At 38.8% G+C, this 72,089-nt stretch overlaps 1 protein-coding gene across 1 annotated transcript; it reads right to left on the reverse strand.

Annotated features, from left to right (window-relative positions):
- Window positions 1-3,082: 3,082 nt before the first annotated feature.
- SEL1L (SEL1L adaptor subunit of ERAD E3 ubiquitin ligase) lies at window positions 3,083-56,137 on the reverse strand. The gene is given in 30 exon segments (XM_030319724.1): window positions 3,083-7,348; window positions 9,421-9,549; window positions 13,696-13,868; window positions 15,033-15,107; window positions 15,907-16,072; window positions 16,843-16,991; window positions 17,317-17,404; window positions 18,689-18,751; window positions 20,043-20,120; window positions 21,051-21,060; window positions 21,062-21,117; window positions 23,125-23,145; window positions 23,147-23,182; window positions 26,685-26,728; window positions 26,731-26,815; window positions 26,817-26,836; window positions 27,201-27,282; window positions 28,849-28,886; window positions 28,889-28,907; window positions 29,000-29,052; window positions 31,421-31,547; window positions 31,549-31,585; window positions 32,602-32,644; window positions 32,647-32,683; window positions 32,685-32,707; window positions 34,076-34,190; window positions 34,192-34,262; window positions 49,091-49,325; window positions 50,342-50,379; window positions 55,961-56,137. Coding segments are annotated over 30 exon segments (2,391 nt in total). The 5' UTR covers window positions 56,031-56,137; the 3' UTR covers window positions 3,083-7,138.
- Window positions 56,138-72,089: the final 15,952 nt, after the last annotated feature.

Genomic DNA, 72,089 nt, shown 5'->3' on the forward strand with positions numbered 1-72,089 from the left:
CATTTCTACTGAGAAGTCCTGTAAGAGCTGGGTGTCAGTGGAAAAATAAGTCAATTCAATTACTTTTGGCATTTAAGACCTCCAAAGGCTGGATGGGACCTTAGGCACCATCCCTGGCGCCCCCTCTCATGGTGCATATGTAAAGTGAGTGGCTTGCCCCAGGCCACCCACTAGCTGTGGACGCAAGAGTTCCCTGTAGTCTCCTTCCCCCTTATGCTGGTGATGGTGATGGCATCCTTACCCTCTTCCCTGGCATTTCAGGGCCATTCAGTGCGGTCAGGACTGATCACTAATCTGTTCTTTGAAGGGATTGGGCACCTGGGGAGACCCAATGGGAGAACCTGTCAGGAATGCAAGGCCCCACCTGCAGGCCATGCAGGTTGTGTGGGGAATCCTTCCTTTCTGCATCTGTCCCCACTCATCATCATGACTTGCACCAAAACAATGACTCACAAGTAAGAAGTCCCTTTATTAGTCATAGTAATAAGTCTTCTGGGATGCAACTTAATGTTTCTGTAATTAAGATTGGGGTTTCATCCTAGCTCTTAGGCCTTCCTTCTCTTATTTCACTGCTTTACGGCATAAACGTCCCGTTTCTAACCTGCTTTCCTGTGTCTGTGAGACCTACTAGATTCATCTTCGGTTTAGCAAACCTGAGGACACAAAGCATCAGGTAAATTAGTTACATAGTTTTAATTGCTTTTACGTTTCAAATGAGTGAGGAGATACAGATACCAATTAAACAAACTTAAGGCTTCTTCAATTACTTTTTTTCCCCTTTGCCTTTGAAATACTAGAGGCTACGGCTCACTGCTCCAGTGTAGACAGTTCCACTTACCACACTTATTCCATCGAGAGTCAAAATAGGGACCGTAGACAAACAGTGCACTGTTTTCACCTCTGTGTTCTGGCAGCAAATTTCTGGGCATCATCTAAGATGTCACCAAAGAACATTTTCCAAATAGTATGGAAAAGAAAATAACATATTTGTATAGGTTGGAAAAATTCAAGTAAATTCTTTATGAGGACCTAAGGGAAGCGAGGGGCTGGGTGATTCCCTGACCTCCCCTCCCTCTCTTCCCTTGCACAAGCAGGATTAGTTTCTACTCGTTTCAAAAGATTTCATTTAGAACAAAAAAACTAATGAATGAAATTTTTCTAAGGAAAAAAGATTACAGGGAAGGGCATGGGAGGCAAGTGGGGAAACCCAGATGTGCCGACTCTGAAACCCACAGCTGTGCTGTCAGATCTTGAAATAAATCTGCTTCCAAGAACGGAAGTTTCTGTTGTTCACATTTAAATCTTGAATCATGCAAAACATCAATGACGGCTTTATGTTCAAAGTTAAGAATCCTTATTTAGGATACTTGAACTTCATACCTAGCACTTACTTCTGAGACATTCTTTTCAATCCTGTCAGGCGAATTAACAGAGTTCTATTGAGAGGTAGGAAGAAGGCAAAGGGAAAATGCATTCAGCAGCAACAGAAGAAATTTATACGAATGTTCTGAAGTCAAGTAACTGGCCACATTCCACTCACATTATATGAGAAAAAAGTATGTGGGGTTTTAAGAGTTTAATACACAATTCAGCATTAACACTAGATCATGTTTAAAAAATTAATCCAGACCCCCCCCCCAAAAAAAATATGTGGACACTAGGAAGATCAAGAGTTTTGCTCAAAATGTAATACTAACAGTAAGTTATAAGGTTGGTAGAATTTTCAGGATTCAATCATAAGGTTAACCCGATGACTTTCCAAGTAGTGGCAGAAATGACGCAGGAAGAAAAATAGGAAACCCGTAACACCACAGCACCTCCTTTTGAACGGACAGATTCTAAACCTCTTTGTTACTTGCCTAAAAATATCCAAAAAGTAAAAAAATCATGTTTTTTTCAGTTTCTACTAAAGAAGTTGCTTCTAATTATTTACTTGCATATATTCACGTATATGCTGTTACATAGTATTGGCAAATGTCAGGGCTAGTATAACCAATCAAAGTTAGTATAGTATCATAAAGGAAGTTAAAGGAGCGAGGCTGTTTTCACCCAGTTGCAGACCAAGGACCCATTTTAACGACTTGTGAGAGAGACTAAGCACTAAATAAGCATCACCCCAAGTTGCATGGTCAAACCCCTGATGTTACAGCTCTGACGTCCAACATCCTCACGTTAATTATAGCCAAGGTCAAAGTCATGTGGGGTGGCTGACTGCATTCCCAGAAGCAAAATTTGAGATCCAATTTCTCACTTTCCACAATTTGCATCATCCAGACATTTTATCCAAGGATCCGATGCCCCTAAACTGGTACATTTTGGCTCAATTTACTGTTTGAGTTGGCTGCTACAAAATTAGGGCCAGATTTGCATAGTTCATTTCTAACATGCATTTTGGGTACCAAGTGACTCCTCTTTACTTCCTCTTTACTCAGATCACCTTAATCTATATAAATTTTATCATTGTGTGAGGCTCTGTAAGCTCTCAAAAACTTTCTGGGACAGGGCAATGCATAAAATACACTTTAGATACATTTCACTATGTATCACAGGCTGGTTCAGGTCAAAGATCTCAGAGATTTAAAAAGTGGTAATGGAGGGGGCACCTGGTTGTGTCAGTAGAGCATGTGACTCTTGATCTCAGGGTAGTGAGTTCAAGCCCCATGATGGGAGTAGAGGTTACTTAAAAAGTGGTAATAGGGCAAAATAGGTAAAACTTCCAGTTATAAATAAGTCATGAGGATGTAACCTCCAGCATAGGGGACATAGCCAATAACACTGTAATAATTTCATATAATGCCAGATGGTAACTAGACGTATGGTGGCGATTTTATAATGTAAAAAAAAAAAAAAAGTAACATTTCTTAACATATTCATATTGTCCCTAGGGCAAAATTCAACTTTTAAAAATCTGAATTTAGGGAGTTAAAAGTAAATGAAAGATGGATTCAAACTACTCCAAATCAATGTTCCCAGAAGCTTCTAAAATTCCAGAACGGGCCATTAAAAACTGAATATTCAGGTTAAAAAAACCCAAAAAACAAAGAGTCTGACTGGAAAGGTGGTCATGGCACATTACAGCATACAGGATAACCAGAGGTGGAGTCTTTATTTCACAAGTTTCAAGATACAGTACAAAACGAATCTGTACATCTCTCTATTAACAGGATTTGTTTACACAATTATATTACACTTCACCAGCCTTTATACCGTATTTAATTAAATACAAAATAAATTTACAAAAAAGTCTACCATGGTGTTCCTTCCAATGCCAGCTTATGGTCTTTTTTAAGCTTCTCCTAAGTATTGACAGTGGTTATACCTTGATCGAATCGACACTATGATTTTTTTGTTTTAAATCAAAGAGACTAGTGTCAGCGTGTTTGTCATTGTAAACAGGAAAAACAGTGCGTGTAAAGAGGACTGCCTGCACGTAGCCAAGACATCCTTCCCATGCACACAAAATCAGAGTTTTGCCGGTGCAAACAGTCATTTTAAAAACACAAATCATTTTTACTGGGGGTATTTTAGGTTTTCTTGAACTACCTAGTGGCAGGAGAAATTTAGCTGCTTTTCAATGACTGCCACACATTTAAAAATCAGGTAGTGCCTCAGTGTGGTGTTCAAAAATTTTCCATTTTCATTTATAGTGGAGGACAATGACTGAGGAGAAAGATTTTCATGAAAATCGTTTTCTTTTGCTTTATTTCTTGCATTCTCCTAGTCATAATGTGGTGCAACACGTATTAAACTCACTTCCAGAACAAATACTGGCTGTCCTCGGGGCAAAAGTAGCCCATTCTGCTCTTCTTGGCAGGTGAAGGGGCTGTTTACCTGACACTGTTTTGAAATGTGCATGTGAAATGTTAGTCCAAACCTCTGTGAGGGAAGTTTTTTTGCAGACGGGGCTAGACAGTAATACACATGCTACACACATGAAGAGCTGTGGTCTCCATTTACAGGCTTGCATGCATACTTCCAAAACACCGGTTTGAAGAACAAATATGAGCAGCAAAGAAAAGAGGGAAAAACGAAGCAAGGAAGAAAAAAAACCCTATACAAAATACTTAAGTTTCCCGGAGGCAACAGCAGCTCCTTAAATAAAGCATCAGATCATGGTCAGATCATGGTAGAGTTTCTACAACTTTCCAATGGTACAGAGACAGAACAGCTTAGCAGTAAAACTTTCACAAATTAACCTTATATGCACAAGGGTAACAAATCCTCAAGAGTATCAAGATAAACGATTCCCAAGTTAATCTCATTTCAGTGCTAAATAATGAATTTTGAAAAAAAAGGGGGGGGTTACTTTTTCTGTGACACTGAATATTAACCAAAAATGAGATAAGCCTTACTCAGAGAACAGAAACAAAAAAATTCAACCACAGAAAGAAACAAAACAAAACAACCCCAAACACCAATGCTACCTCTGTGACATAAAAAAGAAGAAGAATGGTCTCAAAACTCTGGAACAGTTGGCTAACCACAAAGCACACGCACAGGAGAATATAAGCTAAGTGGAGTACTACTGTCGTCACCTTTGATGGCAGGAAGACAGGCTATTAAAGGGGTCAGGAGACAGGCTACCATGGAGAAATGAAGCTGTGCTCAATCTGCTAACTCTAAGTTCTAACATTAAAACTCCTGAATTCTGGAGTTAGTTTAATGTCACTGACATTAACTAGCTTTAGTTACTGTCATTTTATTCAAATGGATGCCATTTGATTAGGTAAGTATTGAGCATTATTTTAGGAGAAACACCAAACCCAGTTCCTACTTGCCTAGGTATTATGTCCTGTGAACAGAAAAGAAAAAGGGAGCAGAGTATTTTGAGACGGTCGTAAGGACTGAAGTCACAAAGCCATCTAGGAACTAAGTTATTTTAAATAGACCGTTCAAATTTCCAGTAGCAAAGGACTCAAGGGTTTGGCAGGACGGGGGGAAAAGGCCAAGAAAAGGGTTAGAATATTAGTAATAAAAAGGAAATGGCAAGTAGTTGTAAACTAACAGGAAGTTTGTTATTGCATGAAGAACAAGACTGCGCTTTCCCATCTGGCTTTATTAGGTAGTGCACACTGTTTTTATAAAATGTCTTCTCAGAGTGCTAATGGAGGGAAGTAAAGCTAGAGATAAAAATGCTGCTAAAGGAGAAATCAGGTGGGTGGTAGAGGAAACAAACAGTTGTTTACTCACCTTAGAGGGGTTTTTAAGCATTTAAATAAATTACAACAGTTCTTTCGAAAAGAAATGTGGCTGCTACCGTGAATTACAGTTTTGAAGGGTGAGAAGACGCAGTGGTGAAGACACCAACATATTGTATCAACTGCACTCAGATCTCTCTCTCTCTGTGTAAGAGATCAAAGAAGTATTAATATTTAAGAGCTGCCCAAAGCAAGGGGATGTTTTTGAGGGTGGCGTTTCCTACCTTTCAGATATGCATTTATACATATGGTTCCCTCTGTGGCCACCTCTTCAAATCTGGAAGCAACTACGTGGGTGTAAAATTTGCTTACCAGGTTTCTCAGAATACTCTAAACACACACGAAAAGCATACAACTTCACATTTAAGCCTTCGTGTTCATTACAGACTACTTAAATCTAGTTCTAAATACAATCCCAACTTCAAAACCCAAAGTCTTACAACTCTACAGGTAATAAACTCTTCAAGTTTTCTGGCAGATGAGGGACTACGGAAAGAGTATAAAGGTTAATATAAACAGACTGAGGTCAGTAGGCATAGAAAGCCTGCTCAGATACTAATGTAGTCTCAGACTAGACATAGGCTGGTGAATACCACCATCTGATAGTAAAAAGAAATACAAATTCGGTTTAAATTTCTTCATTTGTATGGTATGTGAAATCCTCGGTTTTCTTTGTTGTTGTGTTTCACGCTATTTAACCAGACTCTGAAGTATAATGGCCTTGATTTTCCTAACGTCAACAGTGGGAGGGTGGTGAATAGGACAGCTAACAAAGTGGTTGACTTTCTACTGTAATATAAAACTGCAGAAGTAAAAATCTACCTGAACAGTATAAACAGGCTTTGGCTTTCCTCAACCACTGAGTTTAATACATCTTAGATTCTCAGAGTTTTAGTTTTATAATGGTAGTCACTGTATGCCACATCTTGGCAATAATATTTCAAATTTAAAGAATTCAGGAGGGTGCAAACTGTTCTTTTGCAATAAAAAAATGCAAAGTAAAATAAACCCTGGGAACAAATGCTTCATCTTTCAGGAAAGTGTGTCTATCATTTTGGTACCCCACCCAGAGTTCTTTAGTATTGTTCTAATTTCTCCCACTTAGTCCATCCTCTGGCTTCCGGATCAAGGCTCTGTATACTCAAAACAAACAAGCAAATTACATCGAGTAGGTGGGGCAAATTCACATGTTAGCTCAAGGAGTCAGTTCACAATGTTTCATCTATTCCATTCCAGAGAAGTGAAGTTCACGTAAAACTCTTTAACAGGACTTTCAGTCTTTGAAGGACACAAGTACGGTATCAAGTGTGACAATCACCAGTAAGAAGAAACCTCCCAGCCTTCCCTTTTAAAATAATATGTTGAATACGCATACTTGCATGTGGATTGGTAAAAGTTTCTCAGTTATTGCAGTTCTGAAACACTTTGAAGACTTTTTTTTTTTTTTTTTACTTTTTTTACTTAAAAGGCAAGTTCTATTTTCAGACTTTCAAACATGTTAAGGTTAAACTTGCAACTAACTGGTTTTTCCTTTTTACAGTGATCAGTTTTTAGTGTTGATGCACAAGACCTTAAAGGTGGTTGATAGAAGAACTTATGCACATTGAGAGAATGACCAAAAGGACCCAAGAAAGACAGCTGGGTACAGCAGACATTGCGTCTCACATGTTTCCAGGAAAAAAAAATGGGGGGGGGGGGGGGGAAAGCCACTGAGAGTTGTTACTCCATACGGCACTGAAACAAACATTCAACTCAGTTTAGGTAAGAGTTACTTATCCCTGAAAATAAAGGCATCAGATTCTAAGCAGCTTTAGGAATTCAATGTTTCCTTGTGCCTCTTCCAGGAGGTGACCACTGATCCGAAGTCCTAAATCAAATGCAAGTGTTCTCAGCAAACAATTTCCTTGGTTGTCACTGATCAAGGCTGGACACGGTGGCTGTTACTGTGGTGGTTGCTGCTCTGGTGGCCCCTCCTGCTGCGGTGGCACTGGCCGTGGCCCTGGGGGCCTGGGTAGAGGCATGTCCTGGTGCTGCCTCTGCCGGTAAGCTATAACTGTTCCCAACAGCAAAGCGATGATGGTCATGAGGTAAAGGTCCCACTCAGGCCCCAAAAGCTGGTCCATGTCAAGCTGGGTGAACAGATCTCGAATCTTAATGAGAATAATATAAAAATCATTACGATCACTAAAATGTCAGAGAAGGAAGCAGGAAAAAGTTGTATCACAAATCAGAGACGAATACAGAACTTATTAAAATAATTGGTTTTAGGAATGTTTTGCAATGGCTTAAATAAAAAGGCTTTAAGAATTCAAAAAATAATGTGTCTCAGGAACTGAGTTATTATTTCATGACAGTAGATGATACAGAATGTCTAGCCGGGTTCCTTTCCTTTCCATCAGTAATCGAATGCATGCATTTCCAACCACTTTTCACAGAAAAGATTTGCAAGGAATACTGGGGACAATGGAAGGCCACGGGGAGGCAATCAGTCTCTCGGCACTTGTCACCTATCTGTAGTGATGGCAGCCCTGTTCTCATGACAGCAGGGTTATTTCACTTCCTCCCTCATCTAGCTGGAGATGGCAGGAATTCAAGCGTTTAATAGCTGAATGACTAATGCTTTTCAACTAGGATTTCACTAAATATTTAACACTTTTGAACTTAAACTTTAAAGTTATGTTCTTAGTCCATAATGCTTTGTTTAGGTGTCACTTAAGAGAAGTTACTCCTGAAATTTCCTGACTGCTACTTACCTACGAAGGAAGTAAACATGCGGTATAATCCTTTATATTTAACTAAAATTATATTTAAAAGGTCCCCATAATATAGATTTGTAGATGCAGGTGCTAAATTTTCCTCGAAAAAGATTCTAAGAAACTATTAACTGTGTTTCCTGGGGTGGGCCTGTGATAGGGGAGTTTTGGTCTTTTCTGCACTGGCTTTCTCACCATCAGTACTTGGTAAACTCTTTCTTTGGTTGGAATATCTAGGTGGTAGGCTTATGGAGCATTTATTGTCTTCTTATACTTCTGTATTAAAAAAACAACAAAGATAGGATACACTTAGTATGGTATAAGGCGTGACTAAATCCTAGTCTGTAACTAACAGTTCTTAGTCTTACAAACTGTGAGAGACAAGGGTCTGAAATAGCCCCGAGAGAAAACAGCAGGCTGCCACACTGTTAGCTTTTCAGGTGAAAGGAACAAGACTGTTTCCACTTAGTGGAGGGTACGGCGCATCTGGCTCAGGGCCAGCAAGCATTCTAAAGGTGCCATTACAAGTGTGTAAGCAACCAGAGGACGGAGTCCAGGAGTCCCAACACCTCCAGTCCTTCGGAGCCCTATGCGGGGAGGACCTCAGTACACGAGACAGGGCTGCAAAAAGGAACATCACCCTTTCCACCTGGATCACACAGGAGGAAAAGCCCTTTCTGGAATCTAATGTGAAACGGTGTATCAAACCTGTTCTGAAAGATGTTAATGAAAGGACTGAAACATCATCCTGTTCTGGTCTGGAGTAAATTCAAGTTTTGTAGCCCTTGTTTCTGCACACATTTCAGGACTTTCGGAGTTAAATCCTGTTCCAGTTAATCCATTATAAGGAAGTACAGTTAACAAAATGTAAAACTGGAGAACCCAAGAGCACCTACACAGAAATACTGGTAAATAAGGTCAGCAGTTTTGAAAGGAATGGGGAACCCACCTCTCGTCTAGGTTCCACCATGAGCTTATTTAAAGTAGTTCAAGGTATTTTTAGAGAACAAAGTTCGAGACGTGTTTTTAACATGTTTCTTGCTAATAGCACAATCTGAAGTACAACAGCCTGGGCAAGTTCTCAGGTTCTCCTTCTCCCTTTTGAAGGGTCTGGTCTGAGTCACTGCCAGGCAGTCACCTGATTTAATGTTTACTGAATTTAGTTAACCACACCTTCAAATCGCCAAGGGTTGGTCTTGGTTTTCTCTGAGCCAGAAAACACCTGCATCAGTGGAAACTGCTTTACCACCTGGAGCTACTGTCAAATGGTTCCTGAAAACATGCTGCTCTGTGGCTATGTTCACCCCACAGCTGATGTGATCTCCTGGTCCTTCATCTGGGGCAGAAGGGAAAGCACCAGACCCCTGAAGGACACTCCTCCCTTCTCCCTGAACTTTTCCAATAAAAACTTCTGGACCGAGCAGCTTATATCACTTATATTTTAATTAAAAGAGGCACGGAACACTTACGTTTGTCTCCCGGATGTACTGCAAGAAATACACCACAGCCAGTTTGCATAGTGCTAGGAAGACTGGTACCTGTGCGTCTGGGCTGGCTTCGGCCGCCATGTCATAAAAACGTTTTGCAAGGTGAATATCCTATAATACAGGAAATAAACCAAAATTCATCTCTTGGTACAATAAGTAAAATAATATTATTTAGTTTATATAGTCATATTGTATCAGTTTGTGCATTCAGAGCATTGACTTTACCTTTCAAGTTTTCATTTTAAAATTTCCCTTACCTAAAAGGATAAACCCCACCCTTAATTGGGTAATATTTCTTTAATCATCTAATGGCTTAATTTTGAAAAATCTAACTGAACAATGTTAAGGTTTAACTCCTGCTCCTCCTGTCTGACATCCTACTTGCTGTGTACGCATAACACTGTCACTCTGAAGACTCCTGGCGGCAATCTAGAAGTCTCAAGTTCTGGGTCAAGTTAAGTAAGTTTCTTAAAACTTCAGTCAGTGTAAGCAATTCAGGTTTCAGTTTGGAGCAGTGATCCTCAAACTGGTAATATGCTCAAGATGTTTCAAATGGTACTTGCATGGATAGTGTTAAGGGACCTGCATGCTGGGTTTCCTGCCTTAGACATATTTCCGTAAGGGGTGAAATGAGTCATTATGAATCCGGGCCCAGACCGAGTGCTCTGCATTCAGATAAATGTTGAATGGCATGGGGAGACACAGTGAAATTTTCATTTAACAACGTCCCTTTCTCCATGCCCTGACTACTGTCAAAGGATACCAAACTCCAAGGCAAGAATTCCATGAGACATGGGAAAGAAAGGCTAAACATTAAAAAGGACCTTCCCACATAGTTCAATGTAAGCAGTTACTGTCAGCTCTTCCCTATACTGTCCCTAGGGGGTGTCGTTAGTGAAGAAGGGCACCTTCCAACCAACAACAGTACTGGGAGAGTCAGTGTCTTTGGTTAAAAAAAAAAAAAAAAAAGGTAACAAGTTTTTTTCTGGACTGCCACATTCTTCAAGATCATGGATCAAACTTTATGTGACAACATAGACTTTTGTGTGGATAATTCAAAGGGATAACTAAATTTTATCAATCACATCCTGAATTATTTACTCTGTGTAACACCAATCCTCATTTAATCCTTAATATTTTTCTAGCTGTACTACACGCTGGATTGATAGTTTTTAGTAGTATGTAAGTTTCCTTCTTTTAAAATTGGGAAAAAATAAGAAAAGATGATGATGGATAATCATGGAATGAAACTAATGGAATCATTTTTTTTACACATGATTAATTATTCCTAAAAGCTGCATCCCTGAGTTCTGTCCTCCCCATTCTTATCAAGGGAATACTATGCTCTTTATCATCGTCTTTATTGACAAGAATTTATATAAGCTACATATAACATTATATTGCAAATTACGAGAATGCACACTAATTAATTTTCTTGGTTTCTAATCTATTATAAAAGCAGACTGTCAGAGTTCTATCACTTTAATTTTGATTGCTTTCAGTAAATTATTATGAAGTGTATCCCAAAACAACCACAACTATGTGTAATCTTTATTAGTCATCAAACACACATTAATTTTATTTGAATTAAAAAAAAAAATGCAGTCTTGCTGATGGAGGCAAAGTCTGACCTAGCTGAGTGGTCTGCCAATTAAGAGAGGCTCTGGTAGCTTGGTCAACATGGCAGAGATCTTCCACAAACTGAATGTACTCCATCTGCAGTTCCAGAGTCTTGATAAAACTATATTCAAGTATCTAATAGTAACATAAATGTAAAATATGAAAATTTACATATTGGGATTAAAATACATATTCAAATGTGGTAAAATAAAAGGCACTTTGACAAAAAATGGTGCATTAGCAAAATGAAAATGAGTAACTTGCCCTTAAGCACATTAGGTCAACAAAGTGTCTCAGTGATGAAGAGGAATATAATTAGTTATCTGATAAACCTAGGTAAAGCCTTTCAGCATTCTCCACAGAAACTAGAAAATGAATGACTCCAGTGACGAGGGAATAAATAAATGTATCCATTCCAAGTCTCCAGTTTCCAACAAGATTGAAGGGGGACCTAACCAAAGTGTCAGTGACAGATCACTCTGATTTTTGGCATATGTTATAGACTAAATGTGTCCCATCCTCCTGCTAAATTTCTATGTGGAAACTCTATTCTCCCTCATGTGATGGTTGGGATTAGGAAGTGAGGTCTTTGAGAGGTTATTAGGATTAGATGAGGTTAAAGGGGTAGAGCTTTCATGAATGAGATGAGCATCCTTAAAGAATCCCTAAGTACTTGCTGCTTCTCTCCTGCTCGTTGCTCAGATGAGGACAAAAGCCAGAGGACAGTGTCTCTGACCAGGAAACAGGGTCTCCTCGCCAGACACCAAACCTGCTGCCACCCTGAACTTCAACTTCTCAGCCTCCAGAAGTGTGAGAAATTCTATTATTTAAGCCACCCTATGGTATTCTGTGTAGCAGCCTGAAGGAAAACAGCAAGCAACTCAAAAGCAGTTTAAAGAACTAAGTGACCTTGCTATAACAAAATTCTCCCCAATTCCCATATACTTGTTTATGTGAACAAGGTTCCAGCCATACATTTATAAAATAAGGGGTGCCTGGATGGCTCAGTTGATTAAGTGTCCAACTCTTGAGATCGAGCCCTGTGTTGGGCTTTGTGCTGATGGCATGGAGCCTGCTTGGGGTTCTCCCTCTCTGCCCCTACCCCATTCACACTCTCTCACACTCTCAAAATAAACTTAAAAAAAAAAAAAAAAAGGAAATTAATGCTAAATTTACTCAATGATACTTAAACTAATTTTTAAAAGATGCTCCATTCAACTCATTAAAAAATGCATTTTTAAGGGGCGCCTGGGTGGCGCAGTCGGTTAAGCGTCCGACTTCAGCCAGGTCACGATCTTGCGGTCCGTGAGTTCGAGCCCCGCGTCAGGCTCTAGGCTGATGGCTCAGAGCCTGGAGCCTGTTTCCGATTCTGTGTCTCCCTCTCTCTCTGCCCCTCCCCCGTTCATGCTCTGTCTCTCTCTGTCCCAAAAATAAATAAACATTTAAAAAAAAAAATGCATTTTTAATAATTATCACAAAAAGTAAAATTTTAGTGAAATTCATAGTATTATGTTGATTTGTTCAATATTGTATTGATAATTAACCAACTATGGCTAGTATCTTATGAATTTTTCTTAACACTTAGAGCCTATAATCATAGGAAATAAAATTCAAAATTTGAATTTACATACTTTGTTTCAGGTAAGTATGATTGATCAGTAAAATATCTAAGCATTAAAAACATTACATTTACATGCAAATCTATGAAAACAATGACTTGAAAATATGAATTCAGGAAGAAAAGGAAAAGACACAATTTTCATTTAATAAATTTGCTGTGTTTTTAAAAAAATTAATGATGAGGGTATCAACATTTTGGTATTTGGAGTAACTTAGTCATTTTATTTAAAAAAAAAGGGTTGATGCTTAAAATAGGTAGAACTCAGACCTGAAGCTTATGATGAAAAATTTTAAATGTCAAATTAAATATGTGCAGGAGAGGGGTGCCTGGGTGGCTCAGTCGGTTGAGTGTCCTACTCTTGATTTTGGTTCAGATCATGATCCCAGGGTCATGGGATCGAGCCCTGCGTTGGTCTCCACACTCAGTGTGGAGCCTGCTTGGGATTTTCTCTCTCTCTCCCTCTGCCCCTCTACCCCTGTTTGAGCTCACCCTAATTTAAAAACAAACAAAAAAAATTAAAATAAATAAAAATGTGCAGGACAAAACACAGTTGTTCAAAATTCTCTTAAGGGCATATAGGCAAAAAGTTAAGACCATGGCTCTAAAGAATGTTAGACTCCATTAGGAAGGTATAAGAGTCAGAAATACATTTGTCAGTAGCAAACATCTTACTTCATTTCAAAATACTTTACAAAGAACAGAATTTGGCTGAAGATGGACAGATAGTTTCTCAAACAAGGAGTTGCTGATCGAGGCAGCATCATATTTCCATTTCCACGACTCTGCTTTTGGCTTATCGTACATAAAGCAGTGTGCATGTGACAGCAACATGCATATGTCTGACGACGGGAGAGGTGCAAGGGTGGGCTTCTGAAATATTACAAAACTGCCTCATAACTTAGTACCTAAAATCGGAGCACATTCCGAAAGAAAGCCTATTTTCTAGAAATAAATGCAGACGTTTCCCCCAAATCACAATTACATCATTCTAACATTTGTTTTGAAGCCAGCCTCACCTGTTTAATGCCCAGTCCTTTCTCGTGCATATACCCCAGATTAAACATGGCTTGTGCGCTGTGTTGCTGCTCGGATGCCAGACGATAATGAATGAACGCAGTCTCGTAGTCTACGTCAGTGCCAAATCCATAGAAATGATAGTCTCCAAGCTTAATTCTAGCCACCGTATAGCCTTAAACAAAAATTAAATGCAAAACTGCCAGTAAATAAAGTGCGTTTAAAACGGACCAAATTGTTGTTTCTCCTCCTGTTAACATGCTTACATAAAACACAATTTTAATTGGTAGTATGAAAACTTTATAACAAATCCTTCAGCCAAGCTATAAATTCAATAAAGATTGAAACTAGAGGTATTACTCTTCTGAAGCAGGTTCTGCAACAGGGAGAGGTATAACAAGGTGGGTGGTACTCCCCATGTCACAACAGTACTCTTCAAATGAGCATGTTCTAGTCTATCATGCCATTTATACTTTCTTTTCCTTTTTTTTTTTTTTTAATTTAAATTCTAGTTAGTTAACATAAAGTATAATGTTGGTTTCAGGAGTAGAATTTAGTGATTCATCAAATACAACACCCAGTGCTCATCATAACAAGTGCCCTCCTTAATGCCCATCACCCATCTAGCCCATCTCCCACCTACCTGCCTCCATCAACCCTCAGTTTGCTCTCTATCGCCAAGAGTCTCTTGTGGCTTGTTTCCTTCTCTTCTCTTTGTCCCTCTCTTCCCATAAATTCATCTATTTTATTTCTTAAATTCCACATACGAGTGAATATGGTATTTATCTTTCTCTGGTTGGCTTATTTTGCTTAGCTTAATACATTCTAGCTCCATCTATGCCACTGCAAATGGCCAGATTTCATTCTTTTTGATGGCTGAGTAATATTCTGCCATTTACATTTTAAAGTAGTTCAACTGGACCATTGTTTAGGTTTGAAGAAGGGATAGCCAGGCACTGTTGAGAGGAGTATGTGTGAGAATAAAATAGTCAAACAAAAAAAGATGGGGAAAGGTTAAAATCTTTTTGGGTTTTAGACTAATATTTTATTATATATTCCATGTGATTCTCATTTTATGCAATATAACTGGCTTCAAACAAAAAATCAAAGAGTAAACCATAACGTGATATAAATGACCAATCACAATTCAATAATTTAGAAACCCTGTGACTAGAACTTCCGTTTTAAGAATAGATAAATCACGATGCAACTTAAGCAACAGTTAGTATGTTGATGAATGACATTATTTAGTTTTTACGGGAGATTCAAAAAAAACAAACAAAAAGTACAGAAAGATCCCTGGGTGAAACTCTTGCCCTAGAATGAGTGGGCTACTCACCTTGGGAGGCAGCCCTGTTCCAGTGCAGCAAAGCTCTGGGGTAAGTTTCATTCTCACCTACAATGGTTGCTTCTCCTACAGGGAAGACGAAATAAATACAACTTAGGCATTTAAGGAAAGGCACTAGACTTTTAGGCTTCATTTACAAGCTAGGGTGGATATGTGGAGCATAACTGGGATACAACAAGTATTAAATGACCAAAGTATTGTATTGAAATTAAACAAGTATTAGAAGGAAATACCGAGTTCATTTTTTTTTTTTTTCAACGTTTATTCACTTTTGGGACAGAGAGAGACAGAGCATGAACGGGGGAGGGGCAGAGAGAGAGGGAGACACAGAATCGGAAACAGGCTCCAGGCTCCGAGCCATCAGCCCAGAGCCTGACGCGGGGCTCGAACTCACAGACCGCGAGATCGTGACCTGGCTGAAGTCGGACGCCTAACGGACTGCGCCACCCAGGTGCCCCGCGGAAATACCGAGTTCAAAAGAATCACTGTAAGCAGGACAACACTACTTTCTGCAACATGTTTTATCCACAGAACTAATCGGACAGTAACCATGGAGCCACTTCTAGGGATCTACAGACCACTGGAAAAATGAGGTTCTTCTATCTGCTGTATTTTGAAAAATGTGTTTACTGAAAGCAGTTAATTTTGTGAAGAATGGCAAATTGATTTCTACATCAACGCTAATTGCAAAACTAACTTTGATGGCTTAGGGAGCTGAGGTAAAGTACTCCAGCACGTGCGTTGTTAAGGTCTACTTACAACAATAAAGAAGTTTCTTTGTGGCTTTTCTCTTTAAAACAAAAACAAGCTACTTGATGTGAGCCTTCACAGTCTAAACCCAAGGCAGAATGAAAGTGAACCTTACTCTGATCGAGAATGAAGGCTGCGTTGCTCTGTGCCACTTCATAGCCTTGTTCGGCCAGCAGGAGGTACTGGATCACCGCGGCGTTGTAGTCGCCATCTTTATAGCTGTTATAGGCAGTCATAAGCCTCTCCGACCACCGGCCTCGTTCACACACATTCTTAAACAACTGTGAGAACAGGAAAAAAAAAAACAAAAAAAAACCAGTAACAAAACAAGGAACATATGCCAGACTATCATTTTTGCACTTTGGCTACAAGTGATTATTAAGCTACCTCTTTGAATCTCTGGCAACTTTATTAATATATATAAAAGTCTGGGATATTTACTTGAAGCTTTCAGTTAGTCTTTAGAGCAGGTTTATAAAAATAATAGTAAACAATTATATACCATTACCCCCACCAGGCACTGTTCTTGTGCTTTATGTACAGTACGTACAGAAACTCCCTTACAGCTCCCACGAGGTTCATGGGGGACACTCTATGAAATAAGTCTTATTAATAGGCCCATTTTACAACCGAGGGAACTGAAACACAGAGAGGTTTAGAAACTGTGCTAAGCATTTAGCAAATGCCACTCTGCAGTGCCAGTTATGAGAGAGCTAAAGAGGAAAAGTTCCATTTAGAAGACATCAGCATTGCCTTTTGCAACATTCATCCGACACAGACCTCGTGGTGCTCAGATACCGTCTAGGACGTGCTAGAGAGACTGCAGACAACACCCACTCTCCTTACAAATGTACAAATGAAACAAATGAAACAAATAAGCATGAGGGTGACACACAGGCCCTCAGTGTCTTCCCTCAGTGTATCCAAGCTATTAGGTCGAATCTCTTTCTACTGTAGAAGAAATCATGCAAAGAAAACGAGAATTAAAACGATAGACTTTCCTCCTGGGAAAATGAAGTTCCTGTGTACGAGCTGGTAGAACAGCCCTTACCTCCACTGCCGTGTGACACGATCGCATCACACCTGTGCCGCTGGCATGCATCTGTGCTAGGTTATAGAAAGCCAAGATGTGGCCTCCCTGAGAAGCTAAGTTAAAATACTTCAAGGCCTGTTTATAATCCCTCTTGACGCCAATGCCATCTGTAAGGAAAATCACATGAAAGGTCAGAAATAGTTTTAAATAAGATTTAACTGAAGCATGAGAGCAGCCTTATATAATGAGTAAAATCAAATGAAACTCAGAATTCTTACTCAGGAAAGATGGGAACCTTAACAATACAGATTTGTATATTAATACAGATGAACCTAATTTACCATGAAAAACAAGATGCACAAATTACTGAAATGGGAGAACATTAATCAGCCCGAATGCGACAGCTCTCGTTTCCACATCAAAGTGGTATCGGATGGAAAATAGGCAATTTCGATATTGGTGGATGAAGCATTTAATTCCAGTATTACTTACTGTAGTACATAGAGCCAAGCTGCAGCTGCCCGTCCACCCAGCCTTGTTCAGCAGCTTTCTGGAAATACTTTAGTGCCAGATCATAATTCTGTAGGAAAAGAGGTCACATGATCACATGATAAGAAAGCTCAAAAGGCTGATATACTTAGAAGTTAGGAGATTCATTTATTAAAAAGAGTCAACAAAACACATACAGGATATTCTCAAAGAGCCATTAAAAAGACTACCTTCTAAGTTTTCATAACATACAGAGGGTAGTCTACTTTAAGTCACAGAGGGACTTAAATATTTAAGACTAAAGAAAAGCAAGTAAGAGTTTTTGTGAAACAATTTGCTGTGTTCACTCTCAGAAAGCATACACATCACCAGTGAAACACAAGATCAGGACTTAAGAAACAATCTTTTCTATTAACCAACAAATCTTTTCTAAACCTTAATTTTCCTAATTTCCTTAAATAAGGAAAATTATTCTCTTTATTCATTCTTTTCCTGTGTAACTTATCAAGCACCATATGATTATTAGATTTCAAATACCCTACGTATCCACAGAGAGAAACTAAAAGATCACTACTGAACTTTAGTGTCATAAAATGACTAAAAAGAATCAAAATGAGACCACGCTATACTGATTTCTATGCTAGGGAACACCTACAGATTAGAATCTTAAACCTAATGCTTAGTTTCAGGCCCAATTAAAAACATACTACTTGGAGGGTTCATAAAGTGAAGAGAAGAGGACAGCATTGAGAATCCAGGGGCAACCATGAGGAAGTAGTAGAGAAGAATAAGAAGCAATGGCTTAGGAAAAGCAAGAGAACTTGCAGAATTCCAGGGAGGAAAGGGTTCAAGACAAAAAGTCAACAGGTGTTGACCCTTAGGAGGTTACTGGTGATCTGCACAGGGCAGTTACGTGAGGCAGAAGCCTAACTCTAAGAGCTAATGAGTGAGTGGTAGCCACTAATACAGTTCATTTTTTGGAGAAACCTGGCTTTGCAGTGAAGGACTGGAGAGAAGAGAAGAGCAAAGAATAGAACAGAAAGCTTTTCTCCTAAATGGGAGGGACAAACATTTTCTTAGCCTTGAGTGAAGAAGTAGAGAGGGAGAAGCTTAAGTCTTGGAGAGTAGACAGCATAGACAGAAGAATGAGAAGCAGCTTCACACTTTTAGAAAAGGTGCCAGAGACAGAGCTATTCGAAGAAGGCAGTCATATGGCAGGTGCGGGGTGAAGGGTGGTAAGCAGCCAAAGTCAGAGAATAGGAAAAGGTTCAGCTCTGGTTATAAAGAAAGGATTTCACCCAGGCTGGAAGCTAGTTAATATTTCTCCAACTCACCAGCTGACTGCTTAAGTCAGAATGTTACACTGAAAACTTACAACTTGAACTCCTCTCCCGTAGAGGTAAGCCATTCCGAGTCCACTCTGACCGACTGGGTTGCCCTGCAAACCGAGAAAAAGAGTGAATGATTCATTAAGAAACTAGCAAGAATAAATGACTGCCAAAGAAATAACCTACAAACATAGTCAAAAATGTCACTGCATTTTCAATTCAAAATTCTCCTTCCCATCAGGCTAAATGTAATGCCGACTTTTAGAGATTTGGGGGTCAATAATTTGCCGGAAAAAGAGCAAATAGTAAATTTATCTAGAATTAAATTTGGTGACTTATGACCATCTGTTCCATGAGTTATGATAGAAAACATGACTAATGTGTTTCGTTTTTATTAACTAAAAGTAGGTCACTTTTTAAAACACTTTTTTTAATAGGTAGTATTTTATTTTGTTTTTTAAATGTTTATTAATTTTTGAGAGAGCACAAGTGGGGGAGGGCAGAGAGAGAGGGGAGACACAGAATCCGAAGCAGGCTCCAGGCTCTGATCTGTCAGCACAGAGCTGATGCGGGGCTTGAACTCATGAACTGTGAGATCACAACCTGAGCACAAGTTGGACGCTTAACCAAGTGAACCACCAGGCATCCCAAAAAGTATATCACTTTTTTTGTAGTTTTTCATTGGTAATCACCCTCCCCAATAAAGAAGGAAGATGCTATGGTGTCAAGTCAACAACCAGGTAAAAAGCAACACTGGGATCAGGTGGCAAAGATATGCTAAAGGTTACTGGAGTCTCACAGACAAAGATACTCACTGTTTGAGACCTGCAAGAGAAAAATCTAAATTCAATCTAAACTAATAGGGACGAGGCATCTTTTAAAAAAGTGTCACAGCACTCCTTTGGGAAATACTCAACTGACATTAGAACTAAAGTAACATGTAGTTGGCAAGGAGATAAGTACACACTGGAGGCATACGGGGTCTTAAATTCATAGGTAGTTTTCTCTGGGGCCAAAGAAAGTCTAAATTATGTATTTAAGATTATTGAAAGTACCTAGTTGCGTAACGTTTTAAGCCTCAGATTGCAATACAAATAGGGTAGATTATATGACTTTCAATTGCATTACTAAAATCAGTATTTCCTTAATCAGGAAACTTCTCAATGAATTAAAACAGAGGCTTAATTTCAATAATATGGTCTTCTCCTATCCACGCCCCCCCCCCCCAACCAATAAAATGCCTTTATGGGAAGGTTTTTTTCTAGCCAATCCATTCACACAAATCACAGGTGCTTTAAATAATGTGAGGCATGAGTTGGTTATGACTAATCCTTCAGTATAATAACTTACTAAAATAATAATATGGCACACATTTCAATATGTTAAGTCATGAGATCTTACCATGTCAGCAGCTTTCTTAAAGTAGTGAAGAGCTGTCTCGTTACTCTGTGGGACAATATCACTTCCTTCTGAATACATCTACAAACAAGCCTACTTTAGTACAAGCTATAACCGTCTCTCCTATATGTATTTCTAGCTCATCTCATTCTGGTGTTTGTGAGAGATCATGAAATCTTTCAACAAAGTTTAACATTCCCCCAGGATATTTCAGAATTAAAAGCAAAGCATTGAAAGTAAACATTTAGCATTATTATATATTCTTTGTCATATCACATTATGACTTCTCTATAAATATGAATACATTAAAATCAGCTCACGGATCAACTCAAGAGGGGAAATCTTTAACTCAAGGGGAATCTTTTCTCTCACTCTATCCCAAGGCAGTCAAGTGGTTGATAAATTGCTTGGGATCAGTGATTAAATGAGAAAAAAGGAGTGTTATTACCAACATCTGCTTCCATTTCTCTTCCACCACATTGTCCCCCAGGGTAAGATAAAGGGTAGGTCTTAAGTTCAGGAAAAGAAAGAACTAAAAGGTTTCAAACACTGAATGATCAGAGTAGTACCAGGTATGGACATGATGAAAGGGCCAAAAGAAGAGAATAGAAAATTAATGCTTAACAAAAATAAATGAGGAATACCATTTCTATGCTACTATAGATGGGAGTTCTGAATGTAAAGTTCTCAGGCCCCAAATAACTTGCTGCATTATTGGCAAACACTGCTGAGATTTTTCTATTTGCAAGAATTCTGTGACCTATTTATTCTGAGCATCCTAACCTTAGGATTTGTTATAGATGAAAATACCCATTGGTTTATACTGTATTTGTTTTCAAAATAATGAAAAAGGAAGTTTTTTCTTACTTTGCCACAAGACACAACAATCCTTGCATTGGAAACTTCATTTCCACTTTATTTTTGGTAAACTGTAGATCCTAAATACAACATGTGCTTATTATGCAAACACCTCTTGCTGTTACATAATATGTTCACAGGACATACAGTAACCTTCCCAAGAAGCCATAGCATGTGAATTGCCAGCATTGGCTGCTAAATTGAAGTAGTCAAATGCTCTCTGTGAGAAAAGATTTATTAAGATAATTAGTTTTTATAGAATCTATCTGCCTTTGGCTTTTAACCAAAATAATTATTTCAGGAACAATTAAAAAATCTTGTAATATTGCAGTTATCTCAGTTTAAGTAATAGCAACATGACATCTCTTGGCTGCTTAAGGTAACCAACCCCCCCCGCCACCCGCCGAATCTCATATCCAATCCATCACTGAGTCCTGTAACTTTCTCTACCAAATTCCTCTTGAATCCACCTACCATCCCCCCACTACCACCATTCTAGGCTAAGCTACACTATCTTGCCCTGAACTTATGGATCACTCCCTTCCTTGAATCTCCCTTGCTTTTTTTCTTGGGTCACCTAAAGCAACAGATATTTGTTGAGTTAATGCAGTTATATATTGGGAACTCAGTTTATTTCTTCTGTGAAGGTACTGAAAAATTGATTCACTGTGTGAATGTTTCACAAGTCGGCACCATACACCAAGAATATCCCAAACTTGTATAAAAGGTATGCAGCAAACTCACCATCCAGAATTCGGTACCTGACATTTTTATTAACCATTCATCTGGCCTAATGATACACATTTTAAAAGACCTACAGACAATGAAGCTGTCAAAATGCAGTCTGGAAAAAAAATTAAAAAAATAAATAATAATAAAGCCTGGTATCTGGTAATAGTTTTAAGTGGTACTCTTATCTATTCTTAAAGTTGATGGGATATGGGAATGAAATACCCTTAATTAGAATATTTAGCTGTTAGGCAGAATAACAGTTTTACTAGTCTGACAAACATTTATCAAGCACTATGTACTAGATATTGTCAGATGCGGGAATAAAGGGGCAAGTCCATGCTCTTTTGCAACTTAGTTCTAGCAAAGAGAACAACTTAATTATATAATTAACACATTTACAAGTGGAAAGGGCCATAAATACAGATTTTCAGAAACTGTAACTGTGGTACATGACCCATTCCTGGAGTGGGGTTAGGGGTCCAGGGAGATATTTTGGGGTAAGAGATACTGGAATTGAATTCTTCAGGATAAGTAGGAATTAGTTACATAAAGAAAGGAAGTAGAATAATATTCACTCTATACAGAGAGACTAGTATTCCAGAAATCCGGGGATAGGGAGGTTCTTGATATTTTCAAAGACCTGAGAAAAGGTCCATGTGCCTGTGACTCAAAAGGCCAGGTTTTGGTCTTTAAGTGACTGGAAATTATGTAGCACTCAAGAGTTTAAGCAAGGGAACACAGTATCAGGTGTGTGGCTTACAAATACAGGCTACTGCTTAGCAAATGCAAGCAGGCAGTGATTCACACAAGTGGTAGGTATACTGATAGAAGGGGAAGAGATGAGAGAGATTTCGGGCAGAAAGCAGACAAAAGCTGGTGACTGGATATAGACCTGACTGCTATAGTTGTATATTCCTTAACTGCTCACAACCTCAACAATGACTGTTCCTCAGTTCTATGAAATATTTTCTTTATTCTTAATGTTTATTTATTTTTGAGAGACAGTGATAGAGTGCAACCGGGAAGGGGCAGAGAGAGAGAGGAAGACACAGAATCTGAAGCAGGAGCCAGGCTCTGAGCTGCCAGGACACAGCCCGATGTGGGCTTGAAACTCATGAACTGCGAGATCATGACCTGAGCTGAAGCTGGATGCTGAACCAACTGAGCCACCCAGGAGCCCCTAAAATATTTCCTAATGGGAGTTTTAAGACATACTTCTATCACATACCTACAGGAAACCAAGACACTGTGTGTGTATTTTGGCAGTATTGAGAACTAGGTTTCAGAATTAAAAAAGCCTTTCCCACCACTATGAGGTATAATCACATTTTTAGTCTTCAGCTTTCTCAGGGGGTTATTGGATCTTAAAAGATCGTTTGTGAAGATTATCTAAATAACACAAACTTGATATTGTCATTGACTGACAAGAAATACATCTGGGGTATCATTTCCATCTACGACATGAAGTGCAAAGCCCCAGGAATAGGAAAGTTACCTGATGATTTTGTTCTACTCCAACGGCCTCCGTGCAGATGCAGTTGTCCCAGACCAACCTGAAATTAAACAAAATGAGAAGTAAATGGTAGCATCTGGTGTGTAATTACAATTACAAAAAGGTTTCTGTTCATCATTCAAAATTTAAAGACTTAGTCTTAACTCCTGAAGATATTACTCTACTTTAACCTACATTTTCTAAGAACTGAAAATGCCTGCTTTTAATTACAAGGCATCTTTCTGAAATAAAACATTTATGCAGGTAAACTAAACTGAACTTGTCACCAGGGAACCTACTCTAAAGGAAACACTAAAGGATTGCTTAGGAGGTAGGAAATTTATCCTGGGAAGCTAAGATGCAGTAAGAAATAAAGAGCAATGGAAAGTTAAATTTGTGAGTAATCTAAATTATATGGACTGTATAAAATAATATCTTGTGGAATTCAAAAATTGACAGAATTAAAACATACAGAGTACTCTAAAGTTTGCACTGTCCAAGAAATGGTAAAAAGTGCTCATTCATACTAAACTTTGATAAAAGAGTAGTAAAACAAGTCCCAATTATCACATTAGTAGAAGGGAGGAGAAGCAACAGCAAAAAACACTCAAACCAAAGAAGGTAAGAGAGGAGAGATAAAGAATCACGGAAAAGCATAAGGAAAGAAGGCAAGCCAGATAGAAAATTTAAACTTGAATATATCACAAACTACTTTCAACTAAAAGACTGTCAGAATGGATAAAGATATAAAAGTAGTCTTCTGATGCTTCCAAGAGACGTATCTTAAGCACAAGAAGATGAATACAAAAGAATACAGAAGATACTCCATGTAATACTAACCAAAAGAAAGTGGCATAGCTAGAAGCAGGCAGAGTACAAAAAGCAAAAAATATTTCTTGACATAAAAAGAGAACATTCATGATGTGCAAACTAGTTTAACAAAAGATACATATTAAGTCTAAGTGCACTCCACCTGGCCTAAAATACATAATCAAATTGACAGAACTACACGAAGACAGAGACAAATCCACACCACAATGGAAATTTAAACAATACTGTCTCAGCACTGGACAGAAAAGCAGACAAATTCAGTAAGGATTCACAAGATGTGAACAATAGCATTAAGAAACATGACTCGGGGCGCCTGGGTGGCGCAGGTCGGTTAAGCGTCCGACTTCAGCCAGGTCACGATCTCGCAGTCCGTGAGTTCGAGCCCCGCGTCAGGCTCTGGGCTGATGGCTCGGAGCCTGGAGCCTGTTTCCGATTCTGTGGCTCCCTCTCTGTCTGCCCCTCCCCTGTTCATGCTCTGTCTCTCTCTGTCCCAAAAATAAATAATAAATTAAAAAAAAAAAAAAAAAAAAGAAACATGACTCAACTGACACACAAAGAACACTATACCCAAAGACTGGAAAATTCATATTCTCTTCAGCATACAATATTTGCCTAAACTGACCAGTGATGGATCATAAATCAAGTGTCAGGACATCTCAAACAACTGAAATCATGCAGAGTATATTCTGACCATGGTGGATTAAGCTAGAACTCAACAAAAAAAGTAGAAAATCCCCATTTATATGAAAACTAAGCAATTCACTTCTAAATTTACACATGGTCACATATGAATATATGAGAGAATATTGAGAATATGACAGCGGGAGAGTGTATTCTACCAGATATCAAGATCCATTAAAGCTACAGAAATTTAAGACAGTACTGGCATAAGACATGCAAGAGAATATGCACAGAGCATTATTTGCAATAGCCCAAATCTGGGGAGGGAGTAAAGTGGGTAGGTAAGCTGTGGGATTTTATACATGAAATAACCACAGGGTAATGTAAATGATTTACAGCTACATGAAAACACATGGATTGATTTCATAAACAATGCTGAGCAAAAACAAGCTGATTCCAAAAAAATATGTAGGATTTTTTTTTTTTTCACATAAAATTCAAAACCAAGCCAAACCAATCCATAGTGTTAGAAGTCAGTTCAGTGGGTTACCCCTGGGGAAGAGGGGGCTCCGGGATGCTAGCTGTGCTACACAGGATGCTCACATTGGTGATAATTCAGGGGGCTGTATGCTTCAGATTTATGTACTTTTCTATATTAAGGTCATAATTCAAGTAGTAAAAAGAAGTAAATGATACATAATACCACATATGGATTTTTTTCACTTGAGTTTTCCACTGAATACACTGAAGTATTCTACATTCTACTAGTTTTTTAATGGTTGCATAAAATTCCATCACATGGAAGTGTCATATTTGAAATAAGTAGTTCCCTATTTTGAGGCATTTAGATGGTTTGAATTTTAACTGGTTTCTCATATAAAAGAAAGATGTTTAATTAGACAAGATAACTATTATAATTCCATAAGCTAAGATTTAGATATTCCACTGCAAGGTTTTCTTTTAAATTTAAAAAATTTTTAATATTTATTTTTGAAAGAGAGAGAAAAAGAGCAGAGCAAGGGCAGAAAGAGAGGGGGAGAGAGGATCTGAAGTGGGCTCTGTGCTGACAGCAGAGAGCTGGATGCGGGGCTTGAACTTACGAACTGTGAGATCACGACTGGAGCCGAAGTTGGATGCTTAACCGACTGAACCACCCAGGTGGCCCGTTTTTCTGTTTGTTTGTTTGTTTTGTTTTTTAAACCTAAGATTCCCTTAAGTCTCAAAATTAATTGTTCTCAAAAAAGCATCTAATGTTTATCTCTAAATTTCTAAATCAGAAAAGATCTGTTAAATTTCATAGAAAAAAACAGGCAGATGTTGAAGTTCTCCTTTTTGTTTTAGGATTATCAAATAACCCATGAAATAACAAATTATACATGGTGTTTTGATTGATATACTGTACAATTTACATTGAACTGGGCTACTTCAGTTGATGACCTTGAGGAAATTATGGTCTACGACAAGCAAAGGAAACATGAACAGTAAATGGCTCTGAAGGGCATCTGAAATTACAAATGTTCCAGAGACTTTCTGTTTAAAAAAAAGTAGCAGTTTTCATCCTTGAGGACTCTAATAAGAGCCTCATCATCTGTAAAACTCTGCTCTTTTCAAGCAATGGTTTTCAACTGTGGTGCAATCACGGGCCAGCTTCTAGGAACACATGCCTAGTCTACATCCCAGATGAATCCTAACGGAAATGGAAATGTCTTTTTTTTTTTTTTTTTAAAGTTTATTTGAGAGAGAGAGTGAGCACATAAGCCAGGCAGGATTAGAGAGAAGGAGAGAGAGAATCCCTAGCAGTCTCCACGCCATCAGCACACAGCCCAATGAGGGGCTTGAACTTACGAACCGTGAGATCATGACCTGAGCTGAGATCAAGAGTCGATGCTTAACTGACTGCGCCACCCAGGCGCCCCCCAAAGGGAACTTTTTTTAAAGTACCAAGAGTCCTACACTCTAAAAAAAACAAAAAAAAGCTCCTCCGGTGATTCTAATATATAGTTAATAGTCGCTCAGAGCAATAAAAAATTGTTTCTAATAGATGTAAGTTCTTGCCCGGAGACATAATATCAAATGCAGTAAGATATACCGTGAGATGTTTAAATACATACCTGTGCCTGTACATCACCTTTTTCAGCTAGGAACTGATAATACGAATCAAATCTTCTTCCAGCATTCCAACATTCTCCGGGATTTCCACCTCGTCAGGCAGCCGTATTCTCTGTACTACTGAGCCTCCTGTTCAGTGAGATGTCACTAGCAACTGAAACAAGGGGACGAAGTACTAACAATGGAGGAAGGTCAGAAGCATTGTTCCACAGAAAAAAAGTATCATTTCAGCTGCCAAATGTTGACAGACCTATCAACAGTAATCTACAGATTACAAATAGTAATCTACAGAAGCCCAGTTTTTTCGACAAACTATTTAAGAAGTGGAACCAAAGCACATGTGCACATACACACACAAGTTTCTTAGTCAACTAGGGTAAAGACCATTCCACTTAAGAGAGTCAGTCACGGTTATTTCAAGTAGTACAACAAAAATAGATGTATTTAAGTTAAATCCATTTTGGTTTTTGTTTCTTTTGATACGGTGTGAAGGCAAAAAAAAAAAAAAAAATAGATACCATGATTGGCAACAAGACGATAGTGAGTCAGTGCCGATTCACAGCTCTGGAGGACTCCGATGCCGGCCCAGTACCGGTAACCCTGTGAGACAATCTCTGGTGAGAAGCCTGCGGTTTCACTGGAGCTCTCGTTGTAACAAAGAAAGCCACCTGCACTCAGGATGTAATTCTATGGTTCCTTGATCCAGTACATCACCACCTCATTCATCCTGAGTTTTAAGTTCGGCAACTCCAACAACTAGACTATAGCTAAGCACTAGGAAATAATGAAGTTCCCACAGAAATCAAAACAGATGCCATGAACCTTATGCATGAACTTGCGTATCTAATGTGTAAAAGAAATTACTTGGGCTCTTGCTAAGAACTCATTCTAATCTTATTTTAGACAGGATTTTAACCAGAACAGGGTTGATTTACTAAACCAGCAAAGAAGCAACAATTAGCAAACAGGGAAAACAACGATTACTGGATGCAGGCAAAGACACCAGCAAAAAATGATTTCAGAATGAGGGGGAAGATAGTGAATTATAAAGAACATTAGACGCAAAGTAGAGCCTCTTGAGTCGTTTAGCACAGACTCAACTTTACAACTGTCACAATCCTTAGGGCATTATTGTATAATTACGTGTATAATATTTCATGTTTTTATCCTGTAGCCATTATTTAAGAAGATTGGTAATTAAAAAGAGTTATCTGTAAAAAATATTTAACATAACTTTTGCCACACAAAAATAAATGCTTCAAATTTCTGGAAAATTCATCTAAAAGCAACTTTTCAATTACTGTTTGAGGAATAAATGTGACCACAGATGAAAAAACCAATGGGAAAAAAAAAGCTTCAGAAACTAGTGAGGAATGTTTCAGAAAGCTAGAGCAACATCCTTGTTTTTCAGTGGCTTTAACTACTTCAGCAGTTTGTGTCTGTCACAGCAAGGTCCAAGCTCCTTGGCAGGATGTAGACTTCACTTACGTGATTCCTGATGCACTTCCTGGCATTCTCCTCTCCAGCCACTAAAAAGCTTGTATTTTCTTGCAAGCACCATGTTTCCTTGTCGCTGTCCCTCTGTACATATTGCTTCTGCTGTCTGGATGCCCTTCCACTTGTATTCACTCACTACTGTTTATCCCTCAAAAGTTACTTTGTTTCTTTCCTCAGAAAGAAACTTTCTTTTAACCTCTTTCCTTTAACCTCTCCTTCTGACACCAGTGTGAATTAAGTGCCTTTCTAGGTGATTCTTGTACTGTAATTATCTCCTTACTCATGTGAATATAAATGTAAAACAAATCAATGTTCAATGGAAAATCAACTTAAATGTAAATCTGTGAAAACTCAACCTAGGAAATGATTCTGACAAACAAGCTTCCAACTTACAGAAAAAAAAAAGAGCCATTTATCAGATCTCTATTTAAGGGCAATCAGCCAAACTAATCATTTTAAAGAAAAACTGTGGACTCTACAAATTTTCATCCACATGTAATTCAAGTGTTATATCTGTTAATAAGAATTTAAAGGACGTTCAACTGAATATTTGATCTGAATGAATATAAGCAGATCTTGTTCATGAAAGCTAGAAAAGTTATGGCTCCTCAAAACCCAAACATTCTGCTACTCAATGTTTCTAAGTCTTTCCCCTGAAATCTTACTTACCAAAACCATGTGTGCTATCAGGTTGCCCCCAAGAGCTCAAAAGTGTAATACACGAGGGCCTATGAAAGAACAAAAGGACACTTAACTGATCATAGGCACACACTGACCCCAATTCAAATTGTTGCACATGATAAAGTGTTCATATTATTACCTTTGCCTGACTTGAATTGACACCAAGTCCAGAGGCATAGAGGAAAGCCAAGGGCCTGAAATAAAATGATAAAAGTAAGAATTCTTCCCTAGCGGAAGTGTATCCAGCAGAGACATGGTTTTACGAACTACGAAAAGACGCAACAATCTTTAGATGCTGAAAGACTTGAATCCCCAAGTATGTACAACTGTGGAATTAAAGAGACTCAGAAATGCATTCAAGGTTTTACACAATGAAATACAACTTTAAACAAATAGTCTACCTTGAAGATTAAAGACAACTTAGTAAAATATTAACTAGAAAAACAAAGCTGAACACAAACGTGGCTTTTACTTTATCTTGATCAATAGCTATTTTGAGAACCAAACAGCCCCTATAATGATATAATGATCAACACATTACCTAGCAAACGAGAAAACACAATGAAAATGGTAAGAGACTACCAAGATAAACTATCCTAGCAATAAAAAGGGGCAGCAAGGGTCAAGTTGAAGGGGTCAACAGAGAAAGGTCACTTTACAATGCTAAAGCACACACACTTTTTAATAAAAAAAAAAAAAAAACAACAAAAAAAACCCCAAAACAAAAAACCCCAACCAACTAAAACATGCATTGGTAAGGTTCTAATCTTTGCCTTCTGAGGACAATCCTTGATGACACGAAAGTATAAGCTAAAGTTAGAAAGGCAGATATATCACGTGCCAGTGCTCATCAAAATCTATGAGCTCTTTTATATTTCCCAGCCTCCCTTGTACTTGGGTGGGGCCACATGTCTAGGATGCGGCAAAAAGAGATGTGAAGCCATTAAAAACTTTCCAGAGAATCCTCCAGCCCTCACTTCTCCTTTCATGATGGCTCAAAGCCCTACGTTTCAGACGGTTGCAGCTATGTGGCAGAAGCAGCCCTTGACTGAGTCACCATCTGGAAGACAGGACGCAGGCAGGGGAACTGCACCGACCCTGGCATGCACAAGGAATAACTCTCTGTAGTGCTGAGCCACTGTGATTTGTGGGCTGTGTCTGTTACATCAGCTAGAATTAATTACCACAGAGAGAGTGTTTTGCAATGTACAACATAAAGCACCGTGGCACGGTAAGGTGCTACTATTAGAGGGAAAAGATGCCTTAGAAGAAAAACCATACTTCAGAGCCAAATGTGTCTGCAGATAAAGAATGTATGTGTGAATTTTATATAAAATGACTTAAAGAAGGGAAAAAAAAAGATTTGAAAACAAAGGAGGAACAGTTAACATATAACCTGTTTATAAATTAAACCACGACCATGTTAGAGCTGCAGACTGGTTAGGTATTCGGTCCTACAGAAAACTATGGTCACAATTCCTGTTATTGTTTACACAGTCTGAAAACAGACCTCCTCTGTGACTAGAAATTTTATATTTAAGCATATCCCATACCTTCAATAAACCTGAATTATTGAGAGCATTTAAAAGAAATGGGGTGGCCCCCTAAATCCAGCTGTCATCTTACTATTACCAAGGGGAATTAAGCAGGTATCATGTACCAACTGGTGTGATGCAGTCTGGGATACAGAACACCCCCCATAAGGCAGTCTGGGCCAAAAGTATTTTCCTTGTGTTCATCAGCCTTTAGCTGTGACATCCTCTGTAGGAAACAGAGATGAAAAATGGGTCCTGTTTCTAACACAGATAAGAAAGAAAAGTGGGAACTGTGCTAGCAATAAAGACCAAATATAAAGTGTAGTCCTAGGCTGGATGCTGCTTTGGACAAAACAAGTATAAAGAAAATGTTTTGGTTCAACACCCTATGAATACTGTGTGGGTATTACATTTACCAGAGTGAAGCAGTGAGGGCTATTCACTGGATGAGCAAGTAATGGAACAGAAGAGTGTGCATCTCGTTTTAATAAAAAATTCACAGTATAAATACACAAAGAGAAAGGTCAAGAAGGGTGTGCATGCAGTAACATGTTACCAATGTTCAGATCTGGGTGGTACAGATAGGATGCTTACTTTCTTAGTATTTTTTAATTTGTATTTCTAGTTTCCTATAATGGACATGTACTATAATGAACATTGAAAAAACCCCAAGATTACCAAAAGCTGCAGCATCTGAAGTTTGGAAAAAGGGCAGTGGGGAGTGACTTCAGATAAAAAAAATAATCACCTTCATGTTTCACTCTTTACAGACTGAATTTGGAAAACTACAATATAATTGTGGTAAGATGCAACCTCAAGAACGCCGTAGGTGACCACAAGTGTTCTCAGACTAAGGAAAAAGACTGTCTGAGAAGATTGGTAAAATGATCTGCTGCAAAATTAGTATTTAAAGATATTCTACCTCGCAGCCATCCTTACTAAAGGAAGGCAGACCATCGAGAGTAAACTGCTGTGAAAATAACAAGTGCTGTGTGCCAAGAAATTCTGCCGTGGAAGTGCACTTACAGTTTGTCCCTTAGGAGAGCCTTCCTCAGTCAGTTTCTCAAACATCTCTTTAGCTGCCTGGATATTCTGTGTCAGGTAATCACCAAACAAAAGAGCATATGACACTCTCTCCAGGGCCTTGGTATGGGTTCATGCCTGCTGCCTTTTGAAGATACCGATAGGCTCTTTAAACATAAGCAATTAAAAAACAAAACAAACAAATTAGCAATATTTTGGAACTACTATTAAAATATATATATATATATATATATATATATATATATTTTTTTTTTTTTTTTTTTTTTTACAAAATCTGGGGCGACTGGCTGGCTCAGTCAGAAAAGCATGTAACTCTTGATCTTGGGGTTCTGAGTTCGAGCTCCACATTGGCTGTAGAGATTACTGAAATAAAAAAAAACTTGAAAAAGTTTTTTTTTTTTTTTACAAAAGCTAAAATGCAGAAAAATTAATTTCCTGTTCTATAGAATCCTTCTGATATTGATTTCTACTAAATTGTGTTTACTTATATATGTAGAAAGCATTCTGGCTACTTTTGTTTTTATATAAAGTACCAGTTCTGTTATTCCAATATTTTAGAACAGTCTAATTTTAAAAATTTCTATTAAGAAAGTTATCTGGATTTGCAATGAAATTATAATAATGTGGTATCCAATAAATGATCCCATGATAACCATGGCAATTTTCTTTTAAATCTTTGCACAGACTATAACAAAAGTCAGCTAAAACTAAAAGTAAGGCACATAAATGTTGGAAGACAGTCAACTCATCTCATATTCTTTCCAAATTCCTAAATTCTAGTCTTTGTCTGCAAGACAATTACAAAGCAAAAACAAACAAAAAAAAAACACCTAACAACAATTTCCTTTTGTTTTACGTCATTTTGAAATCTGAACAGTGTAGGTATTCTTGGCTCTCAGAAACCATTACAGCTTTAATCAGTTCCCTTTTGCTTATTGTTCATTCTTGTGACGAGTATTTATAATGTTTTAATCCCAACAAGCTGAAATCTGATAAAAGTAGTGGCCCTAATATCCATATTACATAGTAGGTTTTCTTATAGTACAACTTAAGAAATCCTGTCTTTGGGAGTAGACTTCAAAAAGAAAAAAATACCACACTTTAGCTTTTTATCTCAGTAATGGCTGTGTTAGGGAGGAATGGACTTGGTAGTGCTACCTACTCTCGTTTTTGGCTTTTCTTATTGCTTCCATTGAGGATTTTCATCCAGTCTGGTACATCACTTCTGCTTCCTGCATTTGCCGTCCTTTTAGCAGCCTCTTCTTCAGCTAAAAACAAAATGTCAGATGCTTTTAAATGTATTTTAATTTTTATACCAGTTATGTATCAAACATCGGTATATATTTTCTGTTGGGTAGTCATACAAACACAATATTCACTATTTCCATATCTGACTTTAAAGACACATGGTTTTTGTGTGTAGCCTTTATCTGACAAAAGAGGACTTAAAAAAAAAAAAAACTCATTGAAATCACTTTCTTGTAAAGAAAGCAATTATCAACTGTTTTGGAAGGTGCTTTCCTGCCAGTAATTATAAAACTTTTTATATAATTCAAACTAAAATTCCAGGAGGGCCTTATGATATATACCAAGGTGAGCTAAAACCAGGACAGAAGAAGAGTAAAAAACTATAGTTAGAAAAATACTGTTGTAGTCAAAGTACTCTTTAGCCTTACCTGAAAGGTTGCATCTTTACAGGAGAAGATATCTGACTAATTACATAACAAAAAATAAAAAGGATTTTTTATTAAACAGAGATCTTGATTTAATATTCAAGTTCTCTGTACTTCCCAGTGTAGTGATATAACACTGGAAATCATAGCATTGGTATAGATGTCCCCCAAATTATTTTGCTACTATACTGGAGCATTTTAGCAGAAATCTAGAACTCATCAAGAGACATTTGAATATTTTGTTAGGAATATTTATAGAAATAGAAGAGACTACTTCTTGTAATATAACAACAAAATTTGATGTATTAAACAAAGGAATACCTAAATCATACTGGCCCACTCTGAAGGTAGACTATATGTGGTGATATCTCTAAGGAATGCCTAAATATTCTATCAGAACCAGTACTTTGAAAATGTTACCTGGTAACAAAGGAGGTAGTTCAAGGTTTTCTGTTGTTCTTTGACAGAAAGTTTTACCTGAAAACACGGCTTGCCTTTAGAGGCAATACTGACATTAACGTTTCAGGGAGTTAAATATACTGTATCTACCAAATATTCCCTTAGCACAGCACATTCCACTGAAAGTTATTTTAAAAAGGTATTATTTTTCTTCTAAGCGCTATTAATTAACCTTCAACATAATGTTCTGTTTCCGTCATTGCCAAAAAGGTTTTACATTAATTAATTTAGCAGCCTGCCCGAGGGTTTACAGGACAACCTGTGCACACCAACGGAAATCACCTCTAATAAAACACAAGTGGGATACACCGCCCAAAGTGACAGCCTGGAAGTAAGTACACCGCAAGCTTCCTACTCATAAGTTTAGTCTTTAGGACCATAACTATATCATCAGCATGACCACTTCTGATCAAGGTGGGAAAAGGATGGCTAGAAAAAAGGCTTAAAAATGTTATGCAAGACCTAGAGCAAGGTGGACACGCCTCCTACTGAACAACAACTTACTTTCACAAAAGCCCCACTTTTCATCTGCCTTGTAGTCATAGGTTGTAGCACACCATAATCTGCCATCTTCCCTCCCGTCTGATGTACATTCATCGTATTCCTTATCCAGGAACAGGGAAAGGGAAGTGGCAGGGCTCCCCATGTGCTGTGCCTCGATGGCGGTCAAAGCTGAAAAGATAAGAAAGAACTCTAAACATGAAGAGCACCTCTGGTATTCATGGATTTAATACTGTGCATTCTAATGATTAGAATCTGAAGACAAAAAATACATGATTAAAATAAATGGGGGACACTGAAAGGGTCCAGCATCAATTTTCTGCAGGGACGATTTTAAGGGTGGGTCAACTTAGTGGACATGGCTGATTGACTACCCAGCTCTGTATCTAGCTTAGAATCTCTGAAGGTCTTGAGGATGATAACCTTGGAATGTTAAGAGTCTACTGCACAACTCCCAGCTAACTAGTGAGCAAAAAACAAGGGCAAATGCACCGAATTAATTCCACTGTTCAGCACAACTCTTTTTTCTATCTGAATGTTGTAATTCAATTCTTTAGTAGTATAAAGTTATACAGGTAAAGTTAATCACTCATGTACACCTCTGTGATCCGACAGCATTTTATCAGAGTACTTATCATACGTGCTGAGGTTCTTTCTTTCCATATTCTAGCTTCCACTAGACCCCGAGCTTGTTAAAAGTAAAGACCATATCTCTAATTTGTTTCTTAAGCTCTGATATCTTCTCGGTGCTGGAAATTATGCCAGGTGCTGGAAACGAGGTGGAGCAGAGGCCTCTGCGATACACAACTTACCGCCTAGCAAGGAAGAGAGACATTAAACAAAAGTATGATCTATGTTATGAAAAGGAAAGCCTCCCCTGTCAGGAACTGAGGTTTATACTGAACTTCACGGATATGTAGGAGACGAGGGTGGATGAACTGCTTCAGGGTGGGGTGGGAGAAGTATTATAGACAGGGAGAACCTTGTGCACTGAGAATCAAATGAAAGACAGCATGGTACAGTAGAAAAATTACAACAAGTTCAGTATGTCAGAACATGCAGTGTGAGTGCCAAGGTGGATGAGAGAAGAGTCTAAAGCTAAAGTGGCCTGAAGAAGCCAGAGTAGGAAGGCCCTGACAAATCTAATTAAGGAGCCTGGACTTTATCCTGAGAACAATGGAAATTCACTTAAGAGTTTTAAACAGAGTGACATGCTCATATTTGCATTTTATTAAGAGAGTGGAAATGGAATAGAGAGAAACAAGGCTGGATGCAAGGTGACCAGTTTAAAGATTGTGACAGCAGTCTAATTGAGAGGTAATGGTAGCCTGAAGAGGACAATGGAATGAAGAAGTGGATGTACTCAAGTGATCCAAGGAAGTAGAAACAGTATCACTTACTGACTAGGTAGATGAGAGGGAGAGAGGAGTCATGGAACACTCCTAGGTATTAGGCTTCAGGGAGTGAGGAGATGGCTGTCTTCACTAAGAGAACACTAAAGGAGGAGGTTATTGGGTAGGGATGAAACGGATCAGGGGCAAGTTAAGTTTGATCCTGCTACATTCAAAGTGACTACAAAAACAAAAACAAGATGTCTTAAGACAACTGGAGAAGTTCTCCAGTTCCCAGATATACTGGAGGCCAAGAGTATGCATAAGAATGCCAAATGAGAAGTACAGGAGAAGACCAGCGGGCCAGGGTTGAGCCTAGAAGCATACATGGTTAAGTGTGAGTACATGTCAACTTCCACTGGTTGATTTTACATGGAGAATTTAATTAGGCAGCAGAGCTTAGTGATTAAGAGTAGAGATTCTGGAGTTAGAATGCCTGATTCAAATTCTACTGCTTATTAGCCGTGCACTTTGAGCAAATTATTTAATTTCTTCATTTATCTGTAAAATTATTTGCAGATAACTGCCTTATCTACAAATAGAGATAATAGTCCTTGCTGCATAGAGTTATTCACAAAGATGAACTGAAATAATACATGTAAAGGACCCACCATGGTGCCTGCCACTTAAGGTAATAAGCATTCAAGAGATGGCAACTGCTATTATTACAGGCACACCTGCTCTGAAAGGCTAGAAATGTGCTCTCCTTCTTTCCAGGGCAAAGAAGAGTACATATGAAGATACTAATTTGAAAACTATTTTCAGTGAGTTATAAAAGGCAAAATAAGGGGTGCCTGGGTGGCTCAGTGGGTTGAGCATCTGACTTTGGCTCAGGTCATGATCTCATGGTCTGTGAGTTTGAGCCCCGTGTCGGGCTCTGTGCTGACAGCTCGGAGCCTGGAGCCTGCTTCCGATTCTGTGTCTCCCTCTCTCTCTGCCCCTCCCCTGCTCATGCTATGTCTCTCTCTGTCTCAAAAATAAAAACATTAAAAAAATTCAAAATAAATTTCAAATGGTTTACCGGCAGGTAAATGTCATTCACTATCCTGGTAATTACTACCAGGGACAAATACTTTGACCTGTCCATGTTTATAAGAAATGATCTTTAGTACAGCATATAAGCTGTGCTAAAGTGTCCTTTAGTAACAGCCCTATAGGGGTAACTTTAACTACAGAGTTTGAAAAAGGCACTCCTATGCACTGCTAATAGATTCAAATTTGCTTGAGAAAAATAGTATCTGTAAAACAGTAGTTTGTAAACTTGAATTTCAAATTAAATAATGTAATAGGTTAAAAGAATACTTAATTTTTGCTATGATAATAGAAATTTTAAAAAAATAGCTTGTCCTAAGAATTCTAATTTGTCAAAGCTTTTCTAAGGGGTGCAAATATATGAAAGAATTCTCTTTCATGTGATGAAACTATATGCCAGCAAAGAAACTGGAAAGAACCCAAAGGTTTTGGCAACAAAGGGTTTTAACCCAAGGCTGATTCAGCACTAACTTAAGTAGAAAGAAACCCCAGGGTGCATGTACTTCACCAATTTAGTTAAAGTGAATCTCGGTCTAAATAATGTGTTTATTAGTAAGTAACTAGAAAGAAAATTTGTATCTCTCAGCTACATTCTCTAAGCCAAATCACAACAGGGAATTGCTACTACCTTTTAAACTGGTTGTAAAGTCTTCTAAAAGTTCCTGACCGGGACTTGCTAGTTCTAAGTCAATTATCTCAAGTAGATATTCTTACAATAGCATTGTTATTCAGTTAATTTTCTTTCCATGAAGATATTCTGCAAGAGTTTCAAAGCTATCATTTAAAAAACTGCCACAAAAACAGTACCAGCTTTAAAAACAATGGTAATCACTGCTCTGGTGCAATGAAGCAGACTGATTATGCAATTTAAGTTAATGATACCAGTAGTCGAACCTGACAAAATGAAAGGGGGAAAAATGTGTCCTTAAGTCAGTTCTGCACCTTCCTGTGAAAAATCACATTTTTAGAGGATTCATATTTTGACTCTACAATGATGACACAGTACCACTATCTATTTAAACCCTGACAGTAAGATATTTATGATTTATGTTATATGAAAACATGATAATTAACAGACTGCTTTATATTTAAACTAGTAAGGATTTGCTCTTGCAAAGTCAGTAAAAATCATTCAAGATAGCTAGAAAAAGTTAAAAAAAAAAAAAAAAAAAAAAAGACAATCCAAAACAACAACCCCAAGCCTGAAATCATTCAGCGCTGGCCAGAGTCTGGGTATATGGGAACCTTCATACTGCTGGCAGGAGTATAAATTAGTACAAGCTTTTCACGAGGGACCTTTAGAAATACCTATTAGCATTTAAACGGTCCATACCTTTGGATCCCATTTTTCCACTTCTAGGATGTTTACTTGTAAAAATGCTCCCAATAAGGATGCAAAGAGATATGTGTAAGAGAGTGTTTGTATATAAAGATATAAAACCAACAAGAACTCAAAGGTCTATCAATAGGAGATTGGTTAAATCAGCGACAGTGTGGCCATTACACGAAAACCTGGGCAGCAATACAGATGGAAGGTCACTGGGGAGGAGTGTAGATGGAGCAGAGGATCAAAGTCTGGGTGTCAGGGCAATCTTGTATTTGAAGGTCAGGCAGATTCCAGGGAACCAGCAGCTAAGTGAAGAAACTATCTTCAGAGTATGAAAAAATATGTGAGGGGTCAGTAAAATGAGGACCAAGAACTGACCAAGTATCCAGCAATGAGAATGTGACTAGAGCACAGTGGATTGACAGTTCTTGAGGGGATTAGAGCATCCCTGGAGTCAGATGAGAGAATGAGAAGAGAGGAAGTGAATAAAGACAACTCTTCCAAAGAACAATGTTAGAAAGGGGAGTAGGGAAGGAGGGAGGTTGCTAGAAGGGGTTTTGGTTTTTAAAATATAAGCTATTACAGCATGTCTGAATGCTGATGGAAAGAACCCAAGAGAGAGGGAGCAATGGAAGTTCGGCTAGAATGATGCTATATGAACTGAATTAAATGTCCTGGGAATAGCAACACCCAATAGCTTTCCCTCATTTCTAATGGTAAAATCAAAATGAAACCCAAAAAAGTCAACTTCTTGATCCATAAAGATAAAAGCAAAGGATTTAGTTTTGCAAATTTCTCATCTTAGGAGCTTTTACACTGCCAGTAAAGACTGATACTGTATCTGTAAGTTTAGATAAGTGCTCTATTAATAAGAAAACTACTTAATCATGCTGCTTGTTTGAAGCTATCTTGCACTTCCAAGCATACAGCAGTAAGTAGAATTTTAGTCAAATATATTTGTAGTAGAAAATAGTTGAAATGCAATCACTTAATCTTAAAAAGCTATCAACCATATAGTGTTGAACCATATAGTGTTGATCATTTTAGTAAACACCAAGATAAAAACTCAACCAACCAACAAACTGAGGGTTGATGGGGCGTGGGAGGGAGGGGAGGGTGGGTGATGGGTATTGAGGAGGGCACCTGTTGGGATGAGCACTGGGTGTTGTATGGAAACCAATTTGACAATAAATCTCATATTAAAAAAAAAAAAAACAAAAAATGCAACCAACCAACCAACCATCATCAAAAATCCCCAAATTACTAAAATCAAACCCAACTACAGATGATTCAACGTAAACCCTACTTGAGATAGAGCAAATGGTATAGGCCAAATAAAGAGGTATTTACTGTGGAAATACGGTACAACAATCTCTTAGGGAAATTCCCAATGTTATATAATTTATTATAGAGATTGTTTTCACCCAGTGCTGAGAATTCTAACTACAGCTGAGAAATGACATGTTAATAAAGAAAGGGAAGGAGGAAGGAAGAGAAGCAGACTATGCAGGAAGGCCTTGCTTTAAGGATTAAAACAATTTTCAGAACAAGAATAAAAGGTAGTAATATGGAAAATGAAAAAACATTAAGATAAGAATTCACAAGAGAACTAATTTTAAAGGAGAAAGACAAACAAGCACTGGCCCATGTGCCCAGAAGAAAGTGACAGGCTTCATGACACTTAAGTGACAGGCACAATCAGAAACCATACAGAGTGAAACTTGCTCAGGAGAAGCAATTTAAGAGTGAGCTATTGGGGCGCCTGGGTGGCGCAGTCGGTTAAGCGTCCGACTTCAGCCAGGTCACGATCTCGCGGTCCGGGAGTTCGAGCCCCGCGTCGGGCTCTGGGTTGATGGCTCAGAGCCTGGAGCCTGTTTCCGATTCTGTGTCCCTCTCTCTCTGCCCCTCCCCCGTTCATGCTCTGTCTCTCTCTGTCCCAAAAATAAATAAACGTTGAAAAAAAAAAAAAAAAAAAAAAAAAAAAAAAAAAAAAAAAAAAAAAAAAAAAAAAAAAAAGAGTGAGCTATTTAAGAGTGAGCTTCTCTGAATAATGGCTTTAAAGACAGTTCTTAGAGTTTGAACAGCACCCGGTGGAGTGCTTTTCCACAACGATGGTCTCCTAAAGGAGTTTTCTTGCACAACTAATTTCTTGCACACCCCAAAAAACAAAATAAAACAATGAAATCTTTCATTAAAGTCACAACCTGCTGTAGGGAATGACCTATGTTTCCTAAGCCATATCTATCTTCTGTTACATCTGATCACTAATTAAGGTTTATTTCCAGCCACCCCCATGTGAGTGACAATGAGGTAGAAATGCCATCCTATTACTCAACCAACTTGCTTATTTCAAAGCCCAACTTAAGCATGATTTATCAAGTTTAAACTCAGTTCCTTCTGTGCCATTTGAAATAAAGCAAGATGCTCAACATTTGACTTAATTTTTTCTTTTTTAAGACTATCCGGATAACGTGTTTATTGTTACAGAGACAATCACAGCGATAGGAAAGAATACAAATTAAAGAAAAATCAGTCATCTTTAGCTACCACTGCAAATTCCCTTTTTTCTCCCCAGGTAAACAAACCACTGTTACTAGAAAAGTAGTTCACTTTTCTCTTTCACTTGCAAATATATAGGGGGAAAAAAGTCTTTTCTTTTACAAAAGGGACCTGTGATGGTTAACTGTGTCAGCTCACTGGGCCACAGTGCCCAGATATTTGGTCAAAAATTATTCTGGATGTTTCTATGAAGGTGTTTGTGGAGAGTAACATTTAAATCAGTGGACTCTGAGTAAAGCAGATTACCCTCCATAAGTGGGTGGGTCTCTTGCAATTAGTTGAAGGCCTAACAGAATACTGACCTCCCTTGAGCAAGCAAGAGGAATTCTGCCAGCAGGCAGCCTTTGGTTCCATTTCTCTGGAGAACCCTGATCAATACAAGGATCAAACTAAGTGAATTATTTGCAATGTGGCATTTTCACTTTACACTACTATTCTTGCAGGTGGCAGACTACGGATTGGCTCACTCTTAACCCTTTCCTCACCTTCTGTAGAGCTAGGGATGGTCAAATGATTGTCTTGGTAGTTTTACTAGTGACTTCTAGGGGAGGTTCCTGCCCTTCTGATGCACGTATCACTTCTTCCTGAGGGCCAAGGAAGGTACAGCCTTCTGTAGCCTCCTGGGGTACAGCCACCATCAGTTGTGATCACATGGAACCAACATGAAGATGAAGCTAATTTACTAAGGAGATTGAATAGGAGAGAGAGGAGCTGGAGTCCTCAATGGCATGAGCCCTGAACAGCCTATGGAACCAAAAAACCCTCTGCTTTTGCCACTTTTTAACAGATTTTGTCATTTGCAATAAAAATGTTCTTTTAAAAACTGCAAATATTCTATAATAGGAAACACCACAATGTGATCACTTCCCCTCTTGATGGCCATTTATTTATTTGTTTGCAAAAAACATTTACTGGGATAATGTGCAAAAAACAGTCACCACAGGGATGGCTGTTTTCCTCTGAAAGGTGGACCCCTGGCTAGAATCAGGGAACTTACATTTGGGAGGGTTCCACTACCCTAACTGATAAAAGTGACTCACTGGGCCTAAACTGTACAATGTGGTTTATGCTCAACATCTGTTTTCCTTCTGGGAACCTACAATTTTGGTACAGGCTAGGCTGAGAGTGATTACATGACTAGTCTGCATTAAAAATTCCAAGCACTGGGTCTCTAACCACCTTCCCTGGAAGGTAATATTTCACCTGTGTTGCCACACATGCTCAGGGAATTAAGTACATTCTCTGAGGAGTCCCCTGGAAGACTGCTGGAAACTTACACCTTGTTTCATTTGGGTTTCGTCTCATGCTGATTTTGGTTTGTATCCCTTCTGCTATAATCACCCAAAAGCAGTGAGTACAACTACTTGCTGACTCCTCCCAGCAAATCATGGAACCCGGGGAAGTCTTGGAGACCCCAAGTCAGCTGGCATCAGAAGTAGGATTCGCTATGATGACCCCGACCCACTGAAATATGGTGAAAGCACTGTTTGGGAAAGGAAGGACAGCGGACAGGCTGTGATGAATCTTTGGTGGCCAGGTGGCTACAGGGTCATCCGTGGGTGCAGCAGCTGAGCTGCTCTCTGTTATGAGACATAAACGTTACCTGTGGAATCTGAAAATGATAGATCCAACTCCAGGAAGTGAGCTCACTGCTTCTGGACACAGTAGCTAAAGTGATGCCTTTGGGTTTATGCTCTCCTCCAGATAGGAGAAAGGGCTCCCAAATTCCCAAAGGTGAACGGGCCAAAAATGTTAAAAGTTTACAGTGCTCTCTCCTCCAGGTGGGGTGGAGGGGCAGGATGGGGGGGGGGTGAGGGGCAAGAGGGAATAAAACCAGGTCCTAGGGCCGGAGCAAAACTTCAGAGAAACCAGAAAGAAAGGGAGGGAGGGAGCGCCCCAAGCAGTTTTTTTTTGTTGTTGTTGTTGTTGTTTTTTTCAGTCTAGCTGCTGCTGCAGTAGCCTCCCCTACTCCCCTTCCTCCCCTGTGTTCCAGCCTCCAGCCGGGATCTTCTCTGGCAGCTGTGATGTTAACACGTAAATGCCGAATTTATTTCTTGGCAGTTCAAGTAAATTTGCAACAAGGTAAAAAAAGAAAAGGAATTTCTTTGGTAGCTTTGTATTTCGTGGCTATCACAGCTGGATGCATGATAGAAATTGACATATATGTTTAATACGTATAATTCCATACATGCCTGAGGAATCATCTTGATCAGGAGAAGCTGCAAAAAAGAAATGTGTTAGGGGACACAACTTCCTTGCTTTTTGCCACCAGTGGGCGGGTTGGAATTTAAACTCCTTTGAGTATTGGAAACGGAACAAGTCTCTGTAATTGCTGGGTTTGCTATGGAAGATTCGGATGTTTGCTTAGTGAAGCCCCTATAAACAGGGAGACAGTAAGAAAGAGGTGATCTACAGATACACACTTTTAAAGTTCTAAGAACAGGTTTTAGCTGGCTATTGAGGGTTTGTGAAAGCAGAGGTCAGACCTTAGAGCCTGAAATGCATGCCTGTGGGGATGGGGGTGGGGGAAAGAGGGGAGAGGGAGAGAGAGAAAGGGAGGGAACTCAAAGGGTGACAACACAAAAGGTGTAGCAAAGTCACGTTGCATGTCACTTAGAATTTCTGGCCCTGCAGCATCTTGCCTTTGCTGCTGGAAAAAAAAGCCTTTGGCTTTTAAAAAAATCCTGAATTCACAGATCCTAGTTGCCTGGACTTGATTCTAAGCTCAAACCTGATGCTATCTGGGACAGGCTTCCAGCTCCAGCGTGAGCTGGACTGAACTGAAAACAGAATAGGCTCAATAAACAGCTCGGATTCTGTGACCTCTGTACCTTAGGCCACCTTTCTGTGGGTCCCCACATTGTGAGGAAATCGTGAATGCTTGGTCACATACAAATGCTCACAGAAAGGAATTGTTCTTCGATGGGACTACCTGAAATCAAGCTGCTGACTGGCTGCATATTTAACTTGTGACTATTGCCCCAAGCTGTAATTTGTGAGAGGGTACATCACAGGAACTATGACCCTCTATTCACTCCTTACAGGTTGAGTGGACTCCGGGCATGTCTTAATTGTGTCTGGCTCTCCTGATAAGCTGCCATCTCCAACAAGGACTGATTACGTGACCGCTTCCCTCACTTCTCCTGTGCACACACCTTAGTGCAATCTGATTATTCACTGCAGCTGTCCTCAGAGAAGGGTTGATCTTTTCTAGGCTGCTTACTGGTTATGTGATCAGGGCAAAATGGGTGGGAAATTATGTAAACCTCTAAAACTTTTGAAAATTATGAAATTTTTTGAAAATTCAGATTTTGTCCTGACCGATTTTTGAACATGGTGGTTTTCTGGCTCAGCTCTATAAAATGCTCTTCTGAGAAGATGTTCTGCCCCTCTTACACAGAACCCCTCCAAGTGAAAGGTATGGATGAGACTAGGGGATGACTAAGAAATACAAAATTATGATTGCTGAATGGAAACACTGATTTTGTAACAACCAAGGAAAATCAACTGAAACTCCTGCACTTGGAGAGGCATGAGTGAGGGGAGAAGGCAAGATGATGTTTGTTTTTTGAAACTATTCCTGGAAGCTTCTTCCCCCTCCTTGCACCATTCCAAGCTGTTTAGAGTGCTTTGCATTCAGAGTGCTGAGCCTGTGCTCCTATCTGACAGGGATGACCATGAGGTAGCAGAAGGCAGCCGGGCCCTTGCACGTGCCATGCAGAAAACTTCCAGCTGTTGTCCCCACTCATGAGGTGGATGCACTGGTCTCACGGACAACAAAACCGTTTGGAGCTGGCTGGTAGTCCCTCTGAAACTAAAGACTGAGCTAAGTGACTTGGACTGGAAACCCCAGGACAAGATGCCCATGGTAGGAGGCCACATCATAGTGCCTAACATATGCCCTGCTTGGGGTGCCCCAATGATGGTAAACTCTTTGTTTGCATGGTTTACTACATGTGCCCTCTGGGACTATATTTCTGTATTGCACCCTGACTATCACGACACTGCCTCAGCTTCAACTTACTGGCCAGTTGTGCTGGGCCTGAAACGATGCTTAAGGCCAGGTAAAAAGGGTTAATACAGATATTTAAGGGGGAAGCCACCTGGCTAAGGCAGGCCTTTATGAGAATGGGATTTGTTGACTGGCTGAGTCCAGGACCCATGAAGGGCATAATTGAAACCAATACTGCAGACTGTTCTCACTGTTGTCTGGGTCTCACTGAGAGTAACTTTGCTGTAAAGCCAAGACAGCTAATGACCAAGGGGGTAGACTATGCAGAGAAGAGTTCACATAACAGGTTTTAACTTCTGTCCTTGAAAAGACCTGCTTATAAGGTTAGCCCTTGGCTGGTGTCTGGGAACTTAAGATTTTGGAAGGGTTTTCCCGCTACCACCCCGTTAGGAGTGACTCATCCCAACTGTACAAACAATATGGTTTATGGTGAACACCTGCTTTCCTTCCACGAGTCTGCAGTTTTGGTATGTGCTAGGTACAGAGTGCTCACATGACCACCCTCCTAAAACAACTCTAGGTATAGGTCTCTAATGAGTGTCCCTGGTAGACAGCATGTCACCCATATTGTCACAACTTGTTGCTGGAGAAATTAAACACATTTTGTGTGACTCCCCAGGGAGAGGACCATAGAAAGCTTGCATCCAGTTTTTTCCCCAGGCTTCACCTATGCATATTTCTCTTTATTGTGTTCTGTGTTCTTTTGCTGGGATAAACCATAGCTATAAATATGACTACATGCTCAGTCCTATGAGTCTCATGGAAAATCATCGAGCCTGGAGGTGTGGTCCTGGGGATCCCAGAGACAGTTGGAACTAAGTGTAAAATATTCAACAAGAAGGCAAGTGTGGCTGGAATCATGTGAGTGAAGGGAAGTGGCAGAAGATAAAGTCAGAGAGATAGTAGGGGCTTGATCGTGAAAGGCCTTATTTGGACTTTATTCTGAATGTGATAGGAAGCCACTGGAGGCTCTGAACAGGAAGGAAAACTGGTCTGGTTGCTGTTAGAGAACTGACATAAGGGGGAAAGCAGGGACATGAGGCAGGAAGTTCTTACAGACATGAGACTCTTCAACTATCCTTGGGTGGTTCAGATCCACTTCAGAAAGGAGAAACTTAAGTTCTTCTTAAGGATGAGTAGAAATAGGATAAATTTGGGCAAGGGGGTGAGGAAGGTAGTCCAAGCAGCAGGAAGAACTTGTACAAAGACCTAGAGGCATAAACTGCACGGTGTATCTGAAGAATGGTAATGGGTTTTGATATCACTGAAAGAGGGTCTGGGGCAGAGCCACAGAGATGAAGTCACAGAAGCCAGCAGGCATGCTGCATGTGGAAGATTTTGGGAATCATGCCCAGGGGCTTATGCGTCATCTCACGGGCAAACGGGAAGATACTGCAGGGTTGTAAACAGGGGAGTTATGGATCAAATTTGGGTTTTAGGAAGATCAATATGGCAGAGATGTGGATGAGAGAACAACAAAGGAAGCAAGTCTAAAACTAAATATCATAGTACCCAGTTCTAATGTAGGTGGGACTGCACACAAAACCATGCATATATAATTTATGTTATACATGAACAGAGAGGTGACATGATCAAATCATGTTAGAAACATGCTGACAAAAAGACTTCCGGCAAGCACACTAAAGGTATTTACTACCAGGCGGGTCCTTCCTACCTATGGAATGCTTTAGCAGTATGCATGTGGTATGTCTACACTGCTCACTGTACATAAACCTGGGATGTATATATTTATGAGGAATGACTTCCTAGAAAAATATCACACAAGCTATGCAGTTATCACAGAATAAACTGGAGATGTTTCATAATGGAAATAGCCCCATTCATGGACGTAACATTCCATATGCATCACTCAGAGGCTTCGTACGTTAAAATCCAGGCCAGGGTGCATCCTAGTTGAGGCAAGCAGTAGCTGGCCGCAGCCCTGGCAGTCACAGACTTCTCGACACTTTACCTGTGTCTTGTGATAAATGTATCTTTGAACATATTAGTCAGGTTTGGTGCTGGGTAAGATCTCTCATTTGTTGGAGTCCAATATACCAATCTGACCCATTGGGTTTTCCTCACAATATTTAATTTGAAAAGGAAGAATCAGGATGAATGATATATTTCCTAAACATACCCACCAAAAAAGGGCTACCAGTACTGACAACTAAGTTGCAGTGCATGTCCCTGCTGCCTAGATTGTAGTGTCTAAATACAATTTCCACTAACAGGAATCTGGTTTGTGTGTGTGTGGGGGGGGGGGGTGGCGGGATGGCTGATTCATTTCTGGGTTAGGAAATGTAAAAGATAATTTAAGACATCCTACCCTGCCTGAAAAGAAAAAATGTTTAAAGTTACCTACAATTAGTCAAAAGAACAAAGGAATGAACTTAAAGGAACTGTAAACAGGCACAACTGGGGTCACGTGAACAATGAAGAAGGGTGACTGCAATAGCGTGAAGCACAACATGTGAAACCCACAAATCTGTAATGATGCTCAGAAGCAAAGCAAAAGCAAAGCAAACAAAAACAAACAAAAAAATGTACTCATTGGCTCCTTGGAGGTTACTAGGGCACCAAGTTATTATCTGAAAATACTTCAAGGAAAAACTCGAGCATTTATCCTGCTTATAAGGACTATGTTTCAGGGTAACCAAATAGTTGATGAGGGAAAGTTTTTCTTCATAAAAGAATCCCAGATAACAAATGCAGGTAGAATTGTATGTTAGAAAGCCATCACTTTGCAATTCTTAGTGAAATCCAGACAACAAACAAATGGTTGCCAAAACCTCTAGGTGAAATGTCTGTGAGGAATTTTCGCATGGCTGGATCAGGCTGACACCACCCAGCTTCATTGATTCATCACCAGAAGTGGGACAATCAGATACTATATGCAATGCAATGTAAAAGGAAGTACACAATATGCTATGAGATATTCTCAATAAAAAACCAGAGCTGAATCTACCCAAGCCTGTAGAGCTAACTCCCAGTTTACAGACTAGACAACAGACAGTGGAACACGTTAAATTATATTACAAGGATATGACCAACTAGATCCAGAATGTGGGAAACTGTATAGCACAAAGGACATTATTTCTCTAACAAATAAAATGAAATAAAAAACAAGGGAGAGAGAATTGTTATAGATTAAGAGAACCTATGATCTTAGTTTGGATACTCATTCAAACAAATCACTTCTAAGAAGATATTTGAAACAGCTGGGAAAACGGAGAGGCTGGGGATTGAGTGATTAAGGAATAACAGCTAATTCTGTGGGTGTTCTAATACTATTGTGGTTTTGTTGGAAAAAAAAAGTCATACTTTGAGAGATACATACATAGGTGAAATAACATGTGGAATTTGCTGTAAATACTCTAGGAAAGAAAAGAGTTAATGTGTGTGGGGTGGCAGAGACGCAACAAGAATGGGATTGTAGAGGGCCACTGACTCTGGGAGATGGGTACAGGGGCCCATTACATCCTCTACTTTTGTGCATGTTTCAAAGTCTCCCTTATAAAACATAAAAAAGAATGAATTAAGCTATAGTATTTGCAAAAACTTAAAATGTAATACACACTGGCTGAGGTGCAGGAAAAGGAGCAGTTTCAAAGGAAGTAAACAATTACTTTTCCTAAGAACAATTTAACAGTAGTATCGAATGTCTTTTAAAATTTTATATTTAGTCCAGCATATTTAAAAAACTAATTCTCTGAAAATTTCATAGATGTGCACAGGATACATCTAAAATTTTTATAGTCATTAACCATCACATTGTAAAAGAATACTAAATGATAAAGGAAAATGTTCAAGAGGAACTGTTAAGGCACAAAATAGGGCTATAAAATAGAATATACCATGTTGTCCATTTTAGTCTTCTGAAAACTATGCATTTAGAAAGATCCTGAGTTTTTCTCCATAATGTTAACGCTGTTATGTCTAGTTGAGGAACTTAAGATGCTTTTAATTTTTTACACAGTTTTTCTATTGCCAGTATGGTATTATAATAAAGAAATTGTATTTTTGAAAGGTCAATCTGGATCAATTTCTAAAAGTAGCTAGTAATGGAATAATAAGTGGGTATGGTAGTGATACCTGAAATAATAAACTAAATGACAGGAGGCTGATGGGACAGGGCAGAGTGGATTCATTAACAATTAATTTTAGAAGGATAGGTATTTAGCACACTCTATTGTGAGAAAGAGCAAGTTGTAAATTTAAAAACAGAGGGTGTCAAGAAGGTTAAAGCTAGAAAAGAATTAAAGTGTATGTGAGCTTCAGTTAGAGGAATAAACACCTACATCAATTTCCTACGGTGACAGGGAAGGTTATTGTAGCAAAAATCTTAACACAATTCTGAAAATAACCAGAGCAGCATATTAGACAATCTCTCTTGAGTTTCTATTTTGTGTACTACGTGGACAGATAATTATATACTGGAGTGCAAAAAGAAATGTTAGGATATTACTGTAATACAAACGCAATTCTGATCATCAAATTCGGCTTATGTAACGGGTCAAATCCATTAAATGATTAACTTTGACATATAAAAATCTAGAAAATCCTATACTACCACACTTCATATATTATATATGGTTCAAAATTAGAAACCAGACATTTGCATCTTTCTACACTGGTTTAAATTTTAGTTGTCTCCTTCCTAAATCAGGCAAAAGCAAAGAAAATGCCCAGACTACCTTGTTTCCGTACTTTCGATGGTTCTTCGTAGTCCTGGTTTTCTGGATTTGGAGATTCTAGAAAGCTGATTTCTTCTGTGACACTTTCCGCTTCTTGACTCCTGAGGCTGTCTTCCTCTTCTTGAATAGGTGATTCTAATTCTGATTCTTCTGAATCAAGAAAGATCTGACCAGCGACTACTCTGCCTGCTGTGCTGTGTTCCTTTACCGACGACTCATCTGATGGCAAAGGGGTCTGAGAATGTAAAGTATTTTTAGTTTCCAACCTAATTTGACCACTACTTTTATTAATCCAGATACATCTCCTTCAGCTGTGAAGGAGCTGGTCGTCTCTCTAAACTGTGAATACATACCACTGTGGTAGTATTCATCCACATGCCTTCATCACTTGGCTAACCTGACTCTTCCAATTTCAATTTAAATGTTACTTCCCCCAGGAAGCCTTCCTTAATTCCTGAGGTCTGGATTAGGGTCTTTCCCTATAAGTTCCCAACATCTCTTATACTTCCCCTTATGCTAGCCCTGTACTACAACTTCTGATTCTATCTGTGTCTTCCTCAAATCTAGAGATCAGAGATCATAACTGATGGTTTCCTTGGATACATAATAATCAGCCTTATTCACTCAACCAATTTAGCTCAACAGAGTATAAAAATTGATATATAACGTGGAAACAAATGGCAGAGGTTAAGCCTCAAAATTAAAAAAAACTTAAAAAAAGCAGAGAATAAAATCCATCTCTCATTAGGCAGGAAAAGTGTTACTGCCTTGGGGCGCCTGGGTGGCTCAGTCGATTAAGCGTCCGACTTCGGCTCAGGTCAGATCTCACGGTCCGTGAGTTGGGTCCCGCGTCAGGCTCTGGGCTGATGGCTCGGAGCCTGGAGCCTGCTTCCGATTCTGTGTCTCCCTCTCTCTCTGACCTTCCCCTGTTCATGCTCTGTCTCTCTCTGTCTCAAAATAAATAAGTTAAAAAAAAAATGTTACTGCCTTCAGGCTCTTACACCGCACATTAAGTTAAATTAAACCTAATAACCAACACTGTGAATGAAACACAGTATTTTTATTCCCTTCCTACAGGTCAGTGATTCTTCTTTTCCCCCCTCCGGAAGAACTAGTACAGTGAATATCAGCATGTTTTTCTTAACCCAATTCTATGCTCAAAAGATGCAGATTTCATATCCTTTTTAAGATACATGAATTCATACTTTAAATTGGCATTAAATACTGGTCAATGCGAATTTTAGTACACACCTTGGAATCTAAGGATTCATCTTGACTGCCTTCCTCATCTGTAAAGAAATTTTAAGACAATTTTAGTCATCCTTCTTGCTGGAAATTGCAGGTATTATTAAAGCACTTAATAAGTACAACAATATAATCAGACACTTGATAAATACACCTCGAATTACCTAAAATTGCTTGTGCTCAGCAACTGCTCAGAAATACTAGGTGAAAGCAAAACAAGGGGCTGGCTGGAGGGTCCTTCTTCTCTCCCGGGCACACGGCAGCTCCATCTGTTATACAGGCAGGAAGACCAGCTACCCTACTCCACCACCAAAACCAGACCACTTCTACACATAACCATCCAATTCTACTGTACATATTAAGTCTACTACTAAGAACGTGTTACTAAATTTATAAAATCAATCTCTGATTTTGTGGTTCAGGCTACCCATTATTTTCCTCTGATCAGAATCTGGAAATTACATAGCTTATCTTAGTACTGATTAGCTCTTACTGTTCACTGAGACTACTAAAAATGGACACTAAGAATTATTATTATGTGACAGTAGAATTGCCAGACTAAGATATTTAGGATTTGTGTTCTACTCTATTCAGGATATAACCAGATACAATAAAAAGTAGCATCAAACCATCATGTTTCTTATTAAGAAATTAAGATCTCTTATTAAATAAACAAACGAATCCAGACCCTGGTACAACCTTTCTTCCAAACTCCTATCTGCTGCTTTGGCTTTGTCCAATTATGTTAACCTTCCTTCTATTACTCCTTTTGTGCTTTCCTATAACTTCTATTCTGGCAACTTGTCATTCTTTATTCTGATCTTATACAAACAATTTCAACAACCCAGTGTCCATATGCTGTGTTTGATCTTTGTATTCCTGGCCAGTTTAAAAACAACTGCCACATGATCTCTAAGTTGCCTTCTTAGTCTTAAAATTACCTGATTTTATCCAGGAGTGAGCTTCGTATTAGCCTGCTCTGTAAGTTATATGGGAAATTAACCAGCAGACAAAATGCTATCAAACCATATGCTTTTTACCAGGAAATTTGGTGTTATGGTTGTCATTTATCTTTACTTCATATGGTTACACCCTAAATATTATTCATAACTTGCAACTCTTTTAAGACTAACAAAAACATGCTTTGGGGTTTGTATTATCAAAGTAGTGAGCTAACTTTAAGAAGTATAAGCAACTCATTATGTACAAAATATACAACACTATTTCACAGTATTTCTCTTGATATATTGAAGAAACTAGTCTACTACTGAGGTTTTGCCATATAAGAAAGTGCTGTCAATTCACATTACTTAAAACCATAGCTACTTCCACATAACTACTTTTAGACTGCCTTCCAATATGTTTTTTTTCTGATGCGTGGGGATGAGGAAGGTATAGCATGCATTAGTCCCATAGTGCCCATAACATTTAGGTAGTGATGCCAGTTAATGAACAATCATCCTTCATGCTAACTTCTTCACAAGTTTTACCCAAAGCCCAAGTTTTAACATACAGTTCAAATTCCATTCTCAGCAAATCTTGGATAAAGGAAAAAAAATTCATCTTTCATTATATATCAAAGTTGTAGTATGAGGGGCACCTGGGTGGCTCAGTGGATTAAGCATCTGACTTTGGTTCAGGGCATGATCTCACCAGTTTGTGGGTTCAAGCCCCACATCAGCCTCTGGGCTGACAAGTCAGAGCCTGGAGCCTGCTTTGGATTCTGTGTCTCCCTCTGTCTCTGCCCCTTCCCTGCTCATGCTCTGTCTCCTTCTCTCTCTCTCTCTCTCTCAAAATAAACATTAAAAAAAAAAAAAGGTTGTATGTATGGATGTGTTTAATCACAAACATTAACTAATATATCAAGAGCAGTCATTAAATGCACAGATATATACAGTATATACCTACATACTGAAACTTTAGATGAGCTGGAACTCTTAAATTACTGATCACTAAATCATGAAATTTAGTACCTTCTCAACACAGGTCACATACGTAGCTAATAGGTATATAATACAGACACCTATAAATAAATTTTAAGATATGTACATTTGAGACACTACAGCTATTAGACATTTGACTGGCAAAATGTGTTTCTGAACTCCAAGAGACATGGAAACTTGTGACATCAGGGTTATTTCACATGAATTGCATCATGCTTCTCTCTCTTTCTCTTCTCTCTTCAAACTAGGAATATATACTAGGTTACCGGTAAATAAGAGAACTCTCTCTCATTTACTAAACTGGGAAAGACTACTCCAGATGGTAGTCTTAAGGCATAAGCTATTTCTCTCTTTCAAACTGATATATCCATTCACATACACACTTTATAGAAGTTGCTATAATCTAGAAACTTCTCACATATAGCAGTCAGGTAACAATTAAAGACACTGAAGTTATGCATAAATAAAAAGAAAATAATGCTTTTATCAGAACACAGACAGCAAGAAAAAAATGCAAAAGAATTCAACGAAGAGTTACACATTTCTCATTCAATAGCACACATCCAAAATATAATGGTTACATTACTTTAATAATTGTTACACCTTCCTCTGAAAAAGACCAATTTTCATTTTCATTATATCAGCTAACCCAAACTGCAAAAAGTATCAGGGATATTCTTTCAGGGAAAAGTAATCATCACAGATTCATTTTCCAATTTGTTATGTAAACTAAACAGACTGATGGACCTTCAAACATAGAAAGTATTAAGAGTTTGGTGAAAGACAGCAGACATCCTGTTCTCTGATTTGCCACAGATTCTGTGCAGATCCTACAATACCCCTGATTTAATTACTCCCAATCAAGGCCTGGAGAGCTAGCTTCAAAACCTGCCTTCATTACATGTTAATACATACATGGTTCAATACAGGCAAGCGTCCTTAGGCCTTCTTCTCAACGCATCAAGAGAGAGTAATACCACCTGCCCCGTTGACCTCACAATGTTTTAAGGAACAAAAGAACAATGAAATTAAACATCCTCTGCAATCTCAAATTTACTCTTTGAGTATGATAATAGAACTATTATCTGAAAACACTTAGCAGTGGATCTAATGTAAAGATTCTGTAACACTGTTGGCATAAAGAAAAAAAAAGTAAACTATCTCTTCCTGTTGAAAATAAGAAAATATGTATTTCTTTTTTTTAATGTTTTTATTTTTGAGAGACAGAGTACAAGTAGGGGAGGGGCAGAGAGAGGGAGACACAGAATTCACAGTAGGTTCCGGGCCCTGAGCTGTCAACACAGAGCCTGACGCAGGGCTTGAACCCACAAACAGTGAGATCATGACCTGAGAGGAAGTCAGACGCTTAACTGACTGAACCACCCACACAACCCAAGAAAACATGTATTTCTAAGTGAGAAAAATTATAGCATTTTTCATTATCAAGAGAATGAAGGAGAAATGATTTTTTAATGCCCTCCTTTATTTATTCACAGGAAAAAGAAAACATTGCTAATAAAAGTTTCATATTTTTATATGCCTCTAAGACAAACTATGAAATAATAGCTACTAACAGTGACAGGATAGATATTTCCTTTGTTGGCCGATTATATTCTAAATGGTAATAAATGCAACTTGCTCTAGGTAACCACTAATATTCAAACTTTAAGTCAACAGAAATTATGACCCAACACTTGAGTTTTAAATAGGAGCAAATCTTTAAATCTAAACTAATAATGAGGTGGACTTCCTGTATGAATAAGCAATTTAATGAATAAAAAAGTCAACTAAAAAGCCACGTACTCAATTTCTAAAACTTTACCTCACACAAGTGTTTTACCGTATTTGCACTTCATGTGAGTACAGTACTGCCTTTATTGTTCATCAGCACGCACATCTATACGGTTTTAGTTGTGGCTAAACATGGATTTTGCCTCTGCCAGAGAAATGCTCTGGCACAGTTTAACTACAATGGAAATCTCTGCTTACACCAACACAGTCCAAAGATTTAACATTTCAGTCTTAATAAACTATTATAACTACCCGAGAATCCCAACTGTTGCTTAAATGACTTCTTCAAGTATCATCTCCACTGACATGAAGCTCTAAGTATACGAAATAACTTAATGGAAGATGCAGGAAAATGTTTCTACGCTTTAATTTTCCTTAAATTGTGCAGACTGAACTCGGAGGAATATTTACCATGTTCCTTAAGTAGTTCTTATACTTTAGCGTGAAGAAATCACTTGTGAACTTTGTTAAACTACAGATGGCTGACCTGTTCCAGACCTAAAACTGCATGTTTAACAAACTCCTAAGAGGAATTCTGATGCAAGTGGTCTGAGGTCCATCAGTTACTCTATCCATTACACTCAACAGCTCCATTTCATACTTCTTTTGGTCAAATAAATGCAAGCAGGGCTTCAAGAGTTATGTAGAGTTTTTGAAGATTTGGTTATGAATACAAACCATCACTAAAAGGGGATAAGGCAGACCTTAAAGGATGATGTTGGCAGTTAAGTAACTAGCATATGCTTGTTGCTTTTGAAATGGTATCTCAAACCACATTATGGATAGAATTTTAGGTTTAGACCTCTCATTTTAGAAACAGAATGACGTTATGGCATTGACTTACAACTAGGACAGATAATTTGGGGATTCAAATAACCATCTGGGAAATTTTCTGTTGGAAAAAAAAAAAAGAGTTGACATTTATACCCTGCCTTGTTCCAAAAAAATTTAAAGCCGCAGAACAGCTGTCTTGTTAACTAAACTGATTAAAATTCAAAAGCTTTATTGTACTAATTGTTTCTTTAACAACAGTTGGAAACACTGTTTCTTTATCAACATTTTCAAAATAGAAGTTTTCAGATGTAGGCATAATGAACTATTAAAAAATAAAAACCAAACCACAGTATAAATCAGCTAACTGGAAAATCAAGTCAAAGGCACATTTCTATATCTATCCAAAAAATGAAAACGAGTTGCTATACATTTTAAATCTAAGGGACCAAATTTTCTCAAAAATCATAGAGTTACTGTCAACAAACATGGGGCAACTCCAACACCGTGACAGAGGTAAACACCACTTCCTCAGGAATATTTCCTGAAAAGGGATAGAGAGTGGGCACAATTATATCAAAAGTCTTCATTTTTAAATAGACAAAGAGACAAGGGACCACCTCAGGTACTAAGCAAATCCGCCAAACCACTGTCAACATCCTGGTTTTGATGGCCCTTGTGATAGGGCTCAGTGATAGATCACTGGCTCAGTGATAGATCCAGGTGTGTCAATTACTTAACTTACAAATCTCAAGCACATAATCTGTATGAGAGTCGAGGAAGTTCCAAAAGGCTCAGGTACCTCTGTGGATCTAAGCCAGCTGTTGGGATTCATTTCCAGGGTCAATTCCTCATTCGCGAGGAGTCGCTTAAAGTTTGTTAAGTGAGGAGAGGTGTGGGCAGGGTGACCGCCCCTTCTTTCCCTCCCCTCTCTAGCTCCCTAAATACCCGCTCTAGTCCAGGCCAGCCAAAGTCCAAGGAAAGACAATGAGTGACAGGCTAGTGCGAGGTGTGACCAGAGAGAGTGGAGTCTCCAGCTTGAGCCCCCACGGCCCTGCCCCGGGATGGAGGCCGGGGGGCGGTGGCTCCCGGCCTCCAATCCGAGGGGGCGGATACTAACCCGAGGACGCCGAGGCCGAGCCCAGCAGCACCGCACAGAGCAGCAGCGTCAGCCCAACCCGGACTCGCATCCTGCTCTCGCGGCCGCTGCCACCCCCTGGAGCTGTCGCTTTCGCCTCTGCCACCACCAACTCAGCCACCGCCACCGCCTCGCCGCTGCTCTTCCTGCTCTGGTCTCCTTCCTCCGCCCCTTCCCAGGCCTCCCTGCCCCAGTGCGCAGCCAATCCCCGCCCGCCGCCGCGGGCTCCGTGCCCAATCGTCGCAGTCTTCCCGCCCACCCTATTGCTCCGCCCCCGGGGTCATGCATTGACCAATCATTTTGCGAGGTTCCCACACGGGCTTTCCCGGTAGGACCACGGCCTCACCGACATGGCCCCAGCTAATTGGTAGATCCTGGGTTCAACCCTCCCGGAATCCGAGCGTGGGTCCAGGGCCTGGAAGAAAAGAAAGTCACCCAGGACTACAATTCCCACAATGCACTTCATGGGCTTCTCTCGACGTGTGCTTTTGGAAAACGTAGTACATTGTGGGGCAAGATTTAAAAATGCAGGTAGGTGGCTGTCGAAGTTAAGAGAACTTACTTAAGTAACATCTGGGGCAGACATTAATTCAAGGCCACGAACTCACAGCCTCTGTGTGTGTGTGTGCGTGCCAAAATATGTATCAAGCAACACACATTGTAAGGGTAATAGTTTGCAATGTGTATTAAGCTCTTATTCCTCTTTGTTTTATTTAGAAATTTTGAATTGGACAAAGTGATATCAACACTGAGGAAAAATACAACAGCTAGACTGAGTTCGAAGTATTTTTTTGAACTTAGGTAAAACCGTGCCATATGTACAGAAACCAGGATAGAACTCACTACCTGCCCCCCTTTCCCTGACAAAACAAAAGGAAAGAAACCCCGTCCAGTGCAGATCATTTCAATGCTAGTATTTATTTTTAGGAGGACCACCAGATAATAATCATCTGGAAGACGTGGCAACAGCCTTTGCAAAAACCCTTTCAAACACTTGTCCTTATCCCTCTCTTTTTGTAAGTGACACTGTTCTCTTCGTTGACTAAGTTCAGGAGACTGGGTTGATGTATTTGGAGATAAATGTGATGGTGATTGATTGCATTGCAGAAAAGGAAAGAGTCTTGTATGATAACTACCAACTTCAGGCATGCTCCCACTTCGGTAGTAGGGCAGTAGCTTGTTGTTCCTGCCCCTGCGTCAAATTGTGTCATTTTGTTTTCCCTAGCATCCACCCACTCTCAACTCAGTCCTGGAACTGAGTTGAGCTCAGTTTGAGGTCAGGGTTCTGGTCAGGACACCGGCCACATGTCTTAACACCTCCAGACATTTTCTTCTGTCTTCTTTGATAGAAAGTCCTCTTTTCCAGGACGAGGATAAAAAGTTAACTGCTGGAAAACAACAAAAAACTAACTGCTGTTCCACATTCACATGGGAGGGGATGAAGGAAAAATATTGTCCTATTATTATTGTACTACTGCCTCCTTGGCACTCATCTCTGTTTCTGTCACTACAATGTTTGCTCAGAGTTCCTCTGATTTTAAATCATAGAGTAGGGGTGCCTGGGTGGCTCAGTTGGTTGGGTGGCCGACTACAGCTCAGGTCATGATCTCGTGGTCTGTGACTTTAAGCCCCGCATCAGGCTCTGTGCTGACAGCTCACAGCCTGGAGCCTGCTTTGATTCTGTGCCTCCCTCTCTCTCTCTGCCCCTTCCCTGCTTGCTCTCTGTCTCTCTCTCAAAAATAATAAACATTAAAAAATTTTTTTTAAATCATAGAGTAAAATCTGGTATAGTTTCGTCCCTTTTTCATCTTATCGATCATTGCATCCTAATACTTTGAGCTATGTAGTTACTCTTTTATGTGACTATTTTTCTCTTTCTCACTCAAAATTTCCCTCCTGGGTCTCATTTTCTGTTACCTGCATCGTGCACCTGAGTTCTAGCTATTTTCACCGTCATTCTCCCATGACTCTTACCTAAGTCTCATACAGCCAGATTCATTTTCCTTTCAAAATTAAATTTCAATTCAATTAAAATTACATTGAAATTCCTACTCGAAATTTTTCAATGACTGCCTTTGTCATAAGATCGAAAAAATATTAGAACTTCTCCTGAAAAAATAGGAACTTGTGCTGACAGTTTTATTTTCTTGAGGAAGTACTGGGAAGACATTTCTGCCTTCTGCGGGAGAAGCAGCGATTATCTGATTGATAGATTAGGGAATGACTGTTCACTGCTTGAGACTCAGCTTTACTTTTCATCTTTTTCTTTCCTATGTGCTTCTTATATTCAAGGTCCGATGCTAAGTGCTGCATGAATACATTTGCCACTTCTCTGACTAATCTCCTGATTTCCACATGAACACACTCTTGCCTTGTCATGGGCTCCTTTACCCTCTCCCCACTGCCCTTGCTTCCTCTTCTTAGCCACAGCCATGGCATCCTTCCCACTTTCACTTGGATTTCATCTTGGCTGAGCCTTCTCTGACCAGGCCAGTTCTCATTATTCTTTATGTCTCTAAGGGTTCACAGAACATTCACAAACTTGCCTTTTAAATGGGATGTAAACTTTCTGAGGCCAAAGACAATTATTTAATTCTGTGCATAGATGTATATCATTGGACTTGCCACTAAATAATTTTTGTTGATTGATAGTACACCTTAGTTATAAAGTATTTTAATAAAAATAAGATCTTATTATAGATAATAGATAATTATAGATTATTATTTTAATAGTAAGATCTTCAAAGTCCTTGCTATCTATTATAAGCTTAATCTTAAAATATTTTACAGGGAAATATTAAGGAGCATTTGCACCCTTAGGACACAGGAAATTTACTTCATTCCTCTTCAGCTCTGTAAAATGAGTATATTAATAACATCTTCTTCACCAGATCTGTTGTGAGGTTAATACCTCAAAAGAGGTATGCAGGAAAAGAGAATGTTTTACAAATATTATTTCTGATTGATTGCTTGGTTGAAGCAAAGAAGGAAACCAAAATACTACTTTTTATTAAGACTAATAAAACTAGTTTTATTCACTTAATTTGAAAAAGGTTTAGAGCTGCTAGAGGTACTGTCTTTAGCCAACAGCGAATAATTGACATCTTCTGAGAATGCTCATAGGACCTTGGCTTTTTGGGGAAATTCCAAGTCTCCAAAACAGGTCTAGTGGGGAAGACTGGTGTGGGAAACCAGATTTATTTTAACAGCCTGCTAGATTGCATGATGATTAATTAGTGAAAAGGTTGTGAATTCTCCATGGCCTTACCTATTCCAGGCAAACATTCATCAAGGTTTCTTGCCAACATTCCCAGTTAAACTTATGTACTCACTCTACTTGTACAAAATTTTAATATTATTTATTAATTCATAGACTTCTTTAATATTTGCTCAGCTGTCTGTACTCTGTTTAACTTGTCCTATATCAACATTCTGGATCAGTGTCATAGATTTCCAAGTTGCAGAAAACCTGTTTGCTTGGCATTACAACACAGCATAGGACCCAATGGAGGTAGATAATAAGTGCCTTTTCATGCAGAGGACACTGATGTGACCTTATTCCGTTGAAATGAATCAAACAACCGGCATGTATTGAGAACCTCCTGAAAGTATTGAGCACATAAATCCAGTTTGCTCTTTGTTTATGGATAAGACAACCCCCAGAGCCTTTTCCTAAGAATGCAGTGATTGTTATTAACTCTAGTCAAGTATATCCTTTCCTGTGCTATTCTTAGGCATCTGTTTGGTTGACCATGTGCACAGGCTGTCAGCACTTGAACCAACATATCTGCCAGGGCAGGATTAGGGAGACACAAGGAGCAGAATATTTTCCCCTTAAAGCTTAGAGAATATACTTTCTTTGATATAGATGAGGTAAATTTAAGTCGTTATTTTGTGTTCACTTCTCCTAGATAAATGAAAATTGAAATCCTTGCACCGAATCATGATTTAGAACCTGACATCTCCTCATGCACATTCTCAGTTCCTTGAGTAAATGGGCAATAGGTTCTTTACTTCATTGTATTAACTGTAATTCCAGGATTGTTTATAGCAGACACATAATTAATCGTCAAATAAACTTTGAATGTACATATAGCTCTCTAAGGTTATAATTGTCATAAAGATCAGAGTGTAGATCCTGATTGCAGAGCACAGTGTTCAATATACCTAAGCTCTGAAGCTGATCGAATGAATAGGGTGTGGCGTGTGTGTGTGTGTATGTGTGTGTGTTCAGGCTCTACTAAGTTTAATCCTGAAGTGACATTTACTTTGGAGGTGTATATCCTTTCTAAGCAGTGTTGATTCATACCAGATAAAGGAAAGGCCGAGATACCTTTATACCCTGAAGAAATGGACAGGCATCTTTTGGTCTAATTTTTTATAGATTTATTAACTACAGTTCTGGAGAGAGACTGGATTAAACTAAATTTCAATAAGAACTTGATTAAGTGAACCTTATAAAGTGGAGATAAATGCTTTAGAGCTCCCATTAAATTCAGAATACTTAACTGAGTAGACAGCAATGTATTTAATCAGTGAATGTTGGGTTAAGAACATTATATTCATAGGATAATGCTTCCTTCCTTCCTCCCTCCCTTCCTTCCTCCCTCCCTTCCTTCCTTCCTTCCTTCCTTCCTTCCTTCCTTCCTTCCTTCCTTCCTTCCTTCATTCATTCATTCATTCATTCAACAAATATTTTCTGGGCACTGTCAATGCCTTTCTGCTAAAGACCACTAGGGACACCCCTGTAGTTGAAAACATTAGGTTTAGTACTTACTAATGAGGGAGAACACATGCATGGCATCTCTCTCTGTAAGGAGGCTTTAGAAAGAACCTATTATAGGATTTGGACTTTGGTTGGGTAATTGGTGGGAGGATCCAGGAAAGTTGGGTTTGGTCTAGATTGGATGCTGTTAGCAGTACCCCCGATTTCTATGATTTGGTAGAAATCAAGCAGTAAACCTTATCTGAAAGGAGAGGAGACTAGAATGAGGATGAAGCAATCATTGGTGAAGAAACAGTAGTTACTTATTTTAGCCAAGAGATGAAGTGTTTGGTACTTTGTGGATGACACAGGGAACTTGTTTCTGTCTGTGCTTAGATAAAATCATGAAATGGTTTGCTTTGTTTCATTTAATCTTAGTTGCAGAGTAGCCTGTCTATTGTTGGTATTCTGTGATTGTTTATGTCCAATAGGAGAAGAACATGGCCTGGTTGTGAGTGTCAGGCCGGCTTCTGCTTGTCAGGCGTTCCTCTTTTTCTTTCTCAGCACCTACTGTTGAGGTACACCAGGTTCTTGATGCTGAGGATTCAGTGATTAATAAAACAGACAAAAATCATAAGAGTGTACATTCTAGAGAAATAGAATAAAAGAAATAATTATAATTATTTAGAAGGTGATAAGTACTACAGAGAAAAAACATAAATAGTACAGAAGGGGAATAGGGTACCAGGGGGTGACTGGGGACCACCATTTACATTTAAAGCAGGGAGGTCAGGGAAGACTTCCCTGTAAAGCTCGCATTTGAGCAGAGACTTAAAGTGATGAGGAATGAACCATGAAGACATGGAGTGGATCTAGCTGTTCTGATGGGTGTAAGGTGATATCCCATTGTGGTTTTTTTTTTTCAATATATGAAATTTATTGTCAAAATGGTTTCCATACAACACCCAGTGCTCATCCCAAAAGGTGCCCTCCTCAAAACCCATCCCCCACCCTCCCCTCCCTCCCACCCCCCATCAACCCTCAGTTTGTTCTCAGTTTTTAAGAGTCTTTTATGCTTTGGCTCTCTCCCACTCTAACCTCTTTTTTTCTTTTTTTCCTTCCCCTCCCCCATGGATTTCTGTTAAGTTTCTCAGGATCCACATAAGAGTGAAAACATATGGTATCTGTCTTTCTCTGTATGGCTTATTTCACTTAGCATCACACTCTCCAGTTCCATCCACGTTGCTACAAAGGGCCATATTTCGTTCTTTCTCATTGCCCTGTGGTACTCCATTGTGTATATAAACCACAATTTCTTTATCCATTCATCAGTTGATGGACATTTAGGCTCTTTCCATAGTTTGGCTATTGTTGAGAGTGCTGCTATAAACATTGGGGTACAAGTGCCCCTATGCATCAGTACTCCTGTATCCCTTGGGTAAATTCCTAGCAGTGCTATTGCTGGGTCATAGGGTAGGTCTATTTTTAATTTTCTGAGGAACCTCCACACTGTTCTCCAGAGTGGCTGCACCAATTTGCATTCCCACCAAAAGTGCAAGAGGGTTCCCGTTTCTCCACATCCTCTCCAGCATCTATAGTCTCCTGATTTGTTCATTTTGGCCACTCTGACTGGCGTGAGGTGATATCTGAGTGTTGTTTTGATTTGTATTTCCCTGATGAGGAGCGACGTTGAGCATCTTTTCATGTGCCTGTTGGCTATCTGGATGTCTTCTTTAGAGAAGTGTCTCTTCATGTTTTCTGCCCATTTCTTCACTGGGTTATTTGTTTTTCGGGTGTGGAGTTTGGTGAGCTCTCTATAGATTTTGGATACTAGCCCTTTGTCCGATATGTCATTTGCAAAGATCTTTTCCCATTCCATTGGTTGCCTTTTAGTTTTGTTGGTTGTTTCCTTTGCTGTGCAGAAGCTTTTTATCTTCATAAGGTCCCAGTAATTCACTTTTGCTTTTAATTCCCTTGCCTTTGGGGATGTGTCGAGTAAGAGATTGCTATGGCTGAGGTCAGAGAGGTCTTTTCCTGCTTTCCCCTCTAGGGTTTTGATGGTTTCCTGTCTCACATTTAGGTCCTGTATCCATTTTATTTTTGTGAATGGTGTGAGAAAGTGGTCTAGTTTCAACCTTCTGCATGTTGCTGTCCAGTTCTCCCAGCACCATTTGTTAAAGAGACTGTCTTTTTTCCATTGGATGTTCTTTCCTGCTTTGTCAAAGATTAGTTGGCCGTATGTTTGTGGGTCTAGTTCTGGGGTTTCTATTCTATTCCATTGGTCTATGTGTCTGTTTTTGTGCCAATACCATGCTGTCTTGATGATGACAGCTTTGTAGTAGAGACTAAAGTCTGGGATTGTGATGCCTCCTGCTTTGGTCTTCTTCTTCAAAATTCCTTTGGCTATTCGGGGCCTTTTGTGGTTCCATATGAATTTTAGGATTGCTTGTTCTAGTTTCGAGAAGAATGCTGGTGCAATTTTGATTGGGATTGCATTGAATGTGTAGATAGCTTTGGGTAGTATTGACATTTTGACAATATTTATTCTTCCAATCCATGAGCAGGGAATGTCTCTCCATTTCTTTATATCTTCTTCAATTACCTTCATAAGCTTTCTATAGTTTTCAGCATACAGATCTTTTACATCTTTGGTTAGATTTATTCCTAGGTATTTTATGCTTCTTGGTGCAATTGTGAATGGGATCGGTTTCTTTATTTGTCTTTCTGTTGCTTCATTGTTAGTGTATAAGAATGCAACTGATTTCTGTACATTGATTTTGTATCCTGCAACTTTGCTGAATTCATGTATCAGTTCTAGCAGACTTTTGGTGGAGTCTATCGGATTTTCCATGTATAGTATCATGTCATCCTCTTCCGTGACCTCTCGTCTGCGCTTGGCTCCAGAGACTCCGTTCTGCTAATCCTCTGGTGGTTTTCTGGGTTATTTAGGCAGGTGTAGGTGGAATCTAAGTGATCAGCAGGACGCGCGGTGAGCCCAGCGTCCTCCTATGCCGCCATCTTCCTAGTAACCTCATTGTGGTTTTGATTTGTGTAACATCTGAAATAAATCGAACATAATAAATAGATACATACATGCATACCCTTATAAATAAATAATAAATAAATAAATAAATAAATAAATAAATAAAGGTATGTTAATTACCCTTCAAATAGAAAATAAAAAAAATTTTTAAAAATGTGGACATGAAGAGCCTTCCAGGAATAAGAAGCTGCCCCAATAAAGGTTCTAAGACAAGAGCACGTCTCTTATGCTCCAAGAATAGCAAGGAATCCTATGACTGTAGAAGCAGATGAAGGAGGAGATGGCAGGAGAACGGGAGCAGGGGAAGTCAGAGAGTGACTCGGGCCAGATGGTGTAGGGATTTTAGGTCAATATTAAGGGGTAGTCAGAATGCTACTTTTTATGACTCTGAGATTGGCTCTCTTGAAGTGTGGCTTGGATAGTGGCCTGGAGCTTCCCCCTCCTGCATGAAAATAAGCAAATAATTATATAATCCTTTTTATTAATTGTTTGGATATAATGCTAAAGTAACCAATTAAAACAATTGTACTCAAAAGTTTGGTTCAGCAGGAGTTAGAAACTGAGATGGTAAGTACAAAATTGAGACGGTAAAAGAGAAAGATCTTCAAATAAGGATCCCCAAAATATTCAAATAATATTATTGTAAATGCAAGTCACATGGAAGTAAGTTTAGAAAACATTTACAATGCAAAATAAGTTTTTTTTTTAAGTATTTATTTTGAGGAGCTCGTGCATGAGCAAGTGGGGGAGGGGCAGAGAGGGAGAGAGAGAGAATCCCAAGCAGGTGCCCTATGCAGGGGCTGAACTCACAAACCATGAGATCATGACCTGAGCCAGAATCAAGAGTCAGATGCTTAACCAATTGAGCTACTGAGGCACGTTTTGATCATTTCCTACCCTTAAAAATTTTTTTGAAGGTTTTATTTTTATTTTTGAGAGAGACAGAGACAGAGACAGAGGAGACAGAGGATCTGAAGCAGACTCCACACTGACAGCAGAGAGCCAGATGCAGGTCTACAACTCATGAACCATGAGATCATGACCTGACCTCAAATCTGATGCTTAACTGACTGAGCCACCAGGCAACCCTGATCATTCCCTATTCTTGAATAGGTTCCCAGCTATGCCATGTTGACTTCACATAAATCCACCCTGAAGGGCAGCATTGACAAAAAAAAGAAATGTATGTATTATGTATATACTAAGATATATAAGAAATACATATTTCATATATGCATGAAAAATGTTTGTACACATTGGCACAAATGTATATAATTAAAACAATTGAGAATAAGTTGCAGGCATGATGCTTCTCTAAATATGTTAGTATTTCCTGAAAACAAAGAATTCTCTAACATAGCCACAGAACTATGATCAAAGTTAGAAACTTCACACTGATTCAATACTATCATCTAATCTACAGACTTTATTGATCTTGTACTGACTTGCCACAATAATGTCCTTTCTAACAATAGAAAATCCAGCATCATCAGTTGCATCCAGTTTGTCACATCTCATTAGTGTCCTTTAACCTGGAACAGTTCTTGAAAGTGTGTGTGTTTCTGAACCACTTGATACTAATAATTTTTAAGTGTATAAATAAGTTATTTCATAGAATTTACCCTAATGTCAATTTGTGTTATGATTAGATTCAGGTTATGTACATTTGGGAAGACCACCACAGAAATGATGCTGAATTCTCTTAGTGCATCATGTCAGGCACCAAATGCTATTGGTTAGTCCAAATTCTGGCAATGATAATGTTAATCAATTAGTTAAGGAGGTGTTTCATTGTATTTACCTTTTGCAATTAATATGTATCTTGAAGAAGACACTTTGAGATTCTGCAAATATCTCACTATTCCTTAAACATTCACCCACTAGTTTTACCATGTATATTCATGATTCTTGCCTGAATCAATAATTACTATGACAGCTGCCAAATGGTGATTTTCTAATTCTATCATTCCTTCTACATTTATTATTAGCTTACTAGCGTAGGCAGAGATTTTTCTTATTTATTTCTTCATTTAATTGATTAATTTACATTGTTATAGACTCACACATTTTTTATTCAATACGTTATAATCCTACCTATCATTATTTTGATGTTCAGATTATCTCAGATTTAGCCAGTGGGCACCTCTTCAAACTGACTACTGTATCTTTTTGAGAGCATTCTTACATTTTTGCACTACTTATATATTTTTTTCTACTTCCCTTGATCCAGTCTTGGAATCAGCCATTTCTCCAAGCAGGCCTGCTTTTCTTCAGTGGAGAATGGTGTTCATATTCCAAGAGTATTCATTACTACTGGGTTGTTAATGTTTCTAAAATATCTTAGCAGATGGAGCTGGGAAGTGTGTGTGTGTGTGTGTGTGTGTGTGTGTGTGTGTGTGTGTAGGTATAGATGTGTGTATGTTTATGTGTGCATATACGTATGTATATATAAATGAATGCATACACACATTCATAATACACATAACTACACATATCTATACCCACTTCTACATATATTTTTTAAGTTTATTTATTTATTTTGAGAGAGAGAAAGAGAGACAGAGAGCAGGGGAGGGTCAGAGATAGGAGAGAGAGAATCCCAAGCAGGCTCTGCACTGTCAGCACAGAGCCCAATGTGGGGCTCGAACTCACAAACCATGAAGTCATGACCTGAGCCGAAACCAATAGTTGGATGCTTAACCAACTGAGCCACCCAGGTACTCCCATTTCTATATCTATTTATGTCTTTCTATATATTAAAATCTCTGGAAAATGAATGAATGAGCCACAGAGAAAACAGGAGAAAATATTTGCAGTGCATATTTTTAAAGGGAATTTGTGTCCAAAATGTGTTAAGAACTTGATAATAAACACATAATGAATATATTATTTAAAACTATCGAGGCTATAAACATAGACATAAAATAAATGTGAATTAAGTAATATGAATAACATAAATATAACACATGTATATATTTATGTAATAAATAGAAATACAAAATACAATAATAAATATACAAATAGAATAAAACATAATAATAAAAATATCCCACAAATGGAAAAAGTTTGAACATGCCCTTTCAAAGAAAATAGGTAAGTAGAAAATAAGCACGTGAAAAGGTGTTCAACATCTTTAGTCTTCAAGGAAATGTAAATTAAAATCACAACAAAATATCACTCCCTTTAAAATGGCGGAACTTTTAAACAATGACAAGTATTGATGAGGATGTAGAGCAATTGGAACTTATAGGGCTGTAAAAGGGTACATCTGCTGAAAAAAATTTTTATCCATAGTCCTTGTGCATGAAACATATATCGACCCTGTAACTTAATGTTTTCATTCTTAAGTGCTTGCTCAAGAGAGATGAGATCCTATGTTCATAAAATGTCTCACGCAATAATGTTTCTGGTAGCTAAATTCATAATAGGGAAGATCTTGGAATCACTTAAAATGTTCACCTTGTGAATGGAAAAGCAAACTGGTATATTGATACAATGGAGTGTTACTTGGCAACAGAAAGGAGAGAATTATTGATATGTGCGTATCATGGACGAATCTCAAAAACATGCTGAGCAAAAGAAAACAGATATGAAAGAGCTCATGTTTTATGATTCCATTCCTATGGCGCTCGAGAACAGTTACAGCTAACCTCTAGTGATAGAGTTCAGAACAGCAGTTGCTTAGTGGTTAGGGTGGGAAGGGGAAAATTAACTGGAAAGGGGAAGAAGGGAACTTTTGGTTAATAGAAATCATCTATAGTCTAATTAGCTTGTGGGTCACATAAGTGACAGAGATACATCTGTCAAAACCATAGAACCATGCCCTTAAGATCCATGCATTTTCATGTATGTAGATGATACCTTGTGGTAGGCAGACTAATGCACCCCCTACCAAGATGTTCCTAATCCCCAAACCTGTGTATATGTTACCTTTGAAAGCATAGGACTTTGCTTATGTAATTGAGTTAAGGGTCTTGAGATGGGAAGATTCTCCCTGATTAGCCAATGAGAATGGATAATCATAATGTAATCATAAACTTTCTTACAGGAGGGAGGTGGGAGGGCCAAAGTCAGAGAGAGAAGAGGAGATGCTATTTCTGAAAGAGGACCATGAACCAAAGGATGCAGATAGACTCTAGAAGCTAGAAACAGCAAAGAATGGATTATCCCTGGAGCCTCTGGAAGGAACACAGCCCTGCCAACTTCGTGATTTTGGCCTTGGAAGGTCCATTTTTGGACTTCTGACATTCAGAACTGTAAGATAATAAATTTGTGTAGTTTTAAGTCACTATGTTTGTGGAAATTTGTAATAAGCGGCAGTAGTAAAGAAGCTAAGATATATAGGCATACCTCATTTTATTGCGTTTCACAAGTATTGCATTTTTTCATAAGGTGAAGGCTTGTGGCAACCAGCATGGATCAAGTTTATTGGCACCATTTTTCCAACAGCATTTGCTCACTTCCTATCTTTGTGTCACATTTTGGTAATTCTTGCAAAATTTTAAACTTTTTCATTGGGCACTCACAATGTGCCTATTATATTTGTTACAGTGATCTGTGGTCAGTGATTACATCTCACCGAAAGCTCAGGGATGGTTAGCATAAATTAAGGCATGTACATTATTTTTTACAACATATGCTGTTGCACACTTAATAGGCTATAGTGTAAACATAATTTATATGCACTGGGAAACCAAAAAATTCATTTGACTCACTTTTTTGCAATGTTTGCTTTATTGTAATATTGGCTTTATTGCAGTGTACCGGAACCAAAGCTACAGTATCTCTGAGGTATGTCTGTACTTCATTTTGAAAAAAAAAAAAAGGTATTAAAAAATGAACGTGGGGTGCCTCAGTCAGTTAAGTGTCCAACTCTTGATTTTGGCTCAGGTCAGGATCTCACGGTCGTGAGATTGAGCTGGGCATGGAGTCTGCTTGGGATTTTCTTTCTGCCCCTCCCTTTCTCGCATGTGATTTCTCTCAAAATAAAATAAATAAAATAAAAAATGCACTTAAATGAGCAGTCTCATGTGCTACCAAAAAATAAGTAAAAAAAAAAAGCCATATTGTGGAACAGACCTGGACACTACTCTGAATTGTGCCATCTGCCAGTTCAGCAGTTCAGCTGTGGAAACTTTGGAAAGTTATGTAACATCTCTAAGGCTCAGTTTCTGAGTCTACAAAATCATGATTATTAAACCTGGTTTACCTCTCAGAACTGTCATGAGGAATAAAGGCAATAAAATAAGAAAGCATTCTAATAACAAAAGACCAAAAAGGTAAAGCCTTTTTTCAGTTAAAAAAATTTTTTTTAATGTTTATTTATTTTTGAGAGACAGAGACAGAGAGAGAGACAGAGTGCAAGCAGGAGAGGGGCAGAGAGAGGGAGACACAGAATCCAAAGCAGGCTCCAGCCTCTGAGCTGTGTCAGCACAGAGCCTGATGAAGGGCTTGAACTCAAGTGCTGCGAGATCATGACCTGAGACGAAGTCAGACACCTAACCAACTGAGCCACCCAGGTGCCCCTAGCAATTTTTTAGCACTGATCAGCTGGCACCTAAGAAAGAGGTCAACCTGGGTATTCTGTTCTTCAGTAGTCCTACTAAAGGTCAAACAACACTTTCAATTTCTTATTGATTCTCCAGAAAACTTTGAGAGGTTTGCTGGTGAGCCCAGGAGGTAGGTGCCTCTGTTAAAGAGGACCAGGTTCCTTCATCAATTCCTCATTAATTAGCCAGATCCCCACCATGTCCCTTATCAGAATTTCTCACTTGTCAGGCTTAAGGAATGAGTTCATTATATAATAATAATTAAATTTATTTTGAAGTTCTGGCAATTCACGTCACTTAATGTTTCTTGGAAGTTCTGCTTCCGTTCTTTTCCACGGTCACCATCCTGGTTATAGCCCTCATAACTTCATGTCACACAAACTTGCTGATGAGATTATCATCAGACTCATTTTCCTCAATCTCTCTGGCTCAAGAAGTCATAAGGGCTTCTTATAACCTTGGGCAACAAATTCAAACTCCCCTGCATGGCCGCCAAGCATCTTTTTCCCTCCTCTCCTCTACATCTCCAATCCTATTTTTTTCTTTCCCCCTTATACATGTGTATTAGTCAGCTCAGGCTGTCATGAGAAAATACCACAGACTGGGTGGCTTAGAGAAGAGAAATGTATTTCTCATAGTTTTGAAGACCGGGGGTCTGAGATCAGGGTGCTGGTGTGGTCAGGCTCCTGCGAGAGCTTTCTTGCCTTTTCCTGTGTCCTCACGTGGCTGTGAAAGAGACTGAGCATGCTCTCAGGTTCTGGTGTCTCTTCTTACAAGGACAGTAACCCTAGCAGAAGGCTCCACCCTCATGATCCATCTGAACCTAATCTCCTCCCAAAGGAGGAGATCACCATCTCTAAATACCATCACATGGAGGGGGCGGGTAGGGTTTCCACATGTGAATTTGGGAGGAGGGACACAATTCAGTCTGTGGAAACATATTCTGTTTCAGATGTAGTTTTACCTGCTTATTTAATCCTACTTGTTCCTTTCTTTGGGTTGGACTGCTTGCATTTATTTTCTAATTCTCTTCCTTTTCAAAACCCAATTCTAAATTCTAAGAAGCACACTTTCAGTTTAATCCTTCTTTTGTTGGGCTTTCTCCCATTTCATAAAATACTCCTTTGTGCCATTTTAGTTTGTGTATACTTGATTTTAAGCATTTTGCTATATATTTTTATTCTGAAATTACAATTGGGTTGTAGTGAGGCAAGTGCCATATTTTGAAGAATAAATACTGCTATAAAGAGCATCTCTCTATTATGAAAAGATTTTGACAGCCTAACTAATGGGTTACCTATCTTTAGCACTATGAGACTCCATTATAAGCAAGAGGAGAAAAAGGCACAGTGACTGAGAGTTGATTGTGGCGAGATTTAGAATCATTGGATTTTCAAGCCTCTATCTCTCATATTACATATCTTAAAACTTCACATCTTAAGAAGTGACTTAAGATCGTATAGGTAGTTAATGGTGATGATAGAGACCCAGATGTCTTTCTTCCCATTCTATGGTTTATTTATTTATTATTTTTTAAGTTTATTTATTTTGAGAGAGAGAGAATCCTAAGCAGGCTCTGCACTGTCAGCACAGAGCCCAATGTGGGATTTGAACATACAAACCGTGAGATCCTGACCTGAGCCAAAACCAAGAGTTGGATGCTCAACTGACTGAGCCACCCTGGTGCCCCTATGGTTTATTTATTAAAATGTATTTTTCCACTGAAAGCCTAGTTGGTTCTATTCGTTTTCTGTTGGTGCTTAACAAATTATGACAAATGAAGCTGCTTAAAACAGACATTTATTATTCCCATAGCTTCCATGTTTCAGGAGTCTCAGCACAGTGGAAATGAATCCTCTGCTCAGGGTCTCACAAGGCTGCAACTAAGGTATTTGAGAGCTGGGGGTCCTCCTCCAAGCCCGTGTGAGTATTGGCAGAATTCATTTCCTTGAGGATGTAAAATTCATAGCAACAACAAACTCATTGCTTCTTTGAGGCCACGAGGAGAGTCTGTTGCTTCAAATCTCTGGCCTATAAACCCTCTTTTAAAAGGCTTCCTAGGGCGCCTGGGTGGTTCAGTCAGTTAAGTGTCCAACTCTTGACTTCAGCTCAGGTCATGATCTCACAGTTTGTGAGATCTAGCCCCACGTCAGGCTCTGTGCTGACAGTGTGGAGCCTGCTTGGGATTCTCCCTCTTTCCCTCTCTCTCTGCTCGTCCCCCACTCATGCTCTCTCTCTCTCAATATATACATATACATGTATATGTATACATATATGTATATATATATATAAACTCTCCTTAGCTTATATATATATATATATATATGTACATATATATATATATATATATATATATATATATATTTTTTTTTTTTTTTTTTAAAGGCTTACCTGATTAGATCAGGTCCTCCCAGAATAATCTCCATTTTGATGAACTCAAAGTCAGTTGATTAGGGACCTGGTATTTGTAAAAATATCCTCACTTCTGTTATATAATGTAACCTAATCATGGAAAGGACACCCATAATATTTGAAGCACTCACCCACACTGTAGGCCAGAGGGTTATACTGGGTATGTATATTGGGTTAATTTTTAAAAATTAGGACAAGTAACAACAGAGAAAAACAAAATCATTTCTGGTGTGGCTTTCTGAATAAAACACCATAATGTGTTTCTTTCTAGTCATTTGTTCTTGTTGCCCTTCCCTACTCCCCTTTGGGTTTTTTTCTCCCCATACTTTAAAAATAGAGTCATATACTATATATAACTAAATCTGATACTTCATTCATTTGGCATTATTTTGATTTTTTTTT

This window comes from Lynx canadensis, chromosome B3, assembly GCF_007474595.2.
Source record: "Lynx canadensis isolate LIC74 chromosome B3, mLynCan4.pri.v2, whole genome shotgun sequence".
In the NCBI taxonomy this organism is placed as follows: Eukaryota; Metazoa; Chordata; class Mammalia; order Carnivora; family Felidae; genus Lynx; species Lynx canadensis.